This window comes from Magnolia sinica, chromosome 4 (assembly GCF_029962835.1).
Source record: "Magnolia sinica isolate HGM2019 chromosome 4, MsV1, whole genome shotgun sequence".
Lineage (NCBI taxonomy): Eukaryota > Viridiplantae > Streptophyta > Magnoliopsida > Magnoliales > Magnoliaceae > Magnolia > Magnolia sinica.
The window spans coordinates 40,547,683-40,619,771 of NC_080576.1; the positions used below are offsets into that span (position 1 = coordinate 40,547,683).

Here is a 72,089-nt window from a genome sequence, read left to right on the forward strand (position 1 = left end):
TCCATTACATCCTTGAATTCAAAGACCTAATCAAAATTTAAAATAGTTATGATCCAATATACTTTGGTGCTCGGTGACACTAGTCTAACTTTGAGAAATATGCATGTTCCCTATCTTAACTCCTTTCAATCATCCCAAGAATATGAAATCTCTAGTTATCTCCTTCGTGTCCTTTTTTCTTTTATCATCATATCCTTATTATTATAGACTACCCTTAGATGAAGATTACCATCGTGTTTGTTTCATAACTAAGGTATCGTAATTGTAACGATAACAGTAATGGATACTTAGATATCCTTACTCCAAATTATTGACACGACTATGATTGTCAAAAGTTTTTTTTAAAAAAAAAAACAATATTCTTTGTTTTAAGCATAATAGCAATGGTACTAGATCATTCAACTTTGTTTGAATCATAATTTTTTATTCTTGTTCACATATCGTATTCATCATTATCAGACGGATCCCAGCTGTCCGTTGATTTCTCACGTGAGCTAGGGGCTTTCTACCCACAACAAAAAGAAACAACTTCCGGTTTTGGTTTCTACCCACCATTTGGGGAGGCCATTTCTACCAGATCAAATCTGGTTCGTCTATCGCTCATCCAACGGCTCTGAGAGCTAGGTTTTAGCCATACGTAAGGAGTGAAAATGACTCTCTCCCAACCCATATGAAAACCCGAAGAGAAATTGACCATTTCCTCCTAGCTCCGAACCCACCAACCAAACGGGGCTGAAGCTTTGAAACTCTTCTCCTACAAGATTCCTAGGGCCCCCACGAACCATCTATAAGAGGCAGATTGGAGGAAGAAACCTCCGTTCGAGATCCACCATTAATGGCAGCCATCTTCCTCTTCGTCATTCTACTGCATGTAGTGACTTGAAACGAGTCAGGTTTGGACCGAGTCTGGCCTGATTGGCATCCCTCTATGGGATGTTTCTAATCAGACAGAAAGAAAGAGAAAGAAGAAGAAGAAGAAGAAGAAGAAGAAGAAGAAGAAGAGAGAGAGAGAGAGAGAGAGAGAGAGAGAGAGAGAGAACAAGTGAGGAATGAGGGAGAGAACCGAGAGCTTGAGCCGGGTCGGGTCGCTGACTAGTGTACCAGGCCGAACTCAGTCTGAGTCCGTGAGTCCCTGGGCCATTTCGAGTTGGGATGGGTTTGTCCAGACTCATTGCTGGACACCCCAGCAGGCAGGGAAGAGAAGAAGAAAGAAAAGAAAAGAGAAAGAGAGAGGGGATGTGCGGCTGTCCTAGGCCAGCCCAATTGACTCGCCGAGTCACGGTTGAGGGCTGGTGTGTCTGGGCAATTTCAGTTAGGCCTTGTAGGGCCCATGACTTGCTGGACTTTGGAAAAGAGAGAAAGAGGGCGAAGCAAGATGGAGAAATGATGAAGATCGAGTCCACTCAGTTTCAAACCGAGTCAAACTCACTGAGTCGGGCTAACCCGAATCTCATATTATTCGGGGACCGTACTCAGTCAGCAAATTGATGATATTGGGGCTCCCAGTCCCGATCCTAGTACTATGTATCGTCATCAGGTAACCTCTCCAACCGAATCCAAATCGGCCGAGTTGACTCAATGAGTCAATGTTTCTTTCTAGATTAGATATGCCTCATTATATTAATATCATGATTACACTCTTATTATGTAGGTTGCTAACATTATATGTGATTAGCCTCTAACGGTTAATTTGTGCTAGGACTAGTAATTTTAAATGAAATTGCAATTAGTAAATAATTGTATTTCACTTACTGCTCCTAAATATTAACATTAATAGTAGACCATGATATTTATTATCATCACAAGGGTTAGGGTTGTCATGCTAGCTAATAACAATTACATCACTAGTATTAATGGCAATTTTACAATCATTAATACTATCAACATGGTTACCATTCGTATCATCATTAGGAATGTAATGAATAGCTGTTACTAACCTATCTATACCAATATTAGCTATTACATATAAAATAATATCATTACTAATTACTAGTGTATTGATTTTGTCACTCTTAAATATTATCATAGATGGTAGATCACAATGTTAATTATCATCAGAATGATTATTATTAACATGTTAGCTAAAATGTAGTATAACACTAACGCTAATGATTATCTTATAACTATTGAGTTTAAAAGTAACTAATACACCAACTAGGGTTCAAACCCTAATTATCTATTCTAGAACTAAACTCTAGAATAAAATCCTAAAATCCAAGTATGGGGCTAGACTCTAGGATAAAACACTAATTCCACATTAAAACGCCAAAAGATGACCTTAGGCTATGATCTTCAACCCTAGGTAGTGATGAGAACTGGGACCTAATTGTATAAGTTCATGGTAGGATACAATTCTAAGGGCACAAGCACTTAGCAACACTAGAAGGCAATTCAAAGTATAAGGTGATGATTCTTCCCCTTGAGCTTTTTATTTTCCCATTAGCTTAAGTTATAGTTTTTATTTAAATTCAAAATTAATATCTCCTTTTATAATCACATGTGTTAGCTGGTGGAAATTGAATTGTTGTATTACATGCTTTATGATTATCCTGTATAATTATTCATGCTTATGAATTTCTTTTTGTGGATTGCTTATGGAACTTAAATTGGTACATTAGTGGGAAATTTCCACATATGAATGTACACCTATACTTGGGATATAACTTGACTAGTTGTGATCGTAATGGACCTTCGACTTGGTGGTTAATGAGTGGTGGTCTAGATGGATCATTGATGTGGGCCTACCATCTAGGGTTATTGTGTCCAATGGTTTTTAAGGATGGTCTTTATCGTATGGTTTTGATATTGGCCCTATGTGGCATATTTTGATACTTGCCCTATGTGGTTTTGTTTTGGTACTTGCCCTAGATGGGTTCGATGTTTATATAGTGCAACCATGCGATGGTAAGCCCTATATACTGTAATATGATTAGCCACTAGTCGACAGGTTTCCATTAAACATCCTAAGATGGTAGTCTCATGAACCGGGGATGGTGGTATGGGACCTATGCCCGATCTATCGGCCTACGTTGGGCCATGTGTCCCTCGTAGTGACCGTGAGCTTATTTAAATTGGCTGATTGTAAATGGACTAATAATGACTTAGCTAATCATGTATACATGGCATATTACGATGGCTTGCATCATTATGCCCTGTGATTATGCTGAATGTTACGCTAATGACCAATAACTTGATTGTGATAATGACTCGGATCATTATGCCCATGCGATTATGCTAAATGTTACGCTGATGACCAATCTTATTCATTGGTGACCGACTGGAGGATGTTTCTCAGGTTCGATGATTGCATGGATGACCCGACTAGAGGATGTTTCTTAGGTCCGATGATTGCATGGGTGACTCGACTGGAGGATGTTTTCAGGTTCGATAATTGCATGGGTGACCCAACTGGAGGATGTTTCCCGGGTTCGATGATTGCATGGGTGACTCGACTAGATGATGTTTTCCAGGTTCGATGATTGCATACTTCAGGCATCCATGCATATAATAAGACTGCATTTACTCTGTTTTAGTTATCTGAATGTTTTATGTTATTTCTTACCTAATGCGGCGGTGTGTAATCTTGAAGGGAGTTCACACTGAGTTGGCCACTCATCCATCAAATAAATATAATCGTACAGGTAGCACAGGTGGCTTAAGTGATTTTCAGGTTCGGGCTGATGAGGAGCCGGGTTCAAGTGCCAGAGTTGAATGATTGTATCTACCTTGAGAAGTTGAGGGGTCTTGCGACTCAAATTTACACGCATTCTACTATTTCTCATGTATTGTATCATGTAATTCTTGTATTGGAGACATTGGTTTGTATAAGTCATTATGGGCAACCACTTGTATATTCTGAATGAAATTTGAAATTTCTCTTTATGCTTACTTGTCCATTCTATGCTCATCTACTTTGATGAAAGATAAAAGAAAAATATATACTCGACTTTGACTATCCTTTAAGGTTTACACTCGGGTTTTTGGGAAACGAGTCATGTACTCGGGTCCTGAAGATTTGGGGCGTTACAGTTGGTATCAGAGCATAGTTTAGACAAACTTGGCCTTGGGAAATGATCTTATACAAACTTTAAATGTCTCAACTTAGGATGTTAAAATTAGAAATGTGAACTTAGGTGAATTTCCCTGAGACTTAGAAGAAGGATTAAGAATATAGAAACTCAAACTTAGGTTCCCTCACAACTGATTTAGATAGTCATTTGAACTGATGTGGAATCCCCTATGAGTAGGAGACACTGAGAATATAGATACCCAAAATCTTAGGTTCCCTTAGAATTATTAGAACAAATATTTGAACTTATAAGAACTTCCTCTGTCGCTAGGAAGAAATGAGAGTATAGAAACTCAAGCGTTAGGCTCCTTAAACGGATGACAATGGAGTTTAGAAATGATCTAAGGTTCCTCGAAAAATATATATACTCAATATTTTAGGTCTCTTAGAGAGTTGATGGATAATCTTAGAAATTACGAACTGAACTTAGGTCCCTTTGAACATTTTAGGTTTAGTCATTCAAACTTAGGAATGAAAACTTTGGTTCCCTTGTAAACTACCAAAATAATTGTGGAACTTAGGAATTAAATATGTGTACAAAAACACTCATTATGGTGTACATAAGACTACGTAAGGACATTCCTTATCCTTGACTTCCAAATGAAAATTTTCTAGAAATCTAGGATATGAACTTTCCTAAAAATTTCATAGCTAGGAATCACACTCTTGTAACAATAAAAAAATGGATTGGACTTAGGCCCATAAGAATTTCCTTAACCACCATGTTGTACATTTGATCGAGAACAAGTGCTCCCTAAACTAAGGATCGCAATAGGAATGTAATCTGAACTCCCTAATACATCTCTTTACTTATAATTAATATTCCCTATAAATTCTAGCACACGAAATTTATTAGAGGTGAGGTTATGGGATTTTGGGTAAGCTTTCAACCATGGGCTGTGCATATTAAGATTAGATTTGAAATCCTAAATGAGTTTAGAAATTTCCAACTTAAACTTCATGTAGAAATCCTTGTCTTGAAACTTCCAAGTAGTACTTAGATGATCAGAGTGCACATTGGAAGCGTAATGGGCCACAAGGTCTTATCCGTTATGGAGGTAGAAGAGTAATTGATATCTCACAGGAGTCTAGAATAATCAAAATCATGGGTTGATGGAACTACATTGAAGCGAAGTTGCGTTGTTTGATCCGAACCCCATATCCAAGCAGATTCCAATGATCTCAATGCCCTAATCAGGGAGAAGATCAAGATTTACCAGGATTAGAGATTGATATAGAAAATCCTCTGTTTTACGTAAGCAAAGGATCGATGTATTGGGCTCAGACCTACTATGACCATCTATTCGTGTTACCCTGAACGCTGAAAAATAGAAATTGGTAATACACTTTGGACAACTAGGGACTATTATTAGAAGTAAAAGAAAATAAAGAGACATGTAAAATATTATCATTAGTGGTCACCTAACTCTTAGTGGATGCGATGAGACATTTGATGTAGGTAAACCTTTAAACAAATCCTTAGTATTGGTTAATGCTAGGATGGTTCCAAATGTTTACCAGGAATTGATATGCTAGACTAGATGCTTAGGGGTGTGGTATGTTTAAATATGGCTTGTTAGCAGTGTAAGACATGATTGCACAAGTGAGAAATAAAATACACTATTAAAATGAAATTACTACTGGTAATGTTAACACTTAGGGAAACACAAAATAAATCTCGGGATGAGATTTCTGTTAAGGGGGGTAGATTGTAACACCCCGTACTTTCCGGTACTCGAGTGTTACCATTTAATTTAATTCAATATGAATACAAAAAAGATAATACAACCTAAATATATGTATTATGAAATGTTATTTATATATTTTATAAATATTTAAAGTCTCATATTAAAATGATATGTATATAACTACCGTATACAAAATATTACGAAAACAATATTATAATGAGTAATAATTTCTAATGTATGAATGAATTATAAATACTGATGTAGTACTAAATATCTTCTATGAATATGAGTACTAAATTTATTAGATATTTTAATAAGATTTTATATGACTTAACAATATTAAGGAATACAAAGATGATTTTAATTAAACATATATTATATATTGTGAATTATATACTAATAAACGTGTGATCCATAACAGGTATATGATAATATATTAATATTAAAATTTTTATAATATTTGAATAAAAGCATATGATGGTGTGCTTAGACACATAAGTGATCCCTTAAGATATTTTAACCATTGATAGTCGAAATCACAATTGATGATAAACAACTTAGAAAATAATAATAATAATAATAATAATAATAATAATAACGATAATAATATTAATGATATTAAAATCATTGAAAATAAATAGCTCATACTATAAGTGTGTATTAGGCCATATGATTCATAGACCAGCCACTAAATTCTAGCTTAAGTAGTCCCTAGGACTCTTTTAACCGTTGACAACCAAATTCAAGATAATCCGACAAGCGGATCAGCAAGGATCTATACTTAAGGCCGAGAATCACTTGTTATGGCCCACCTAAGCTTTGGATCCACCTCATCTTTAGCCTAAGGTCCTAATTGGACCTATGAAACCAAATGAATGGAGTGGATTTCATCCAAACACCATTGTGGACCCCAACTGAATGTTGCATGCGCACATTTCAGGTGCACCCGCTGTGCACCGGTCGGCCCAGCACGGTCAAAGCGGGCTGACCCGCTATTTCCTTAAGCGGAGAGAGAATCTCTATCCCTCACGTTGCGCCAGCTGACGGACAGAGTCCGTTTTGGACCCACCATGGCCCACAATGGGGACCCATCTTGATGATCCAGACCGTCCATCGTGTGCGTGGAATGGGCTTAGCCAGAAGCATGTCACTCGTGCAAGCCCCTGCGCATGTGTATCCACACAACAACCGGCACAAGTAGGACCCGGTAGCACAATGTTTCCTAAAATGGAAACTTTCTGCATGCCAGCTTGACGATCCGCGTGAAGGAGAGATCCTCCAATCTCAGCCCTCCATTATCAGACGGATGCCAGCCATACGTTGATTTCTCGTGTGAGCTAGGGGTTTTCTACCCACAGCAAAAAGAAACAGCTTCCGGTTTTGGTTTCTACACACCGTTTGGGGAGGCCGTTTCTACTAGATCAAATTTGGTTCGTCTATCGCTCATCCAACGGCTCTGAGAGCTAGGTTTTAGCCATAATTAAGGAGTGAAAATGACTCTCTCCCAGCCCCTACGAAAACCCAAAGAGAAATCAGCCGTTTCCTCCTAGCTCCGAACCCACCACCCAAACGGGGCTGAAGCTTTGAAACTCTCCTCCTACAAGCTTCCTAGGGCCCCCACGAACCATCTGCAAGAGGCAGATTGGAGGAAGAAACCTCCGTTCGAGATCTGCCATTAATGGCAACCATCTTCCTCTTCGCCGTTCTACCACATGTAGTGACTCGAAACGAGTCGGGTTTCGACCGATTCTGGCCTGATTGGCATCCCTCTGTGGGAGGTTTCTAACCAGACAGAAAGAGAGAGAGAGAGAGAGAGAGAGAGAGAGAGAGAGAGAGAGAGAGAGAACAAGTGAGGAATGAGGGAGAGAACTGAGAGCTTAAGCTGGGCCGGGTCACTGACCAGTGTACCAGGCTGAACTCGGTCTGAGTCCGTGAGTCCCTGGGCCATTTCGAGTTGGGATGGGTCTGTCCAGACTCATTGCTGGACACCCCAGCAGGCAGGGAAGAGAAGAAGAAAGAAAAGAAAAGACAGAGAGAGGGGATGTACGGCTGTCCTAGGCCAGCCCAGTTGACTCGCCGAGTCACGGTTGAGGGCTGGTGTGTCTGGGCAGTTTCAGTTAGGCCTTGTAGGGCCCATGACTTGCTGGACTTTGGAAAAGAGAGAAAGAGGGAGAAGCAAGATGGAGAAATGATGAAGATCGAGTCCACTCAGTTTCAAACCGAGTCAAACTCACTGAGTCGGGCTGACCCTAATCTCATATTATTTGGGGACTGTACTCAGTCAGCAAATCGACGATATTGGGGCTCCCAGTCCCGATCCTAGTACTATGCATCATCATCAGGTAACCTCTCCAACCGAATCCAAATCGGCCGAGTTGACTCAATGAGTCAATGTTTCTCTCTAGATTAGATATGCCTCATTATATTAATATCATGATTACACTCTTATTATGTAGGTTGCTAACATTATATGTGATTAGCCTCTAACAGATAATTTGTGCTAGGACTAGTAATTTTAAATGAAATTACAATCAGTAAATAATTGTATTTCACTTACCGCTCCTAAATATTAACATTAATAGTAGACCATGATATTTATTATCATCACAAGGGTTAGGGTTGTCATGTTAGCTAATAACAATTACATCACTAGTATTAATGGCAATTTTACAATCATTAATACTATCAACATGGTTACCATTCGTATCATCATTAGGAATTTAATGAATAGTTGTTACTGACTTTTCTATATCGATATTAGCTATTACATATAAAATAATATCATTACTAATTACTAGTGTATTGCTTTTGCCACTCTTAAATATTATCATAGATGGTAGATCACAATGTTAATTATCATCAGAATGATTATTATTAACATGTTAGCTAAAATGAAGTATAACATTAACGCTAATGATTATCTTATAACTATTGAGTTTAAACGTAACCAATTCACCAACCAGTGTTCAAACCCTAATTATCTATTTTAGAGCTAAACTCTAAAATAAAATCCTAAAATCCAAGTATGGGGTTAGACTCTAGGATAAAACCCTAATTCCACATTAAAATGCTAAAAGATGACCTTAGGCTATGATCTTCAACCCTAGGTAGTGATGAGAACTGGGACCTAATTGTATAAGTTCATGATTTGTGGTAGGATACAATTCTAAGGGCGCAAGTACTTAGCAACACTAGAAGGCGATTCAAAGTATAATGTGATAATTCTTCCCCTTGAGATTTTCATTTTCCCATTAGCTTAAGTTATAGTTTTTATTTAAATTCATAATTGATATCTCCATTTATAATCACATGTGTTAGCTGGTGGTTTTGATATCGACCCTATGTGGCATATTTTGATACTCGCCCTACATAGTTTTGTTTTGGTACTTGCCCTAGATGGGTTCGATGTTTATATAGTGCAACCATGCGATGGTAAGCTCTATATACTATAATATGATTGGCCACTAGTCGATAAGTTTCCATTAAACATCCTAAGATGGTAGTCTCATGAGCCGGGGATGGTAGTATGGGACCTATGCCCGAGCTATCGGCCTACTCTGGGCCATGTGCTCCTCGTAGTGACCGTGAGCTTATTTAAATTGGCTAATTGTAAATGGACTAATAATGACTTAGCTAATCATGCATACATGGCAAATTACGATGGCTTGGATCATTCTGCCCTGCGATTACGCTAAATGTTGCGTTAATGACCAGTCACTCGATTGTGATAATGACTCGGATCATCATGCCCATGCGATTACGCTAAATGTTACGCTGATGACCAGTCTTATTCATGGGTGACCCGATTGGAGGATGTTTCCCAGGTTCAATAATTGCATGGGTGACCTGACTGGAGGATGTTTCCCAGGTTCGATGATTGCATGGGTGACCCGACTGGATGATGTTTTCCAGGTTCGATGATTGCATACTTCACGAATTCATGCATATAATAAGACTGCATTTACTCTATTTTGGTCTTCTGAATGTTTTATACTATTTCTTACCTAATGCGGCGGTGTGTAATCTTGAGGGGAGTTCACACTGAGTTGGTCACTCATCTATCAAATAAATATAACCGTACAGGTAGCACATGTGGCTTAAGTGATTTTCAGGTTCGGGCTGATGAGGAGCCGGGTTCAAGTGCCAGAGTTGCATGACTATATCTACCTTGAGAAGCTGAGGGGTCTTGCGGCTCAAATTTACATGCATTCTACTATTTCTCATGTATTGTATCATGTAATTCCTGTATTTGTTAATTTTGGAGACATTGGTTTGTATAAGTCATTATGGGTAACCACTTGTATATTCTAAATGAAAATTGAAATTTCCCTTTATGCTTACTTGTCCATTCTACTCTCATCTACTTACTCTGATGAAAGATAAAAGAAAAATATATACTCGACTTTGACCATCCTTTAAGGTTAACACTCGGGTTTTTGGGAAACGAGTTGTGTACTCGGGTCCTGAAGATTCGGGGCGTTACAAACTGTCTCCCAAGTTGGCTAGTCTAGCAAGAACTTGCTTGGCTGTTTTTGGCATTAAAGGAGGGGCATTGGATCATTTCTTCGAAGAGAGATTGGGATTGAAGGAAGGCGCGGATTGCTAGCGTGGCAGCCACACGCCATCTCCTTTTGGAAAGAAACCACCACATGCTTCCTGCTTGGCCCCAGCTCATTCACATGCACGCTTGTATGGGCCCGCACGGTCGATGTGGGTCTGTTCGAACGGAAGCCCTCTACCAGATGGATGGTCTGATTGGCTTAGGGTGGCTTGCACTGATCGCAAAGGGTCCGTTTTTACTGGGTTAGAAGCACAAATCTGCCCCACGCTGTCCACTTGCGCCTATCATTGTGTGCACGTACGGAGTCCCGCACGTGAGTTTTTGTTCGGGTTTTGGTAAGCTCCACCTTCCGGATCATATGGACGGTCTAGATCATCCTATCCGTGAATGCTGGGCCACAACTCAATGCACGGACGTTCGTCTGATTTTGAAAACTCCATAGGCGGGAGAGAGGAATTTTCCTCTTTTACGATTTCCATCGGGTTATTTGACTCGATGGCGTGTTTGGTGTGGAGCAAGTGCACTTCCCAGGTGCACATGTGCTCCAAAAGTGGGGCCCATCATGATGCTTTTGATAGATCCACACCACTCAACGAGTCCCCGATGTTGATTAGGGCCCTCAGCCCAGATACCAGGCATATTTGTACTTTGGGTGGCCCCTACCTACTGATTTTTACCTGATTTCATTGACTCATGTTTCCGCAGCAGTTAGATTGATCTCAATCTACGCTCCAACGGCGAAGAGAGTCCTAGGAACTTGTCTGAGTGATCAGGACGCCTTATGGCCTGTAATGGAAGATCAGATGGCCAACCTTATTGTTAAATAAGTTTGTCATCTAATCCAACAGCTAATCTTAAGGTTTAAAATATGACAGGTAGCTCATTTTAAATCGTCAATTAATGGCCTTAGATTATTTCCCTCAATTAATTACTTGATGGTATAGGGTCCTAAAGCAATTACACAAGGTCTAATACTAAATCTTGATTTGAATCGCCAACCCAACACATTTGAGTGGGGACTGTTTTAATGATCAGATTTAAACTGTAACGAACGTGAATATTTATTTAATTAGAAATAAGTTTGTATTCAGACTAAATGGTAACACTTAAGTACTGGAGAGTATTGGGTGTTACAAATAAGATCAAGATGGCTATCGAAGATCGTGAGAAGACTTCTTTCGTCACACCATTGGGAACTTTCTGCCATCGGGTTATGACCTTCGGGTTGAAGAATGCAGGAGCTACATATCAGCAAGCCATGACTGCCTTGTTCCACGACATGATAAATAAGGAAATGAAAGTCTATGTGGACGGCATGATCATCAATTCTCGCACTATCGAAGGACATTTTGAAGACCTCAAGAAACTTTTTGACAGGTTAGAAAAGTTCAAACTGCACCTCAACCCACAAAAGTGTGTCTTCGGCATAACCGGAGGCAAGCTGTTAGGCTTCATTTTCAGTGAAGATGGCATCCAAGTGGACGAGACCAAGACCAAGGCAATCATCGAGATGCCACTGCCCAATGCCAAAAAAGTGATTTGGGGTTTCCTCAAAAGGATCCCATACATCAGCCGATTCATCACACAACTCACACCTATCTGTGAGCCCATATTCAAGCTCTCAAGGAAGAACTCGCTGAAGGAATGGAATAATGACTGTCAAGTGGCTTTCAATAGGATCAAGAAGTACCTACTAAATCCTCCAGTGCTCATGCCACCTACTCCAGGTAGGCCACTACTGTTGTACATCTCCATCGCAGCAGAAGCAATCGGATGCGTCCTCAACCAACACGATGACACAGGAAGAAAGGAGCAGGCGATCTACTATCTAAGCCGACGTTTCACAATCTACAAAGCCAAACACTCCATCTTAGAAAAAATGTGTCTCGCCTTAGTCTAGGCAATGCAACAGTTACGACAATACATGATCGCTCACCTAATCCTTCTGCTCACTCGCATGGACCCGTTAAAGTACTTGTTTGAGAAACCGGCACTAACGGGCAGGATCGTAAAATGGCAACTGCTGCTTTTTGAGTTTGACATCACCTATGTCACTCAGAAGGCAATCAAGGGGCAAGCATTGGCAGATCACTTAGCAGTAAACTCTCTACCAGATTACCAACCATTGAAAACCTTCTTCCCTAACGAGGACATCCTCCTAATCGAGGAAGAAGAAGAAGAAAGAAAGGTAGAAGAGTGGACACTCTTCTTTAACAGAGCCACAAATTCAAAAGGGAGTGGGGTAGGAGCAATACTCTACTCCCCCGACGATGTCCCAATTCCCATCTCCAAGCGATTAGATTCCACTGCACCAACAACATGGCTAAATATGAAGCATGTTTCGCTGGTCTAAGAGAAGCCATAATTCTCAACGTGAAGAAGTTACGAGTCTTCGGAGACTCACAACTCATTATCAATCAGACGAATGGTGATTGGAAGACCAAGGATGAAAAGCTAATCCCATATCACGTCTATCTAGAGAATCTGACCGAGGAATTTGAAGAGATCACATTCTCTTACATGCCCCGAGCCAAGAACCAATTCGCGGATGCTCTGGCTACCCTTGCCTCGTTGTTGGAAATCCCAAAAGGAGTTGCTGAATGGGAACTCACCGTCGAACACCAGGAAGAGCCCGCATTCTGCCTGTAGATTGACGAAGCCAAAACCTCTCCGAACGATCAGTCATGGTACATGGGCATCAAAGAATATATCGAGCATTAGAAGTATTCGGAAGGAGCGGCATCAACCGATTGTCACATCATCTAGCGGCTAGCGGCCCAGTTCACGATCACCGGGGGCATCCTCTATAAGCGATCCTTTAATCAAGTCCTTCTTCGTTGCATGAATGAAACAGAAGCAACTCAGATCATGTTAGAAATCCACGAAGGACTATGCGGCCCATATATGAATGGGCATATGATGGCGAAGAAGATCCTACGGCTCGGCTACTATTGGCTAACGATGGAGACAGATTGCTGCAAACACATCAGGAATTACTTCAAATGCCAAAAGCACGTGAACCAGATCCATGCGCCTCCTTTCGAATTATACAACCCAACGACACCATGACCCTTCTCTATATGAGGACTTAACATCATCGACAAAGTCAAGCCCAAAGCTTCAAAAGGGCATGAGTATATCCTAGTGGCAATAGATTACTTCACCAAATGGATAGAGGCAGCATCCTACACCACCATCGCAGCATCTCATGTAATCAAGTTTATGAAGAACAATATCATCAACCAGTATGGGGTTCCTCATGCCATTAGTACAGACAACGGGACTCCATTCATCAATAAAGGATGGGCGATTTCCTCGACAAATTCAAATTTCAACATCATTGGTCAAGCCCCTACTGTCCTCAAATGAATGTTAGGGTCGAAGCTGCAAACCAGACTATCATCCACGTACTGGAGAAAATGATCAAAATGTATCGCGACTGGTTAGAAATGCTCCCATACGCACTCTGGGCTTATTGGACGTCTATACGGTCTGCTACAGGCATAACTACATAAGAACTCGCATATGGAATGGAAGCAGTGCTGCCAGTCAAAATCGAAATCCCATCACTCCGGATATTGTTGAAAAGCGAAATCGAGGAAGGCGAGTGACAACAAGCAAGGTATGATCAACTGCATCTGGTAGACAAAAAGCGCATGCATGAACTAAGTCACTCGCAATGCTACCAAAGAAGGATTGCATGGGCTTACAACAAGAGGGTCAGAAAGAGGGGGCTTCAAAATTGATGACATAGTCATGAAATGTATCCTACCGCCACATCTACCAGATCTTAGAGGAAAGTTCAAACCCTCATGAGATGGATCGCTGATCATTCAATACTCCTAGGAGGCGATCTTCGGCTCACCAGTCTGAGAGGAGAAGATCTTCCCGAGCCTATTAACACCAACAACGTGAAAATCTATCATGGGTAACTATATCCAAACTTGTTAATGATTGCAATCGCAAAGCTGTATCCATCACTTCCCCCAAATGAAAATACCCATCTCTTCTCCCAACCAAAAAAAAAGGAAAAAGAGCACTCATCCCTTCTCCCACCAAACACCAAAAAAAAAAAAGAATACTCGTTATTTCTCCCATTAAAAAAAAGGAAAAGAGTATCCATCATTTCTCTCACAAAAAAAGACAGAAAACCTCAAAAGGAAAACCTCAAAAGGGAGAAGAAATCATCCCACATCCCCAAACATTTCCACCGACATAAAACAGCTTACGATTATGATCAAAGATAAGGATAAGAAGGTAACCAGTCGGCTGGCTATGAAGGAAATCTCTTTGTCTCTTCCAACACTTCAAAAAGAAAGAGAGAGAGAGAGAGAGAGAGAGAGAGAGAGAGAAAACATGCCTAAGCACAAAGGGCAAGTTGACAACGCGAAAGGTTGGCTCGAGTAAAAACAACAGGAATTTAGCGGACTTGGTGAAAACCCAAAAGGGCGCCGAGGGTGAAAATAACACAGCTACCAAGGGGCGGGCAAGATCAAAAATCCGGGACGTAGTGAAAATATGAAAGGATGCTAGAGACAAAAATGATGGGAAAGCCAGTCATAGTGAAAACCCGAAAGGGCATTATGGGCAAAATGGCTAAATAAAGAATGAACAAACAAAAATAAAAGTACAGGTACAGAAGAAGCCAAAACCGCCAAGGCAATAACAAGATATAAGAAAAGGACCAGTTTCAGATTAGTATTCTATTAGACTTTGATCAAATCCAAAGGACACGATCCTAGACACACTCTCAAGGAACCAAGATCTCTAGTACACAACCCAAACTACTGAACACAACATGGGCTGAGCCCAATATTCTGATCCCAATCATCCAAAGCACAAATCCAAACATGAGCTAGCATTAACAAATTTGGCACATTCAAAAAATCTTTTACATCATTTTTCTTTCTATTTACAAAAATAAAAGCAAAAAAGGCCCATGCATAATAGGACAAGCAAGTGATCAAGTCAAGGATCCCAGGTAAGCCTCTATCCTTCGTACATCGACAATCTCTTCCTAAGTTGCTCTACCTCATGCAGACCTCATCCCTCTCCAAGCGATGTGAAGCAAGCATGCTCTCATCATACCGCCGCCCCACTGCTAGCCTACGAGCCATATCCTCATAGGAGTGACAGAGAACGTTGGGTCAATAAAAGCCCGCTACTCGAATGCCTCAAATGAATCATCAACACATGAGGAAGACGAAGCAGTATCGCCAGCCATATCTCGATCAACGGCATCATCCATTAAGTGTCAACTAGGGACCTAACGATAAAGCGACTACTCTGCCACCCATCGCTGGTATGGGACTGTCGCTAAAGGAGGAGCCCAAGACTCGAACTCTAAGGCCGTCACATCCAAGCAGCCTTGTCAGGAAATCCAGACTCGTCAGTACAGAGCAATCAGGCTAGAAGGAAGAAGAGCATGTCTAAATCCAGAAAAGGCGAATCAGGAACATCCTGCTAGAAGTCAAACTACCGGAGAAAATGAATGGGATGATAAGAGTAGTATCCTCAGAGGCCTAGCAACAACAAAGGAGTGCGAGCTGCACTACAAATCAAGGGCGTACGGCAGAGCCATGAAGCCTCCTGGCTAATCTCCCATCCTCGGAGCCGAGAGAGCATACGACGGTAAAGTGACTTAGTGGCCTCCGCACCAAGAAAAAGGCCATCAAGCAATAAAGACAGCACATCGTCGCGATGAGAGTTAGGCCACACAAGCGGGGGAGTCATATTAAGATGCTCCCACAACCATACCTAGGGAAAGGTACGAGTCAAGCTTAAGGCGCAAGCAAATAGCAGAGAGGAGGAAAAGAATATATATATATATATATATATATATATATATATATATATATATATATATAATACCTGAAGGAATGACCAGCAGCCCCAAAGGATGCGAGTATGTCTGAGTGAGCACTCGGTCAATCAGAAAAAGAGCTCCGCCAGCACCACAGAGACAACGTTCTGACAGTCCAGAACACAGCGGAACACATCAAGTAAAACTGTCAGTGACGAATGTCACCAGACCAAAAAGAGCAGCTCCGCCAGGACACAAAAGATCAGTGCATTCAGTCACTAAAGCTGGCGATCAGATCTCAGTCCCCCTTGAATAGTCTAACAATGATCATATAAAAGCTCGAGCGAAAACTCATTGACCCTGCCCTCTGCAGTAGGAAATGCAGCTGAAAATCTGAACTAAGGGATCAGATCAGTAGGACGAACCAGCTCAGATGAAGGGATATAGGGCTCCCGAGCGAGAGAAAGGCCGAATAAGCATGGAAACTCCTCTAAAGATGGGCCCAACTCCAAATCATTAAAGGAAAATAGGTTCAACGCTAGAACCCAATCATATGAAACCGCGCTCAACAGTCACCAATCTGGGCGAACTCTGTGGAAATGAAGAACCTCCTGGAAACCCAAGGAGCCCAGCTCAAAAATCTCAAAGTCAGTCAAGCTCTCAATCCAGATGTGCAACCTCTTAGGACATGTGCCACGTGGCTACAACCGACAAGTCCGAACAGGTGCACCCTCTATGATCTGGAATCTAGGATCAACAGGTGAGTCATCAAAGATAGGCATACCCTCGTCCAATAGATCAATTTCATGGTGTCAGAAAAAGCCCGACTCACCCATCGCATCCCGAAGAGTACCCTGGAAAGCTGCAGCAAGTGGACTCGAACCTCCGATAATCGTTACATTAGGAACAATCTAAAAGGTGCAGGCCCCAGGAGCCACAACATCTGAACCATCCTAGTAGTTGACAGGGCCAGCACCCGGATCCCTGACAGCAACATCAGCCTATCCCATCACCACCTCAAAATCCACACCAAATATCTGACCTAAGCCATCCACAAGAAGTCTATCACTCGCTAAATCCAAATCACTTAAACATCAAACTGGGGCCCGCCACCCATCCGGAACTTATCTACACCATCTATACCGCTCGAGCCCATCAACATAACATCCCTACCATCCAAGTATGCCCCACCAAGATCTGAACCATCCACCATCCCTCCAATACCATCCACACCATCCAATGGTCCAACCATCCCAACATCCATGACACCCAATGGCCCACCTAGCTTGGAACCATCAAATCCATCCAAACCACCAATCCCATCCAACCCATCCAATCCATCCAATCCCACCCCATGACCACCATTAATGGTGGTAAGAGCCATGCCATAAATGGCATTGACCTCTCCAAAGGAGCGCATTACACCACCACCAACCCCCATCAATCCATCCATAAATGAACTCTCACCACCATAAATAAAGGAACCACCACCTCTATCATTTATGTTGGACCCACCAACATTCCCACCATGGCCAGCCATAATAAGGACAAGAGGAGAAAAGGACAAGGGAGAGAAGAAGACAAAGGATGGGGACAAAAGGGAAGAAGAGAGGAGACAAAAGAGAATGATCAGAGGTCTGGGCGAAGAAGGAATAACCAGAAAAGCACTGGCAGAACGGACAAAGAAGAAGGGCATTTGCTGGAAAAAAAGACGGATGGGGGTGGTAATCAGATTACCGCCGGCGATAGTCCGAGTATCGCTGCAGGTGCTGACATCTCTGCATCATTACCGCACTTGACATGATAGAATGGGAGGAAGAAGTCAATGGGCGATGGTCAAACTACCGCCCGGGCCCACAAAACTGCGAAATCAAAGGTGGGACCCACTGTAGGAACCCTGGAACATTGGACACCTCTAAAAAGCTTAATTGGGATCATAGAAAGAAATGCTCAAAAGTCAATCCGAAAAGTGACGACAGACAGCTAAAAAATTTATATATGCAAAGGTTTATGCAGCCAAAGATTCATGATCACATTGTACAGTGGAGCTAATCATCATCAGGTATATAGTCGTCTGAATCCTTCTTACGAACATGTAGAGCCAAAAGTCCTCCTTCGGTAAAATGAGCACCGCCACCTAGAGCATAAGTAGGCTGCAAGATAGGACTGATACCGTACTGCTCACACCATGAGCTGTACTCCCTTGTTGGATCGACGAAGGTGCTGGCATTAAAACCTTCCAAAGCAGCAATTAACTCCTACTCGAGCACCGACCTCCAATCAGATGGACTAGACGGTGGACTAAGAGGAACCAACGGACTGCCAGTCAACTGTCAGAAGAGCATCTCTCTAAGATACCACTTCATTACGTGAGGATCTTCCAAGATGCGGCACCATCGCGAAGCCTGAAAAGCCTCCTGAGTTGCAGGAGTAAGCGCTGCATTCGACCGAAGATACGGCCTACTACGGAACTGCAGAGAACAACAAAATTAGGGACAAAGGACGAGCAAGAAGCAGATAACACAAGGCAACATAGGGCAATTACTCACATCATCAGGGACGAGGGCATCGACATTTGACCTCCACGTGAGATCAGAAAACATGGTGTACGGCTGCAGTTGTCTTTATACCATAACATTATATGCGGAAAAGGAGGTGAATGATCAATTAAAGTGGGTGTCAGGTGTGGGAAATGGTCAAAAAAGTAAACCTGCAAGAGGCTGCATTCAGAAATCATAGCCATCATCCAAATGAGAAAAATGCAGACGAGAGGATTTGAAATGTACCTCGATGATCGGATAGAAACCAGTCAAATATCTGTTGATGCAACGATTGGCTTTGTCTAGCCCCTCATACAAATGGGTAAGGAGAGCCGCATTCCAATTGTACAGTGTGGGAAAAGTGATATCAGCCACAAGTGATAATAGACGGGAGCTCCCCAACTCATTCCCATGACAGAAGATCATTGCTCCCATAGTGTACAATATCAAGGCATGGGCCTTCACAACGGCTGATGCCTCAGTCTTAGGAATACATCGGACAAAATTTGAGGACAACCAACGCAGCCTAAACCGATGGCTAGAGAAGTCTGAAGGATCTGCCATCATCCCTAGTAGACTTATCTAATCATCATCAGAAGGCACCGGAAGATCCTCCTCAAATGGAACAGATCCCCCATCATATCTGAGACCCAACTGCATATAAATGTCATATGGAGCGATCCCCCATTCTCCGAAGGGCAAGTGGAAAGTATGAGTCCCGGTGTGCCATCGCTTTTTTAAAGTAGACAAAAGGGACATGTTCGGCTTGCTCAGACGAACCCGGAATAGGCTAGCAAAAGGAGTACGCTCCAATACATCAAAAAATAGAGGCTGGGGATCCGTAAACCAATCCGAATAATGAGTCCTATCCCCACGCCCCCTCAAGATCGCAGAAGCACCACCTTCCTAGGCCACATCAGACAGGTGTCGACCATCTCGGGGTACGTAGCAGGGATCGACCAATTGGCGAGAAGGGCCAGCATCATTCATACTATGGCGAGGCATACTACGCAAGCAAGATTCATAGGTAAGTATCCTTCTCACTACCAAGTTCAAGACCAAAGCCCATGTCAAAGCCCAAGACCCAAATGTTCAAGGCCCATCAAAGTCCAAAATGTAAAGAGCCCATTAAAGTTCAAAATGTTCAAAGCCCACAAGGCCCATGGTCTTAGGCCCACATGTCCAAGTCAAGCCCATGTTCCCCAATTGCTCCATTAATTCATTAGTGGAGGCCATCTGGCTATTCGATCCAGACCATACAATAAAAACTGGACGACGACGCCCTCCCGCGAGATCGGACGGATGTTACAAAAACCCAAAAATATTTCAAATAAAAACCATTAGCCCCACCAACTCATTCGTGGAGGCAACGCGAATGTTTACTTAACTTGTGCAAATAAAAATTGAACGACGACACCCACCCGCGAGATTAAACGGATATTTTCTAAAATCTAAAAAAATATATATTTCAAATAAAATTCTCAAGGAGTCTAGTTCCAAAGAGATTAGTTTTCAAACAAAAACTTTAAAAAAATGCATGCGGCGCACAGTACATTGAAGAATCTTCTATATTCTCCAATTGCGGTCAGTGCAAACAACGAAATAATATTCGATCCCTTCCAGTTTCTTTGGAGGATGATCGAATCTGTACATGATACATGTACGATTGGCCTGATCTCTATATCTAGACAGTCGTACGAATGCTAGTAGAAATGAGTGGATCTATCTCTGGAAAGAATAATCAAACTTGAAGTGATAATAATCCATTGCAACCAAAGTATCAAAATCAGCAGACTGCATGGTAAAAGATTACCTGCACATATCTAGTTCGAGATGTTTAGAAAATTTGATTGAGTCCAAGTCGGTGTAGTGAGTTCCCCATAAGGACGCACGAATGTGCAGGGCAGCTAACCACTTTGACGATCAAATAGAATGAATACTCCTAGGGTGATTACGTAACAAAGGAAATGACAGATCAAACAGTAAGGGAATCCTCGTAAAGTCGCACGAATGCGCAGAGGCCCTACTTTTAAACTTACCCTCCAATGCTATTAACAATCTGACGTGAAAGGGTTGTGATTGGTGACCCGTAATGCCACATGAACGCGCAAGGATAATCACAATATTTTTCTCAACCCTCATGATATGTGCAAGTCATCTCTTTTCCAAACGATCAACTAACAATGATACAATGGTAGGCAATAAATTCTAATCATCTACCCTTTCTGACCAGAAGAGTGGTGTAAGACCCGTATCCTAGCCTGTACTATTCCATAGGCTTCAACAGTCCTCCCGGTTGAATTTCGGTGACCTGCGACGCATAGATAGAATTTACGCACAACCCCTAGTCATATCCCATATTTTAGAGTCAGCTTGACTCGAGACTTGTACTAGGGCGACCGCACCATCGCCACGTCTCGCGCATCGAGGCGATGCGTAGGTTAGGAGATGTGTGCCTGCATTCAGTTCAAGGAAAACGCCGTGCAGTTGTAAAACCCAAGAGAGAACATGTCAAATCAATCCCATCAATCCCATCAATCACCACATCATGTCAAGTACAACCACCCCTCCCCTAAAATCAACTCTCTCTTACAAACCCATCCCTTATATGTCAAGTACACATCACCTAGCACTCACACCCATCCCTCTCTCTCTCTCTTTACATCCCATCCTCTCTCTCTCTCTCTCACTTCTCTATTTTCAAGCAACCAACCATCCAAGGCATGAGAGCTCCATGAGAGAGCTTTGTGTGGCCCACTTCTTACCTCCCATCTCCACCATCCAACCATCCAATCTCCATCATCTTCCGTTAAAGTTGAAGCCGAGGAGCTAGGGATTTCATCGAACCTAGAAGCGTAGGTGGTTGCTTCTATAGGCTTAGATTTCATTCTTTTGATGATGGGCTAAGTGGGGCCTACCGATTAATGGTATGGATCTCACTTTGGACCCTAGATGTGGCTGATGGCCCACCTTGATTCACATGATCGTTCCATGATGGGACCATTCTCCATAGACCCATCATGATGTTTACTTTTCTAAAATTTAAAGAGGTCATCTAGACCTTCCATTTTAGTGGAGAAGTAATCTCCACCGTTGATTTTTGATTCGGTGGGCCCACATGTATTGGAACCCACTTGATGTATGATTGAATGCTTGAAAGGGAGGGCCCATAGTGTCGGGGTCCCTCCATCACACATGTGTGTCTATCTCTCTCTCTCTCTCTTTCTTATTATTATTATTATTATTATTATTATTATTGTGTGTGATGATGTCGCCATGTGGCCCACCCGGATGAACCCCACCATGAAGCATGTATTTTATCCAAGCCATCTGTAGGTGGGGCCCACTTTATATATGTGTTGTATCCACACCATCCACCATTTAGTGGCCCACCTGAGCAAGGCCCACCTTATATACGTGGTGTGCTCAAACCGTCCAGCGTCCATGGACACTGGATGTTAACTAAAAACATAAATATTAGCTTTAGTTCAAAGCTTTTGGGAAGGGTCACTCATATAGGCTCCACCTTGATGCATTGATCCAATCCACACCGTCCATCCCATTCCCCAAATCATTTTAGGTGTTGAGCCGAAAAATGAAGCCAATCCAATTATCTGGCGGGCCATAGCATAGAAAACAGTGGTTTTTACCATTAAAATCCACTCTGATGTTTTTGTACACCAAAACACATCGAATATTGGGCTCATTCAGGTTGTCTTGAGCCATAGAATCCAATAGCTGGGTGGAATTCTCCTGATGCATACCCTAACTAAGAAAAACCGTGAGAAAATGTTTTTTTCAAAAAAAATAAAATATGATATAAACCACAGCAGATGACACTGCTGCTGTTACACATCTAGAGGACGGCACAGCAGCGTCCTTTGCGCTGTGGATGGGCAGGGACATGGTTCCCCTACGTGGGCCCCACCATGATGTGTGTTGAACATCACACCGTGCATTTGGTGGGCCCCTTTTTGCTGTGAGCCCCACTCCCAAAATCATCCGTACTTGGAACTCAGGTGGCCCACGCCACTGGAAATAGTGGAGGATTGAATGTCTACCATTGAAACCCTTTGGGTTTCACAAAAGTCTGGATCATTATGAAATTTGTTTTTCCTCTGCATTCCGGTCTATGTGACCTTACCAACAGATTGGGTGGAAAATAAACGTTATGATGGGTCCCACATGGGACCCACTCATGGTGGAAACAGATTGGCTGGGCTACCACGCACCAGCTATATAGCTGACCGATGTTAGCAAGTGATGTGTGCCCCACCATGATGTATAGTTTCATCCAATCGTCCATTGGCCAGGACAGTGGACCCCACCCTAATGCATGTTTTATACCCAAACCGTCCATCTATCTAGAGGACATGGCCTCCCCACATGTGTGGGTGGGAACCCACCTTGTAGTATGTATTCTATATCGACAACGTCCATCTATTCCTAGACAGTGGTGTGGAACCCCACATTGATGTACATGTTCCATCCCAGCCATGTGGAGCTAGGCAATGATGCATGGTCCCATCCTCACCATCCATATGTGCAGGACGGTAGGATCCCATCCATGGTGCATGTGTCTTATACCCACTGTCCATGTGGGACCCTCTCTGATGTATGTATCATGTATCCATGCTGTCCATCTGGTCAGGACTTGTGAAGCCCACCTAGATGAAGTGTTGTATCCACTCCATGCATCCATGGTACCATGTGGGGCCTACCATGATATATGTGTTTTATTCCAAGCCGTTCATCCATTTCTCTTTCTTTTGGTCATGGCCCACCATGATCTGGACAATAGGCCCTATCATGATACATGCGTTCATGCATGCAGTCCACCATCCAGGTATGGATGGCGGGACCTATGCAATGTATGTGTTTTCTCCAAACTGTCCAAATCATAGGGCCTACCTTAATACATGTGTGGCCCTTGCATGAGGCCGATAAGTGAGGCCTAATTTGATGTATATGAGGCCCTTATAATGAGGCCCGATGTGTAGCATACGAGGCCCATATGATAAGGCCCGATGTGATGTATTTAGGACCCATGTGCCGAGGCCCATTGTGACGTATTCGAGGCCCACTGTGATATATTTCAGCCCATGTGATGTGTATTAGGCCCGTGTGAGTGACCCATTGCGATGCATATTAGGTCCATGTGATTAGGTCCGACTTGATGTATGTTAGGTCATGTGAACGATCCATTGCGGTGTATACTAGACCCATGTGATGTGGCCCATTGTGATGTATTTGAAGCCCATGGATGATGCCCAATGTGATGTATGTGTGGCCATTACGTCGTGTGTGAATCCCTTATGTATGCCACTCCTTAAGAGCAATGTTGGTTAGATGTCCACATTAATGGGCAATGATGGTTAGATGTCCTCATTGTGACCTTCCCGTAGGCCTTATTAGGCCCATTCTCACCATTCTTTAAGTGGGTTAACCCAAATAAATGGGCTCTATTCGCCATAGACGGATGGCTACGTGCCATCAGATTTGATATAACCATGGCCGTGGGCCGATCTTTATATTATGGTTGATCGGTCATCTATCTATGGACCCTACCTTATTTATATTCTAATTTGTTGAGGCCGATTGTATAGGCCGATTCTGATTATCGAGGCCGAGTATCGAGGTCGATTATATAGGCCGATCCCGATTGTCAAAGCTGAGTATCGAGGTCGATTCTGATTGTCGAGGCCAATTGTATAGGCCAATTTCAATTGTCAAAGCAGAGTATCAATGCCTATTCTGATTTGTTAAGGCTGATTGTATAGGTCGATTCCAATTATCGAGGCTGAGTATCGAGGCTGATTCCGATTGCCGAGGCCGATTGTATAGGCCGATTTCGATTGTCGAAGCCGAGTATCAAGGCCTATTCTGATTTGTCGAGGTTGATTGTATAGGCCGCTTCTGATTATCGAGGCAGATTCTAATTGTCGAGGCCGATTGTATAGGCTGATTCCGATTGTTGAGGCCGAGTATCGAGACCGATTCTGAGTGTCGATTCCGATTGTTGAGGCCGATTTCGATCGTCGAGACCTACGTAATGTATATGCGACCCGTAGTTGAGGCCCATTGTGATGTGTATTCGGCCTGTGTGATGTATATGCGGCCCGTATTTGAGGCCCATTGTCACTACCAAAAAATCGAGCAAAGGCTACGGACCTTGGAAGCTTTTAGCTACGGATATAAACCGTAGCTAATTTACTACAGTTTTAATCCGTAGCTAAAACATACTTAATCCGTAGCTAAAACATACATTCCACCATCATCTTATTAGAGATTGATGGTGCTTAAGGGGCTCCATGGGGCCCATTGGAATATATGTGTTTTATCTAAGCCGCCCCTAAATTCTAATATATAATGTCAATGGATTAGCCTAAAAAGTAGGTAGATTAAAAGTCTAAGTGGACCACACCATAAGAAATAATAAAAAATAAATTTCTATCGTTAATATTTATGTGGTCCTATTACGGCTTCGATCTAACCCATTTTTTGGATTAACCCTTAAAATGATCTTTTAAAATGAATGGACGGAGTAGATAAATAACATTAATCATGGTGGGTCCCATAAGATCTAAGATTAAGGACTTAGAAGTGTCGTCCGTCAACCCTAAAAAAAAATCCCGCGCGCGACCCAAATCTCTCTCTCGCGCGCTTGCCCCTCTCCCAAAACCCACTCTCTCGCGCCCGCGCCTCTCCCAAAACCCAAACCCTCTCTCGCACGCCCCCTATTTCCCAACCTCTCTCTCTCGCTAGGGTTTTTAAAACCCCCTTTCACTGCAAACTCGTCGTTGATATGTGATCACACCATGTGCTAGGGTTTTCGAAACCCCTTTCATCCTATCCTCATCAGCACCTCATCTCCTCCACCAGCCGCAGCCCTTGTGACCACAAATTTCGTCCGCAGCCACCATCCCTGCTCCACCAACGTCGCCACCTCCACCGATCGACGCCAACATTTGCCCCATTGAGAGCTAGATTCGGAGTTTTAGCTGATTTTTCTTGATTCAAATCAAGGGTTTTCTGTTTTAGAATATCTTCTCTTTTTTCCTTTTCATATTATATAATTTTTTTGACTTTTAGCCATTTTTCCCCGTTTGATTCGATGGGGATGGTGATTTTTTGATGAAGTTGAAAATATTTGTGTTGTTATATATGATGGGGAATCTAGCCTGTGCAGAGTGCACATGTTAGTTATCCTATTCCCCTAGTGGGCCCCGCCGTGAAGCTGCATCTATGGGATGCTCCTACTGATCCGTAATGGGAGGGTGTAAGAGAATGTTGTCAGCTGAGGACATTGGAAGGGAAAATGCTCAACACATTTCCAGGTTTTGGTTTCACCCTGTCCGGAGAAGACATAAACATGAGATTTCTCTTCTAATTTCTAATTCTCATTTGTTTTTACCTTTCTCATGATGCATTTTTTTTTGTTGTGGAACATAGGTGACTGGACTACTACCTGATGCAGTCGGTACTACTTGCAATCAACATCTTGAGAAAGTACTTGGAACAAATCATGCAAGCATTATGCGTGTTCCATTTAGAATGGAGAAGGGAATTCTCCAGACTTATATGGAGGTTAATCGTTAATTAGAAATCTTAGTTTTTGTCTGTTTAATCTGATCTTTTATAGATATCAAGCTTCTACATTTGATATGCAGGCCCCAATCTGCATTTGAAAAGAATGTTGAGGTTATATTCATGAATGCTTCTAATCAAACTTGCTGAAATTACAATACCAATTGTAAGTAGCAAGGAATCTAGCTAATCTCTAATCAATATGCAGTTTGCTGGTAATGAGAATGGCATCACTGCATTTCAGATGGAAGGTCAAGACAAATCAAATCAACAAAACCCAGTTTTTTCAGGAGATGCTTTGTTTCTTATCCATTGGAAATACGGGTTTTTAAATGTCAAGTTTTTTGTCATGTTGATTCAGGTTTTTTGTCATCTTGATTCAAGTTTTTAATTTTAATTTTAATTTTATTTTGTTGTTGAAGCATGTATGTTTCTATTGCCACTTGTATGCAGGTTTCTATTGCCACTTGTATGTTTCTGTTGCCACTTGTTTAGTATTGCAAGTAAAGGTTCTAATGATTTGGTAGTGGGCCTAGCCTCTAAAGGAATCCGCCAATCAGCCCTTTTGGATTAGGACTTTTGTTCCCTACTCTTTTCTTTAATTTAGTTGCTTTTGTTGCTTGCTCAAAAAAAAAGTCGTGTCTATCTGCAATGCATGTCTTAGGTGAAATGCTCTGTCTATCAATGATGAGTTTTTTTTAAGGCTGGTGGGTCTAGTTAGTAGAAAGGTGCCATAGAGAACCACCTATTGCTTAGAGAAGCCAGCCTTTTGTCTCTTGGTCTATTCATCATGCGAGTCCCATCCTAGGGGAAAATATCTGTGTACCTACATGTTTGTAATGGTCTAGTAACAGTGTTATAACCTGAGTAGTTTTTTGCTAACACACATGGGCCTTTCCTACTGTCTAATATGCTTTTAAAGTTTTACATTAACATGTGTCTCAACCATGAATGATGAATGCTCTCAATCTAGTTGGTCTCTCTCTTTTGACACAGTAGTACAGAACTTCGACAGCTGCAGCAGCGACACTGACCATTATTTTGAGAGAAAAAATGTGCAAGTTGTCATATTACAAAACATGGCATAGTGTTTACTCTTATAATCATCTTATAATAGAATTAGCTAATGGAATTTGTCAATTTCTTTCCCATAATGTGACTTGTTTTTTGTTCATGTTACAACGTTTACCTGATCTAAACCTATCATCGGGTAGGTTCTCTAGTCTCTATCTTGGATGGGCCATGTCCCAAAATCATTTCATTGGAGTTTTAGGGAAGAAAGTGGATGGTTATCAGAAGTCAACTGAAGTTAATTTGACTTCCCATTTTCACCCTTCAAAATCCTTCAATCTAAGGATTACATTGTCCAGTTGGCCATAGGATATGGTATATGGCCCATCCCATGTGCTAGTTATGTGTATTCTTTTCTCGCTTTGCGGGCTTTATAATAAATTGTTGTTTCCTCTTTAAAAAAAGGCATTGGATTGAACCCTAGATCACTCACACACACCACACCGTCTGTCTGCTCATCTAACTAGCAGGAGATATCTAAGACACTACATTTTCTTTTTGGTTGGATGTTTCCTTAGCCATTCTTGAGGCCTGATTTATTGCACATGCTATTTTTTGAGTGCAGGTATCTTGTTCCTGCTGACTTAACTGTGGGGCAATTTGTTTAGGTGATTCAAAAGAGTATGAATCTGACCCATGAGAAGGCCATTTTCTTCTTTGTGAAGAATATTTTGCCACCCACTGGTAAGGAATTTGAGACAAATTTCATTACTTCCATGATGCTCCATTTGGATGCACCGAGTGTATTGGATTAGGATCAAATTAGGAAACATTCACGTAATGTTTGAATATTGGATAGACTGTAAAATGATCTGGCAAAATGGATGGACGGAGTGGTATAAACCCATACATCACAGTGGGCTCCACAGAGCCCCTGCCTGGACCAAGTCTGTCTAGGCAGGGGCTGGATGCAATCCATTTCCACCTCCAGGGGCCTGGTCTCAGATTATACATCCCAAAACTCTCCAGCATTGGAGGATTGAAGCCATTCAACTTTTGGCCTCTTTATCGTTGAATTTCCCAATGACAACAAATTGTAGGAATGGCCCAGTGGATCTTAGGTCCGGAATCGGATTACTAACTGTACAGACGAAATATATGATCCTGGACCTTAGGATATGGCTGAAACATGTGCAGGGGAAATGATACTTTGAGCTGATAGGCCCAGCATGGAAAGGCCATTTGCAGGCCAAATGGAAGGGTTGAGATTTCTCCATAAGGGAGTATTCAGGGAATGGACGCGGAATGCGTCCTACCCTAGCTGACAACGTACGAGAAAATCTGTGGGGGCCACTGTGACCTATCTATTTATTCAAGCTGTACATCCCTTTTCTCATATCATTTTAAGGTATGAGACCAAAAATAGGCAGATCCAAATAGACATTAGCATGCTACTTAGAGAACATTGACATTATGGCTGGTAATGGGGCGGGCCAGAGCTAGGAAAAATTGATATTTTGAATAGGCCTGGCCTGTCTATTTCAACATCCAACGCTAAACCAGCCCTAGGCCTGCCCACTGCCAAGCCTAGTTGATATTTAGAGGAAAAGACTCAGTTTTCTCTTCTCTCTTATGAGTTGGGTGGTTTTATTTGTTGTTTCACAAATTAGAAACAAAAGAATGCATCTATGATCCTCCTTTTTATCTCTTAGATCTTATCTTGATTCAACTATTTTAATTATGATTTTCTCTGTGTTAAGTATTGTAAGGAGACATTTTATGATGTTTCCCTTTTTTGTTGATCTTTATCACTGACTAGAGGACAAGACTGCCTTTCTTATCTGCTTTCTGTTATACATATATATGCATATTTATATTGTTTATTCTTTATGATTTGCAGCTTCGCCATTTCTGTGATGCGTGGTCAAATTTAGCTAGTGCATATATGAGGAAAGGAAGACTTAATGAGGCAGCCCGATGTTGTCACCAGGCTCTTGCATTGAACCCTCGCTTGGTGAATCCTTGTTTTGTTTTATCATTTAGTTTCCTTCTTTTGTTGTAGATGCATTAAAATTACTATTTGCAGATCTTCCCCTTATTGGCAGGTTGATGCTCATAGCAACCTTGGCAATCTGATGAAGGCACAAAGGCTTAGTACAAGAAGTAAGTCACGGTGGATTCGATACATTATTTTCATTGGATGTTCTTAAAGACTCGAAATTGCGCTGATTAGAAGCTCATAACCATCTGTCCATCGCCTGTTTTGAAATGTTGAGAAAAGGTTAGAGAAACCTGTCAGATTTAACAATAATTTTTTCTAGACATGGGTCCCACTTGCAACTTAGACTGAGGAACTATAGGGTATTTTATTTAATGGATTTTTTTGGATGCTTATTACAAAAAAAAGGACCTTATGAAGTAGTGTTTTGGGTCTTACTCTCACTTGTCATTTGTCATTTGTCCATCTTATATCAATTTTTACTTCATAAATAACCTTAAATGGCTTCTTTTTTGCAGTTTGTCAGAAAATGCATATGTTCTTGTGGCAGAGGTATTGAAGAAAATGCATATATTCTGTAGGCATTAAGCTCCCTTATTGCTTCACTACTTGTGAAAGAAAAGGATCTTCAACTTCTCTCTGACTGGTCCAATTCCTCCTGCTTTGGGTAATTTGACCATGTTCAAAATTTTGTATTTTTTTTATAAATCAGATTTCAGGTACAATTCCTACAGAATTATGGAATCTCAAGAATTTGGTTGAGTTGATGTTGCAACGAGACAATCTGACTGGTCTGATTCATGCTTCGAGTAATTTGAGAAACCTTTCATTGTTGTTGGTCCGATTCCTCTAGGTAAGCTTGCAATAGTAATTTGTTTATAACTGCAGGTATTTGTGTGGCTTTTTGGATTATTAATAAAATTCCATCATTTAAAAAAATGACAAAACTCTATAAATATCTAGGATGGTTATAGCTGAAATGAGGATGTTCAGATAGATTAGTGGCAAGATGAGGAATTTGTTCCTTGTAGGATTTTACAGCTGTGTAAAACTTCTAAGTCTCATGGTGGATGTGTCTACCATATGCTAGTTGTTGTCATTTATGCTCCTTTTGATTCTTGATTCACTTTGTAGTTATTCTGCTTTTGAAGAAGTTCTCCCACATGCTCCAACATTGATGACTGATGTGTTTGGCAATTATGTTATTCAAAAGGTATGATTTTTCTAGAAAAACAATCATTGGTTTCCTTCCATTTTTTTTCTTTTTTTTCTTTTCCCGTAAAGATACCTTCAATTCTTTTTCCCCTGCTCATCTGCCCTCCTTTATCTTTTTTTTAAAGGCTGTGGGCTGGTGATTTGGTAGTCTCTATATTCATTCTTATGTTAGTTGTATGAACTCGTTCGCCTACGATATAAAAATACTCGGTTATTGTTTGTCTTTGTAGTTTTTTGATCATGGAAGCCCTAAGCAAAGAAAAGAACTAGCAAATCAGCTTGCTGGCCACATTCAACCTTTGAGCCTTCAGATGTATGGGTGCTGGGTAATTCAAAAGGTATTATTATGGGTCATTTGTTGGGTGGGGCTTGGTATGTATTGTTTTCTTCTTTATACAGACAAATAGTTCTTGGCAGCCGGCTTTTGGACTGTCATATATACTACTCAACATTGATCAATGCACACACTGTATACTAGACAACTTAATATTTATGAGGATACCAACGACTAATTCTGAATCAATTTGAATTTTCAGGGCCCTACACAATTCAATCTGGCTAATCCACGCTTACACATGTTGCCCTTTTTAATGGACGGTATGTGCTTGATTTTATTTTTATTATTATTATAGTTGTTGTGGGATGCAAATATGCTCTGCTTGAATTCATGATGGGAGCTGATTACTTGGGTTTTACCAACAAAAGGGTATGTGTTAATGCAGATGGACAACATTCTTATGATCTCAGACTAGTTTGAGATCTGTGACTAAGACTCACTAACACAACATCGGCACCATATATAGACCAATGTTTCAAAAGTTGAACCATAGGCCAACCCATTTCATAAGTAGGAAGAAAATCAGGTGCAATAGAAATGCTTGTTTTGGTTGATGGCAGGAAGATGTGAACCTAATGCTTGAGAATTAGTTTGAGTTAAGAAACACTTTGTAAGATGTCTCATCTGGAGTGCATCCCGTTTTTAGTTGTGTTTGGACTGAGCGTTGCGCCCATGTGTTGGAAATGTACGTGCTTGTATTTTTAGATCTTGTTTAATTAATATTACTTCCAAATCTGTAAATATACACGAGTGCAAAGAATTCTATGATATGCTTCATGCATTTGTCAAATCATTGTAGTTGTCTGATCAGTGTGATTTGGGCGCTATGGTGTATCCATGATTGGGTCCACAGAATAATCTGGGTCACCATGTGCAATCTGTATTGCATTTTATTTTGCTGCTTTGCTGGTTGTATAATAGGTAATTTACGATATGGATGTATACTTCTAACATGTGTGGATCTTTTTCTTGGAAGTGGATCTAAATGGTGCATAGGTAGCAGTCCTAAATATTTTTTTGTTTATAGTCTAAATTTGGTTTTTTGTCTAATTAGCTAGCAATCAAATATGTATGTCCTTTTGAACCTTTCCTAATTGCATAAGTGGCTGAGCTATCTCTGTATGTTACACATAATTTGTCATCCACTAGTTTTTGTAAATGAAAATAAGAGGATTGATTTTAATAGTATGGTTGCCATGCACATAGAAAATGCTTGCAATGAATGTTTATGAGTACTAGGTGGCCTATTAATGAAAACAATGTCTCCGTCCATAATACGCTTGTTTATGATTTAACCAACTTTCAAATATGTATGTCCTTTTGAACCTTCCCTAATTGTATAAGTGGCTGAACCATCTCTGTATGTTACACATAATTTGTCATCCACTAGTTTCTGTAAATGATCCATGTTGTATGTCGTGAGCTTCTCTTCAAATGTGATCTTTTGAAAAATTTCTAATGGTAAACCAATTTCATGAATCCCTTTATATGCATCCCCAGTAATCACACTACGAGAAGAGAACCCTTATCCCTTCACGATATTTGGTGCAACCAAACACAGCCTAATTTTGAGTTGTATTATCAAGCACCCATGGTTTGGAATTGGTAGGAGATATATGAAACAAGGGAACCTAACCTATACTTATAACCTAAACCTATTCTCAAATCCCAAAACCTATAACCTAAACCTTAACCTAAACCTATAACCTATAACATGAACCTATAACCTAAACTCAATTCCCTAAACCTTAACCTATAACCTAACCTAAACCTATACTTATAAGCTTATGATTCTCAAGACCATTCCTTGAGAACAATATTGCATTGTGATATATATGGCTTTATTATCAGCTTATGATTTGGAATATTTCAGGTGCCTGGATTGTAATATGAGGCATTATTTTTTTTTGGCAGCCATTGGATTTAGGCCTCACAAACTGTAAATAAATACAGAATTTTGGCTCTCAAGTTTACAGTCCCTGTATATGGTTGAATCAAATTAACTGTGGGTATAAAACAAAAACTTTGGCTGCAACTATACTTTCTAGCTCATTTGACAGGTTTTGGGCCTGTTGGATATCCCATGTAACCATTGTGGGATTGAAGGATATCTAAAAAAGCAATGACGGAAGATTTGTTTCCCTACTTCTATCAGTTTAGAGCAAAGAACTATTGGAAATGTTGCTTATTTAGATTCAGAATTTGGCAAATGCTTGTATGACAGATGAACATCTATTCTACCTCAGGTGGATGTTGCATGTGGGAGGGTTGGAGCTGCATATTTCAGATTCAAGCATCTGGTACGTCTCTTGTCAAGAATGCACATGTGTAGTTCATCAAACAATACATTATGTGATATCGTGTGCATAATATCTATGTTGTAATTTCCCTCTTGTATTTTTCTTAAAATCCAAGTTTATGTATGATTCTCATGCATTGACATGGATTTGGGGCAAAAAAGATCGAAATGAAAAATTTGAGAAAATAGGGAAAATTTTCTTTTATAAAGTAAGTATTTGGGGCCAAGTGGTTATGTATTTGCTCCATTAAATTTGTTCGAAATTAATGGAGCAAACCCGGATGTGCGTCGGAGCTATCCGGATGAGCGAGGGTCCCTGGAAGGTGGAAACCGCTGTTATGACCATGATGAAGTTGTCCATTTCCTATGGACAGCATTGGAGGGCCTGGCCATTTACGCCGGATAGTGGTGTTTATATCTGTATTTGCAGGGATCATACGCTTAACCTAAACAAAAACCTATGACCTAAAACCTTAATTTATAACCTAAACCTCAACCTTAACCTAATCCTAAACCTTAACCTAAAACCTCAAACCTAAACTTAAACCTAAAACCTAAATGTATTCTCAAATCCTTAAACCTAAACCTACACCTAATCCTAATCTCAACTCCCTAACCTAAACCTATACCTAAACTTGAAAACCCAAACATAAACCCAATCCCGAACCTGAACTTGATTTCCTAAACCTAAACCTTAACCTATTCTCAATTCCCTAAACCTATATCTTAAAACCTAAACCTAAACCTAAACCTAAACCTAAACCTTAACCTATACCTATAACCTTAACCTAAACCAAAACCTATGACCTAAAACCTTAACCTATAACCTAAACCTCAACCTTAACCTAAACCTAAACCTTAACCTAAACCTATAACCTTAACCTAAAACCTAAAATCTAAACCTAAACCTAAAACCTAAATGTATTCTCAAATCCTTAAACCTAAACCTACACCTAAACCTAATCTCAACTCCCTAACCTAAACCAAAACCTATAACCTAAACCCAAACCCATTCTCAAATCCCAAAACCTATAACATAAACCTAAACCTTAACCTAAACCTATAACCTATAACTAAAACCTATAACCAAAACCCGAACCCATTCTCAAATCCCTAAACCTATAACCTAAACCTAAACTTAAACCTAAACCTTAACCTAAACCTATAACCTATAACCAAAACCTATAACCTAAACCCGAACCCATTCTCAAATCCCAAAACCTATAACCCAAACTTAAACTTAAACCTAAACCTTAACCTAAACCTATAACCTATAACCTAAATCAAAACCAAAACTTAAACCTAAAACCTAAACCTATAACCTATAACCTAAAACAAAACCTATTACCTTTCTCTAAACCTTAACCTAAACTAACCTATAACCTAAATCAAAACCAAAACCAAAACTACCTATAACCTAAATCAAAACATATAACCTAAACCAAAACCAAAACCTATATCCTAAACCCGAACCCATTCTCAAATCCTATAACCTAAACCTAAACCTAAACCTAAACCTAAAACCTATAACCTAAACCAAAACCTATAACCTAAAGCAAAGCCAAAACCTATAGCCTAAACTCGAACCCATTCTCAAATCCAAAAACCTATAACCTAAACCTAAACCTTAACCTAAACCATTAACCTATAACCTAAATCAAAACCTATAACCTAAACCAAAACCAAAACCTATAACCTAAAGCCAAACCCATTATCAAATCCCAAAACCTATAACCTAAACCAAAACCAAAACCTATAACCTAAACCTGAACCCATTCTCAAATCCCAAAACCCAAACCTAAACCTAAACCTAAACCTATAACCTAAACTCAAATCCCTAAACCTAAACCTAAACCTAATCCTATAACCTAAACTTAAATCCCTAAACCTTAACTTATAACCTAACCTAAACCTATACTTATAACCTAAAACTATTCTTAAATCCCAAAACCTATAACCTAAACCTAACCTTTCCCTAAACCTATAACCTAAACTCAATTCCCTAAACCTAAACCTAGACCTAAACCTAAACCTATAGCCTAAACTCAAATCCCTAAACCTTAACCTATAACCAAACCTAAACCTATACATATAACCTAAAATTATTCCCAAATCCCAAAACCTATAACCTAAACCTAACCTTTCCCTAAACCTATAACCTAAACTCAATTCCCTAAAACTAAACCTACATCTAATCCTAATCTCAACTCCCTAACCTAAACCTAAACCTAAACTTGAAAACCCAAACTTAAACCTAATTCCGAACCTGAACCCGATTTCCTAAACCTAAACCATAACCCATTCTCAAATCCAAAAACTTATAACCTAAACCTAAACCAAAACCTAAACTTATAACTTAAACCCGAACCCATTCGCAAATCCTAAAACCTATAACCTAAACCAAAATCAGAACCAATAACCTAAACCTGAACCCATTCTCAAATCCCAAAACCTATAACCTAAACCTAAACCTATAACCTATAACCAAAACCTATAACCTAAACCCGAACCCATTCTCAAATCCCAAAACCTATAACCTAAACCTAAACCTAAACCTAAACCTTAACCTAAACCTATAACCTATAACCTAAATCAAAACCAAAACCTAAACCTATAACCTATAACCTAAATCAAAACCTATTACCTTTCTCTAAACCTTAACCTAAACCTATAACGTATAACCTAAATCAAAACCAAAACCAAAACCTAAACCTATAACCTATAACCTAAATCAAAACATATAACCTAAACCAAAACCAAAACCTATATCCTAAACCTGAACCCATTCTCAAATCCTATAACCTAAACCTAAACCTAAACCTAAACCTAAAACCTATAACCTAAACCAAAACCTATAACCTAAACCAAAGCCAAAACCTATAGCCTAAACCCAAACCCATTCTCAAATCCAAAAACCTATAACCTAAACCTAAACCTTAACTTAAACCGTTAACCTATAACCTAAACCAAAACCTATAACCTAAACCCGAACCCATTATCAAATCCCAAAACCTATAACCTAAACCAAAACCAAAACCTATAACCTAAACCCGAACCCATTCTCAAATCCCAAAACCTAAAACCTAAACCTAAACCTATAACCTAAACTCAAATCCCTAAACCTAAACCTAATCCTATAACCTAAACTCAAATCCCTAAACCTTAACTTATAACCTAACCTAAACCTATACTTATAACCTAAAACTATTCTCAAATTCCAAAACCCATAACCTAAACCTAACCTTTCTCTAAACCTATAACCTAAACTCAATTCCCTAAACCTAAACCTAGACCTAAACCTAAACCTATAGCCTAAACTCAAGTCCCTAAACCTTAACCTATAACCTAACCTAAACCTATACTTATAACCTAAAATTATTCCCAAATCCCAAAACCTATAACCTAAACCTAACCTTTCCCTAAACCTATAACCTAAACTCAATTCCCTAAAGCTAAACCTACATCTAATCCTAATCTCAACTCCCTAACCTAAGCCTAAACCTAAACTTGAAAACCCAAACTTAAACCCAATCCCGAACCTGAACCGGATTTCCTAAACCTAAACCATAACCCATTCTCAAATCCAAAAACCTATAACATAAACCTAAACCAAAACCAAATCTTATAACCTAAACCCAAACCCATTCTCAAATCCCAAAACCTATAACCTAAACCAAAACCAAAACCAATAACCTAAACCCGAACCCATTCTCAAATCCCAAAACCTATAACCTAAACCTAAACCTATAACTTATCACCTAAACCAAAACCTATAACCTAAACCTAAACCTTAACCTAAACCTAAACCTAAACCAAAACCTATAACCTAAACCTTAACCTATAACCTAAACTTAATTATAACCTATAGCCTAACCTTAACTTAAGCCTATAACTTAAACCTAAACCAAAACCTATGATAATATGGTGAGACCATTTCTTTTGTGTCAATTTCATTCCTCTTTGAATTTTTTTTTTTAAATTCATTAAGAAAAAAAAGTGTTTGTATGTGATACACTTCTTTCATCTTTCTTTTCCTCAATGGGCATTCTAATTTATGAATGACATGACTGTTTGTAGGATGATGGAATATACGAAGCTGTTGAAATTTCAGAGTGAAGTCGAGCACATTTCTCTAATGAAGCCAAAGATTTGTATTTTCAGCACTATTACAATTGTAATTGTAATTGATTGAATGAATTGGATTGTAATTGATTCTAATTGTAATTGATTGAATGAAGGATTGTAATTGAATGAATGAATGATATAATTGATTGAATGAAGGATTGTAATTGAATGAATAAATGATTGTAATTAAATGAATGAATGATTGTACAGGTGGTAATTGAATGAACAAATGATTTAATTTTTTAATGTACAAAATAGCTACGGATATTGACCGTAGCCACTAAATCAGACAGGTGTAGCCTATTCAATTTTGGCATATTGCTACGGACTTTTAGCTACAAATAATATCCGTAGCTGTTTCAAGTTTTCGCTACAAATATATTTGCTACGGATTATATCTGTAGCTATTGTAACCTATAGCTACGAATTAAATCCGTAGCCATAGGTTCCAGACCTATTGTTACGGTACCTACGATGACGGTCGTACCACGGACTAGCTACGGACAAAAACCGTAGCCATAGGTCTATGGCTACGGATTTTATCCGTAGCCTTTACCCCTTTTTTTGGTAATGTGTGATGTATATTCAGCCCATGTTTAAGGTCCAATGTGATGTATATGAGGCCTATGTGATGAGGCCCATTGTGATGCATTTGAAGGCCAGGCGATGGAGCCCATTGTGATGTATGTTGGCCCATGTGAAAGGCCCATTGTGATGTGTATTAAGATCTTGAGTGAGGCCCATGGTATTATATATCAGGCCCTCTATGAGGCCATGGGTCCACTATATGTTAGGCTCTATGTGGGCCATCCCTTGGGGGCAATGTTGGTTAAATGTCTACATTGTCAAGACCGATTGTCGATGACGATTATTGAGGCCGGTTATTGATACCGATTATGAGTATGTGACAGCATAGCATCATAATACATGCCCATACACATCATCTGCATGTTTGTTATGAGATGTAATTGACCATTGTATATGTCATAGGGCAGGTTGTTCATGGGACTCGCTGATAGGCAGAGTTGCCCCACATGAGTACACGATATGCACAGGATTGATGCATGATTAGACTGTGTGACTCATGCATCTCGTATTTGTGTGGCATGACCACCGTACGCCCTATCAACATCAGGGTCGTAGCCTCCACAGATATTTCATGGATGGCCAGATGGGACACCAAAAATCTGTTCTACATGGGGTGCTATAGATATCCCTAGGTGAAAGTCCCTAAACCCTCTTAGTTCTAGAGGTTGCTCCAACATCTAGATCGAGTGAATGCATGAGCGCATGAGGGTCGTATACCATTAAGCAGTGTCTCCCACTGTGTCGTGGCCGATTGGAAGGGGGTACGGCCTTACCTGCCTGAAATGAGGGGCAATGTTAGGCTGAGTCTGACCAGCTCGAGGAATGGGTCCGCTATCGACGAGTCGGGCCCGATATTGGCAGGCGGATAGTGAGGTCTCTTCCACTCACCTTGTTGTATGCGATGGGGCAACAATCTGGTTTGGAGTGTAATAGACCCCAGTGATTTTCCAGAGAGAAACCATACTGATATGTGGACTTATTGAGTAGCAGTTCCATACTCATACATTCATTTCATTCAATATCTACTCGGGCTGGTGGTGCGCAACTAATTGTAGTATACCTTCTCATGGCGAGGATTTCGGTTGGGCGCGCGACTAACCTGAATTAGGAGTCTACCACATTGGGTCTAACTATCTAAATTTAGGTATCGGACTAGTTTGGATAGAAGTCCTTTGTGATAGACCGCGTAGCTTACGATACTACGTACTATCATCCTGACTTCACATTTTAGCTTAGTCATTTCATTCGCATTACATATTGCATTGCATCCTCAACACATAGTATTTGGCTTACTATCTCTGCATTGCATAGCTAATCTACATTGCTTCATCAGTATATGATATTGGTTTATTATATTTTTGCATCGCATAGCCTGGTTAAGGCTGATGGTATTTATGGGCCTATCAGCATGTCTTCGCATTACTCTAATATCTTATGATTTATGAACTTGCCAATATTTTTGATATTGTATGATTTATGGGCTTTTTAGTATTTTCACTTACTCTGATTACTCTGATATTGCTTACTTGGCACTTTCTTTGTGCACACACTCTCACCACCCACTAAGCTTTCTATAAGCTTATGTACGATAGATGCGTGCAGGTGGCGTTAGGTCACAGCAACGTTGAGCTTGGAGCGTTCAGCGGTCTTCTAGAGCTTGATTTTCAATTTATGTATTTCCCTTTTTAGCATTGTACTCAAATGATTATATTAGTGGATATATGATGATGGTGTTACCTTTGTGATTTGGGTAATCTTGTGGTTATGCTTATTACGAGGTAAATGTACATTGAAAAATCCTCCTTGTAGGATCCCAGGATCAGAATCTGACGTATGTACGCTGGAAGCCAAGAATGGGGTACTACGGAGGCTGTCAGCACCGGATTCGACGATCAGGAATTTTGTGAGCCCAGTTTCTGAGTTTGGGGCGTGACAGGTGGGGTGTTCACTCACTTTAGCGCTTGGTTGCTCGCAACCTCGACCAAAGAGGGGCATCTGTAGACACCCTACCCAGTCTAATATCTTGAGAATGCTAAGATAGTCCAAGAACCATGATCCTATCCGAACCTCAAAACCCTAATCCACATCCCGAAACCCTAATCCGAACCCCCAAACCCTAATCTGAACCTCTAAATCCCAACTTAATCTCAGCTTAAACCCTAAACCTAGCCTAACCCGGATTTCAATCTGAACCTAAACCCTATCAGAATCAGAATATACATGTGATTTAGCATGGAAACCCACCTATTTGAACCTAAAAGCCTGAAAGAAGACTATCGGACGAGCTAGCGCCAAACGAGGCCCATCGACCAAAGCCTAGCCTAGACCAGGCCCGGGCAATAGTTTAACTACCGCCGGCAGTCTCCGATTACCTCTGCTCGTGGGGCGCATGTGTCCTCCGAGTAACTGCTGTCTCTGCGCCTGAAAGTCAACTTTCTCCTGAAATTACCCTTCTAGCCAATACTATTTACCTTTTTACCAACCCCAAGAGCCAATGGGAGTATGCTAAGTGGCATTTCTCTCTCCTCAACCACTCCCAAGCTGCCATGTCAACTTTCATCCTTCACAGCCTCAAAAATTACCACAATACCATTGGAGAAGGTTATAAATAGCCCTCTCCTCTTCTCATTTTGACAACAACATAACACACCAAAAACCAAGAGAGGGAGAGAGGGAGAGAGAGAGAAAGAGAGAGAGAGAGAGAGAGAGAGAGAGAGAAGAGAGTGAAGGAGGGAAGGAGCTCCCAAGCCTTCAAGCTCTGATTTTTTTAACTACCCCCTAGCCCTTCCTCTTAACCTTTTCAACCCCTAAGCTTAGTCCAGTTTGGTCATGGTTCGGTCAATGTTTTAGCCTATTCAAGTTCAAGATAAAGATCTATTTATCTCATATACAAGCATTCATCATGACATTTATTCCCTTCTTAACCCCCCTATCCTCTAAATTTTTAGTGAACATATGCTCTGTGACTTGTCATACATCGGATCCTATCACATCAGAAATTCCTAGTAGTCTAGTCCACTTTTCTTACCTCGTTTGCATAAACATCATTTCATCTGCCTTCTAGACATGCTGTTGGACGTATGCTCTGTGGCTTGCTAAAATCTCAGATCTTGCTACATCAGAAATCCGCGTGTGTGCCCAGTCCCATCTTGACCACAACATCCATCATCCCTTTAGATTGTTTTACTACACTAAGTAGAGACCGTAACTTTGTACGGGCAGAAAGGGTGCCTAACACCTTCCCTCTTTGTAACCGAGATCCCTTACCCGAAATCTAGGGTAGGAGAGTCTCCGAATTTCTCTAACCTTACATATTCCGAGGATTCTAGCTGACTGCAGGATTCTGAGATTTATTGGTTAGTGGCGACTCCAACATCCACAAATCAACCTAGTTACCCCCACCATCAAAACGAAACATACAAATTAGGGTGGGCACCAATTTCCATCATCCATACTATCTCACAAGTTGTGCAATGAATACTAGGTGTGAAATGTCACCTTTCTTAAGAAGTAGAATGAACTTGTTACTAATTGAGTTATAATTGAAATATCATATTTATGGGCCCTCATTTGGACCTAGAGAAAGAAAAAGGACTTATGTTGAGCTCATTCTTGGATGTTTGATATTTTATTAAAAGACCGCAAGCTTTGACAATGTCTATGAGAGAAATCTTGTTAATCCTATGGAGTGTACATGAGTATCATGGTGCATGACATCCACACAGGACATATGAGCTTTTCTGAGTGCTCAATGTAAGCCACACTCTGTTCAATTTACCGAAAGTTCTATAACTTAAGTTAACTCACAGAATATGTGCATTTGTGCCACTTTGGGCGCTCTCTCTTTACATGAGGTTTTTTCAGGATTTGACTCTTCTTGGGCGTACCTCGTGTATTTTTCCAAGAGATAGGATATCTTTCGGCGCACTCACCTGTATGGTCTTTTTTGGGTGACTAGTTCTCCTTAGGCGTACCTTTGAGTACTTTTTCGGGTGACTAGCACTCCTTGGGTGACTCTTTATTTTGACAGCTGGATGTGCATCCCCAGATCTGTGACTTGAGTATTGTAATTAAATCCCCACATTCATACATCCATACATTTATATACAAGTTCATGTTATCCTCACTATGATTGAATATATTGGTTTAAACTATTTTGGAATGAATTGATATGCATGAATCCTTGCGGGAAATTCCCACTGAGTTTTCACTTACCCAATCGTGCGGTTGCACCAAATAGACACGGGTATGATGGCGAAAGGCGGCACCTATGATGGTACTCTTGGTACAACTTAGGAGGAGTATGGTGAGGAGGACCTGTACGATGATGTAGTCGAGCTGCTAGAGCTCCACTAAATGCTTAGGATTTACTATTTCTTTATATTACAGACTCTATATTTTGTTTATATTTGAGTATTGTAATTAAATCCCTTGCTGAGGGTTCTCACTTTATTTCTTTGCTTCCATCCACGTATGTTGAACTCTTTTTATTAGTTATACAGCAGTTACCTTCTTGATGTGATGAAATTTGCTATTAAGTAGATGTATGATAGTGTCACTTTATGACGTAACCCTTGGGTTCTCAGACGCGAGCGATCATCCTCTGGTTATGAGGATCAGGGTGTTACAAGGATGGTTGGCCATTTCTGCACAATGAAGAGTCCTGGTCAAGAACGAGCAAGACAACAAACTCTAAAGAAATTACTCTATCTACTAATTACCTCCTGAACAGTCTGGGCAAGTCCGGATAGATGACGGAGCTCGAGAGTTATCAAATTCTTCCAAGCTCGCTCGACAACGTTCACTAACCTCATACGATCAACCCAACCACGATGGAAGTCGGATAGCTATGGAGGATCATTGGGCAACCCTCAAAAGATTATCCTTACAATTAACAAAAAAATGAATACAGAGCAAATGAAATTTATAAGTCTACGGTTGAAGTATGTCTGACCTAGGATAACGAACCAGGTGAGAACTCGAGGTCAAAGCCAAGTTAGATTGGCCGTCGGAGCCTCCCTCTCTCCAGATGCTAAAAACCACTTGTCCTTCTGATTCTTGTTGAAGGATGAATTGTCTGTAATAAGGGCCTAGGCCTTATTTGCCTAAGCCAAGAAGTAATACCTGCCCTAATGCTTGGGAGTGGTCTTCACCTAATATAGATATAAGAACTCATCACCCATCAGCTCAGTGCTCCTGAGCTGAAACAACAAGATGTAAGTCCCCAATAAGGGCCTCCAGGCATTGGGGATGATTTGACCTAGGGCTAGCCTCAAACAAGATTTGACCTCCCTAATGATGTGGTGGATAGGGAGATGAAGGCCACACTACAAGGTGACCAGGTATATGGCCACCTCACCCACGCGAGGATCACTCAGGATTTCACTAACCTCTGGAGCTCAGAGTACCGCGGAGGCTGGTACCTGGTACTCCAAGTTAGGTCGGCATCCCTCAACTGCGACCCAAATAAGCCAATATCCATGGGCCGCTCAGTGAAGGTTGGAGCTGTAGCTCTCTCGACCGGAGTCGACTCCGCTGTCCAACTTTGACTTAGTGGTACCAGAGACGTCAAGCCCGAGGGAGCTCCAAACAGAGAGTGTGTACTCTTCGGTTCAAAGTCCCCTTCGAAAGCCATTGGAACTGCCCGATCATCTGAAATATTGGACATGTCGGTCAAAAAAGATAAGAAAAAGAAGGGCAATTGGAGAAGAAGAAAAAGACACCGGAATAGCAAAAACCTGACTTACCGGAAATCACTTCCTCCCGTAGTCAGGGAGAAGGCAGCAGCAGCAGAGGAAACAATTGAAAGGGATTTTTAAAATCTCCCCCTCTTTTATAGAGACCTTAGCCACCAACATTAATGGCCCACATTTAATGCCACAGCCGAAGAGGTATTATAGCTCACGCCTCAATCCACGTGGTGACTGACTATTCGCAGGCCAACCTAACCTCCAAGGCAAAAACATGTGTCCACACAAGATTGACAAAGAATCAAAGAGGTGTCAATTTAGCACACGCTTCATCGAGCTTGCCCCCACGATCATTATTGATACTCCTTGAATCTTGTGCCAGCCGTATTTCTCTCTCCTACAATGATGACAAACCTAACTGACCAACCTCCCAAGCTCGAGGCATTGCATCAGTCAATTCACATGTTCTTACTTTCTGAGCTAACAAATGACACTCAGAAGCAGGGGGACTAATGTTATGGGAGAAAATGAACTGACCAGGAGCAACCAGTATGAGGAGTAACATAAAAGCACTTCAAGGAAAATAGTTCGGTTCCAACATCCGAACACGACCTCTATGAACGACTCGGGGAACTAACCATCTAACGTAGGACTAGAATTTGGTCTGTCCCTCGCCTATCTTAACCAACGAACTACTATGATTAACTTGACTTACCTCAAAGGGAGGCTTGACCATGATCGACAGTTTGACTCTGGGAGATCGGCTTAGGCCTTTGATCTATAGGTCGGACTCGGCCTTCCGACCCTAAGATCGGCCATCTACCCCGATCTTCTCAGATCCCGATCACTTGGAGATCTTATCAAAAATATTCGAGATCTCTGCTTAGGATCTTTGAAGATAACCACGACTCTCTTGGAGGGAGATTCCCTTTACAATACATACCTACCAAGTAGTGGGAGATCCATCTACGCCACTGTCACCCAGCCAGTATAAATAAGAAACTTGCTTATGGTGAAAGGTATGCACAAATATACATCAAAAACCCTACATTCTACCTGACCCAGTTTACATGCGTTGACTTTGGCATTAGAGGGTCCCATGTGGTAACCAAGGTCTCCGTTGTTGTCCTGTTTTGCAAGTCCACTAGCTGTCTTAGGAGATCCGGATTTCAGCATTAACAGTGGTAAAAGAAACAAGTGGAGAAAAGACAATATTCAGTGGTTAGAGAATTAGTACATCCATGATGAAGGCCATCAGATTAATGGCTCGGATAAACCAACATGGGTCCCACATGTACAAAGTCTCTGTGCTCCATACAGGAAACTTGTTATATATCTAGAAAATGATAGCTTCTTCAAGGTTGATTTTACATTTTAACAATAAAGTCCATTCTAACTCCTGGTTGTCCTAACCAAAAATGATAAACTTTGTTGATGCAGAAATATGGTTAGCCCCTTTTAGACCGTTGTGTACCTGCACAAGGAACAAACAAGGAAGACCCTGACACCTACAGCAGACCCTCCGATGCAAAGTTAAAAAAGGGATCTGGGTATAGTTGAGTATTAAAGGTTTAGGGCTAAAGATAGTGCATACCTCTTACAATTAGAGATATCTCTGTTTATAGTTTAGGAGAGGCAGTGGCGTAACAGAGATCTCCCTATTTAGTAGGTGTGTATTGTAGAGGGATTTGGATCCTGAGTGTGCGATGAATCTACCAAGATCCTCGACGAAGATCTCGGCATCCCGAGCATGTCATGGATATCCTCTAAAGACCTTGGACAAATCTCTATCACAATGGATTTCCTGAGTATTTGGCTAAGATCTCAAGTGGATGTGGCCAAACCTTGATGGGAGGCAGGCTGAGTCGAACTGAAGTGTCCAAATGTCGACCTGGGTCATGCCGACCTAGATAATGCTGACCCGAGTGAGGCCGACCTGGGTAATGCCAACCTGCGTAATGCAGACCCCTCTCCTTAATCGAGGCAAGGGACAGGGTGCTCTTGACGAACTCTGGAGATCTTGGAATTGACAGAGGTACTGCTCTTTTAAGTGTTTGGGAAGGTCAGTAGGTGTTCCGATATGGTGACGGGATGCTGAGCTCGATCTTACTTCTTACTTGGGCTTTGAGTAGGGGATCGAACCTGCTGACGTGTCTAACCTGGAGAAGTGCGCAAGGTCCCAACCTGAACTTTCATCATTGGTTGACCTATTTTCCCTACAACAGTAAGCCCCCTACTTTCGAGTTCATGCAGTGGGCTTGACAAGTAGATCGGTCTTTGCAAGGTCGGACCGTAATGTGCTCATGTTGTCGAGTCACCCTATCATTAATTACCGAAAAAGGCAGTTAGGTGTGAGTATCGAGGAGTATCTACCTTCAGGCTACGACACCCTCGAGGTGGCGTATCGTGGCTCAAGGTCATGTGGACTGTCAGGGCACCTTTTCGGTGTCAGGTATGTGGGGTGTCGACGCGTAGCTTGTCCTCGGTTGTGGAGCCACGCAACAAGTAAGGATGCTCCACGTGTCAGTGCAGGGGAGTCGTGGAGTCGTGGAGTCGTTTCGGCTGCTCATTGAGTGTGGGTAATAAATGCTCGTACCATCAGGTAGGTTATAAAAGAGGGCAACCCTAATCGTACGAGGGTTACTCGCATTGTTGTTCCTCCCTACCCTCCTCTTTGGCATTTCTCGCACTTGAACTTAGGCAATTTCCAAGCGATTTTCAGTTATTTCTGAAAGCCTTCTTCCCCATTAAGCTCCATTCTTCCATCCTAAGCCTTCATCTTCTCCTTTTTCTTCCTTTCACTATGTTTTTGGTGGTCCTCCTATCTAGCGGTATGCTTAAGATGTCTAGTTAGAGGAAGGGGACTTCACGTTCTGATGTTGGGCAGATGGCCTTTGCCCCATGTCAAACCCGCCATCATCGTTAATGATGGTGAGCGACAGGGATTTTCGAGCATTCCTCGAGTCACGAATGGTGGATCAGTCCTCGGTTGAATGACCAGTGGATGCGAAGGGGCTGCTCTAGTGGCTGAAGAGGTTAGTGGGTCCTCGTCAGAGGGAGAGGAGTAAGGGCCGGTAGGGTCTTTGCTAATAGAGACCAACCTGGTGTGAATCAGGTCCACGTATCATGTTCCTGACTCCGTGATACTTCGAGTCCCTGAACCAGGTGAGCTCCCAACTACACCTCCGGGGGGCGAGGTGGCCATCTACCAGGTCACCCTCCAATGTGGGTTGAGGATCCCTCTTCAGAGGATAGTGAGGCGAGTCCTCGCATACTTATAGTTAGCTCTTGGTAGCTAATCCCCAACGCGTGGAGAGCGTTGGTGGGGACATTCATTCTCTGGTCCGAGCTTGATCATCCCGAGCTGATAGTGAATGAATTTCTCCATATGTACCAAGTGAAGTCGAACCCTTTCCATGAGGGATGGTATTACTTTGCTGCCTGGAAGAAGACTGGCAAAGCCATAGTTACGGGCATCCCGACCTTGAACAAGGACTGAAAGACTAAGTGGTTCTGGGCGTCGAGGGACTGGGAGACACCAGGGCTATCCTGGTTGAGCTCATGGGTTCTGACCTCCTTCACCACCCCAGGTCAGTATATCCAAACTTTGCACCTTAGTTTGTTTTCTTCTATTCAATTTTAATTGTAGTTATCTTTGGAAATTCTACCGAAGTACCCTGTTAAAGTGGGTGGAGAGCAGCAAGCTCGGATCACTGAGGCGATGTCGTTAGACGCCAAATTGAGGTGTTGGAAGAATCTGATAACACCTCAAACTGTTGCCCAAATCAAGTCTTGATTCCTTCTTAATAAGTACATTCTTCCAGGGATTATAATTTTTAGGTCTTCCTTTTACTTATATGTTTGTTAATGTAATGACCCGAAAAATTTTGTACCAAGACCTGAATACTACCTCTATTTTCCTTAGAAGCTTTTTGGGGTAATTAGCGCTAAGTTCGATTGCTTGTGAAATTTGCATCAATCACTTTAAATTTGATCTGCATGACTTAAAACCTGTAGAATGATTAGCGCTATGTTACTCTGAAATCTGGGATTCATCGCTAAATCCAGTTGCTCTTGGAAATTTTTAAAAGTTCTGGATCGGACCTGGACCGCGCGTCGAAAGTCCAATAGTGATGATCTTAGGCTGTTGCGGTCACCATGTTGGGCTTGACCATCACCTCAAAAATCAAGTCCAGATGATGTTCTGGGTCGATTTGATTGAGTCTGGAGTGAAGACTGTGAGAACGGTTGGAAATTAAATAAGATTTTATGAAATCTGAGTCGTGTCGCTTGCGCGATGATTTTAAGTAATCTGACCATTGGATTCTGACCTAATTCACCCTTTGATCAGGGAAGGTGGCCCAGGCATGTCCTTGTGCTTATGGGCCTGATCGAGATTCGGTGACCGTTGAATTGAGTGTGGTCCGCCACGGCTGATCTAAAGATCCGGTCGGTACGAAAACTCAGCTTGACCTAGATCCATGGTCAGTGAGCTTAAGTCCGACCTTTCGTGGTAATAGGCCCACCGGAAGTGCTTCGTTGGATCGAGAGTGGCCTGTTTTGGTTATACCCTAAGTATACCTTGGCCCTGGGGTTATTTTCATCAATGTTAGGCCTATTTATAGACCTTAAAACCCTAGCTCTCTTTTCCATACGAATTTCCTAACCCTAGCTAAGAAAGAGAGAGAAAGTGAGAGAGAAGTTGGTGACTCATCTTAGATTCTTTCCTGTTCTTCTTCATCCTTAAACCTTCACTTTTGAATCGTTATTCTGGCGATTCTGAGTTCATCCTTAGGTAAGTTAACCTAACCCTAATCTGTGCTAGAGCTTAGAATAGTCCTTGTGTTGTTGTAGCTCATTTCTATTCTTGCCTTAGGTTATCCTGTCGCCGTTGACGAAGACATATCGTCTGAAATCAGTTCGGTGTTCTTTTCTGGTTAAGGTGCGGACTTTAATCGTATAGGTTATGGTTCTCAAGGCTTTCAATGCCAGTGAATGGTTTATTCTTACTATGGATGAGATTTCACATGTCAAATCTTATGTTTATTTTGCGTTCCTGATATGCATGTGATATGTTGAGATTTGTGTATTCTACGTGTATGTATAAAGTACCGTATACGTATAAAATATAAACATGTGGTTGCCATGATTATTTGTCGTGTACTTATGCTAGTTGTATGTGCAGCAACTCCTTGGTAAAAGGAATTGTCCAAATGTGTGTATTTCAACATACATGATGTATGTTGTATTATGTATTCTAAGTGTTTGTAGAAATGTCTGAATGATCTAAAGTGTGATATAACAACCTAGTATGGGCGTTGAGAAGCGATTCTTAACTCTCCCACTAGTGTGTATGATTTCCTTCATGCAAGTTACATTCCTTGTTGTTTAAATTCAAGTATTACTTATGCTTAAATCCATGTCAAGTTGATATTCTTCAAATGCTTACATACCGTATGATTTCGGTTGTTGTTCCATTACTATTCTAAATTGTAGATATAAATATCTGTTGTAGAATGTGTGTGGGACTATGAGTTAGTCCAGGAAATTGGCAATCGGCCCTAAGTTCGTGGCTGAGGTTGCTTTCGCCACGTAGGACGTGATTAGACGAACCCGAGTCGTATTAGAGTTGTCGACAGTGGTTTGGCCACGCGGAGTGTTTACGCACTCTATGTCGTTCAACCCAACATACGCTCGTGCTAGTCGAGTTCGTCAAGTAACCTGATTGTCCGATGAATGTTTACCATGTATGGACGCTACTGTTTAAATCTAGGGTACCAAACTTACCGATGAAATCCTATTAACCATAGTACCTTGATCCGATAAGACTCATGAGCCAGACATGGTGGTATGGGACACCGTGGTCGAGCTGTTGGCATACGCTGGGGTGACGAGCCTCCCCGTAGTGACCAGTGAGCAACTAAACTCATGAGCCGATTATGGTGGTATGGGACACTATATTCGTGCTGTCGGCCTACATTGATTGGTGACGAGCCCTTTGTATTGACCTCGAGCATACCTGGATATCACGTTGAGGTGACGAGCCTTAGTGTAGTAACGAAGGTATGATAGGCGTGCATTGATTGGTGACAAGCCCTTTGCAACGACCTGAAACCATATGATCCTATGAGATGTCTAGGACTGACGACCCTAGAATGGATCACTGTTTGGATGGCGATATGAGGAAGGTACCTTAGCTTCCCAATCCTGCTGTGTGAAAAGGACTAATAATAACTTAGTAATCATGTTCATGCATCGCATTTGCATGTGCTTTGTAGACGTGGCACACCTTGAGGTGGTGTCATGCGTAATGTAAGATGAAGACGCTGAGGGTGTACGCGTGAGGGCACGCATCATTCTGCATATATCTTTGCATTAACAAGAGTACTTAGGACATGTTTGATTGTTCTGCTTTATCATTACTGCTTGATTGAATTGATAACATGTTAACATTTGCTTTATTGTTCCACTGAGTTGATCACTCACTCCCATGTTCTGGGACAGTGTTTAAACACCCACCAGACTCTGTCTTAGTTGCTGATGTTGCAGATGTTGATGCAACCTTTGAGGCAGAGCCGGAGATCGAGGATGATGAGGCTGCTTTCTCTTTTATGCAGTTTTCAGACGGGTTCTAGTGAGCCTTGTTCTAATGCGCGGGATGCTAGGATTTCTTTTGGGAATTAAATGATGCAATTTGATACTTGTAATTTTGATAGCAACACTTGTATTACGACCTGGTATGTATATGTATTTCAGGGATTTACACTTGTACTCACATATTTCTTTAAGTCTTCCGCTTGCATTCTTCACTTATCCCTGAATTATATTTGCTATTTGGCTTAATCTATCCCATGTTTTATGCATTAATACAGACAACATACATCCATCATTAAATATGTTGCATAAGTGATGTTTTGGAACTCAGGAGCTGAGTTATGCTCGACCCCCAAATTTCAGGGCGTTACAGTTAACCTTTGTTTCCTGTCATGTAGAGATGCCTGAGTAGAGTCGGAACAAGCAGAAAGCTTCATCCTCAACCAAGCTAGCCCAGAAGAAGTCGAGGCATGCCTCGAAGAAGAAGACGACTGGTGAGCCCATCTTTGATGCTATTGTTGCTCCTCCAGAGTAGACTAAGGTCTCTGGAGGTGTAGAGACTGGTGCGGGGGAAGACCCCATGATCGAAGTTCAGCCTCCTGAGGCACAGGTGGCCTCTAGCTATGAGGCTCTACCTCCATCTCAATTGACTGGCTCGGCTAGACTCCAAGGTGGTGGAGCCTTCCTAGAAATCTGTCGTTGCTGTGATGGAAAGCCTTGTACCCCAGATCACTCGGCATGTGCCTGATGTTGAGTTTGCCCGGGCGATGGAAATGTCTTAGAGGCTACCATGGGCCATATGGCGGATCTCTTCTACAGGGTAAGTCATCCTCTTTATGGTGGTTGATTCCCTCATTTTAAGCAATGCTTCTGTTTTCTAATCATGGGCTTATTTTTAGTTTGCCCCTTCTCTCGTGAGTGCTCGTCATGACATCCTTCGCCTCAAGACGGAGTGTAAGGAGGTGGAAACGGCCCTCCACTAGAAGAGCACTGAGTCTGAGCAACTTCGCTCTGAAAATGCAGCTTTGCTTGCTCGAGTAAAGGAGTTTAAAGCTGAGCTGGAGGCAAAGAGGGCTGAGCAGGTGGACACAAAAGTGCTTCTTCATGAAGCTCTGGAGAAGGCTGCTCGGTGGAAATCTGAGAATGCTGAATTGAAGCATGTCATTAAGGTGAAGGCAAAGGAAGTGGAGGCGGATCTCCTGAAGGCTAAGGAGGCAGGGGTGGAGGAGTTGAAGGCCTCAAAAGAGTGGGAGGAAGAGAGGGATACTCTTTATAGCAATAGGTATGATAAGTTTTTGGAATAGATTAAGGAGGTGCATCCTGAGCTCGACTTGTCCTCTTTCGAGGTTGGACCTTCTAAAGATTCTGCTCCAGTTGGGAGTTGAAGATTCTTCCTTTCTCCTTTTTGTTGTCCTTTTTGTGATGCACTCCTCCGAGTTACTTTAATGAAAAAGACGTTTTTGGTCCATTGCTATCATTCGAGTAGATTGGTGAATTTTGCGACGAGTATGTCGGCATCTTGTGTCGAGGTTGAAACATTAATCGTTTTTACCCTTATGAATCTATTATTCTTGGTCGAGCACTTCTGTAGGATGGATACTTCTATATTTTCAGAGTATCGTCTTTACCGCAAATTGTGTGGCTTGATTAGTGGCGATAATCCATGGCACGACCCCTTCTCGAAGGGTCGGCCCATTAGTAAGGGTTGTTCTTCCCTTATATTGCAGGAAGCCTTTCGTAGATTTTTAGTAGATGGATCATTTGTAAATGTGGAAGTAGAAAGTAAAACTCAACCTGACCTTGGAATTTTTATTGCAATAGTTCTAACATTGTAGACTAGAAACAGCGAAAAGGTAGATTTTGGGGGGCTCAAGCCAAGTCAGCCCTTGTGCATAGCAGATCTTGAGATGCTTAGCATTCCATCGATGTAGTAAGAGTCATCCTTCCAAGTCTTCAAGTTGATACGATCTTGGTCAGCTTGTTCTTATTACCACGTAGGGTCCTTCCCAGTTCGGTCCCAAGGTTTTCGAGCCAGGTTCCTTAGAGTTTTGGAAGGTTCTATGGAGGACTAGGTCTCCAGCTTAGAATCTTCCTGTCTTTACCCTTGAGTTGTAGAAATGAGTGACCTGCTTCTGCCGGATTGCGACCTTGATCCGAGCTCGTTTCCTTCTTTCTTCAATAAGATCGAGATCCAACGTCATCTGTTTGGCATTCTGGTATTCGTCGTCAGAGTGGGTTGGAGCAGTCAGTATCTCGATTGGGATAATAGCCTCTGCTCCGAAAGCCAGGGTGAAAGGGGTCTCCCCTATGGTCATTCGGGCATCAGTTCGATATGCCCAGAGGACATCAGGAAGTTCTTCTACCCAGGCTCCTTTAGCCTTCTTGACCTTTGTTTGGAGGTGGTTCTTGATGATCTTGTTGATTGCTTCGACTTGTCCGTTGGCTTGCGGGTATCAGGGTGATGAGTAGACATTCCAGATCCCATGATTATGGCACATACCCCGGAATTGCTTGTTATCAAACTATTTTCCATTGTCTGAAATGATTGTATGGGGGATTCCATACCGACATATGATATTCTTCTAGAAGAAGCCAGTAATTTTCTGCTCAGTGATCTAACCCAGATGCTCAGCCTCGACCCATTTGGTGAAATAGTTGACTACGATGACCGCAAACTTAGTCTGCCCTTTGCCAGTTGGTAAGGGGCCAATAATGCTGATTCCCGATTGGGCGAACAGCAAGGTTTGGTCATAGGAGTTAGTTGCTCAAGAGGCTTTTGGGCTATAATCGGGAAACGTTGACACTTGTCACATTTCTAAGTGTGCTAATACATGTCTGTTTGGATGGTTGGCTAGAAGTGTCCTTGTCGGATAACTTTATGGGTAAGGGCTCGACCGCCAGAGTGGTTGCCGCAAATGCCTTCATGGATTTCTTTTAGAACATAGTCCGCTTTGTCGGATTGGAGGCATCTAAGATAGATGAGCGGGAATCATTTTTTGTATAGAGTGTCTCCGATCATGGTATAGCAGGTCGCACTTGCTCCAAGTCTGCATGCCTCTAGATGACTTTCGGGTAGCTTTTCCTCCTTAAGGTAGTCGATTATCAGATCCATCCAGGTCGGCTCCAAATCTACCGGGAGAATCGTACTTGGGTCGGGTTCGCCAATGCTCAACTCGGTTAAAAAATCAATCAAGATTGGTTTCGGGATATTGTCTTCAGCTACCGAGGGTAGCTTTGCCAACATGTCTACTTTAGAGTTTTCTACCCTAGGGATTAAAATGATGTTGCACCTCAGGAATTTGCTAATCAGCCCTCGGGCTCTCTGTAGATAGGTCTTCATTCGTTCATGTTTAGCTTGGTATTCACAAGCTATTTGGTTGACAGCGAGCTGTGAGTCACTGCAAATCACCAAATGTGTCCCCATGGCTGTTGCCAGCCTTGGCTAGGCTAAAAATGCTTCATATTCTGTTGTATTTTTTGATGCTTAAAATCCAAATCTTAAGGCGTATTGTGTGTATGTCTGGTCAGGAGCCTTCACGACTATCCTAGACCTGCTACCTTTAGAATTGGATGAACCATCAATGTACAATGTCCATGACGGCAGATTTAGGTCAATCGTCTGATGCTCGGTTTGCTCTTATAGGATATTAAGACTGGATTCCAGCTCGGCAAGGCCCATGTCAGTGATAAGACTAGGTCCCGGCTCGACAGGGCCCAGGTTGATGATTGGATTGGGTCCCAGCTCGGTAAGACCCATGTCACTCTCTGGCATGAGCTCAGCAATGAAGTCATCCACTGCTTGGCCCTTGATTATTGTCCGGGGCCGATACTTGATATCGAACTCACTTAGTTCGATTATCCATTTCGTAAATCTCCCCGTTACTTCAGGTTTTTGGAGCACCTGGCGAAGAGGTTGGTTAGTCGGGACAACGATGGTATGTGCTCGGAAGTACGGTCATAAACAATGTGATGAAATGACAAGGGTTAGGGCCAATTTTTCTATGTCTGGATACCTGGTTTCGACGAGGACCAGGGCTTTACTTGTCATGCCCCAAACTCGGAAACCGAGCTTACAAAATTCCTGATCACCGAATCCGGTACCGACAGCCTTCGTAGTACATCATTCTCAGCTCCCAGTGCCCATATGCCAAATTCCGATCCTGGGATCCTACAAGGAGGATTTTCCAACGTACATTTAACTTGTAATAAGCATAACCACAAGTTTACCCAAATCACAAAGGCAATAGCATCATCACATATCCACTAATATAAACATTTGAATACAATGCTGAAAGGGAAATACATAAATAAGAAATCAAAGCGCCAGAAGACAGCTGCATACTCCAAGCTCAACGCTGCTACGACTTAACGCCACCTGCACGCATCTTTTGTGCATAAGCTTATAGAAAGCTTAGAGGGTGGTGTAGTGTGTACAATGCACATTCCAAGCTTATAAATATCAGAGTAAGTGGAAACATGCTGGTAAGTCTATAAATACCATCAGCCTTATCCAGGCTATGTGATGAAAAATGTAATAAACCAATATCGTATACCGAGAAAGCAACGTAGATCAGCTATGCAATGCGGAGACATAGTAAGCCAAATATCATATACTAAGAATGTAATGCAATATGCAAATCCTAATGAGTCCACAAATACCATCAGGATCATCTAGGCCATATAAATGCATAAACATGCAACCCAAAATGCCATATGTCGTGGATTTAATGCAATATGCAGTGCGAATGAAATGACCAAGCTGGAGTGTGAAGTCGGGATGATAGTATGTAGTATCGCAGGCTATGGGGTCCATCACAAGGGACTTCTATCCAAACCAGTCTCATACCTAAATTTGGAAAGCCAGACTCAATATGATAAACTCCTGATTTCAAGTTAGTCGCGCGCCCCAACCGAAATCATGGCCATTGCGAAGGTACACAACAAGTAGTTGCGCACCACCAGCCCGAGTGGATAGTGAATGAATGAATGAATAAGTAAAATGCTAGGTATGTGACTCCTGCTCAATAAGTCCATATATCAGTACTGTACATCTCTGAGATCATCATTGGGATCTAGTACACTCTACACGCGATCGCTGCCCACTAAATGCGCAACCATGCAAGTGGAAGAGACCTCACTATCCGCCTGGCTAGTAATCAGCCAATATTTACCCGGCACGTCAATAGCGGACCCATTTACAAGCTAGTCAAACTCAGCCTAGCTATGCCCCCTACCCTCGGGTGGGTAAGGCCACACCCCCTTCCAATCGACCACGACACAATGGGAGACGCGCCCTACTGGTATTCAACACTCGGGCACTTATGTATCCACTCGGTTTAGACGTTGGAGCATCTCCTAGCCACGGAGGTTTAGGGACTTTCACCCAAGGACATCTATGGCGCCCCATATAGAAAAAGATTTTCAGTGCCCATCTGGCCATCTATGATATGCCTGTGAAGGCCACGGCCCTAATGTCGCTTGGGCATACAGTAGTCATATCACAAAATGTAAGATGCATGAGTCACATAGTCCAATCATGCATCAATCCCACGCATACCATGCACTCATGTGGGATGACTCCGCCTATCAGGGAGTCCCGTAAACAACCTACCCTGCAGCATATGCAATAGTCATCCACATCTCATAACAAATATACAGATGATGCATATGGGCATGTATCATGATGCTATGTTATCACATAATCATAATCGGTATTGATAACCGGTATCGATAATTGGCATCAATAATCGTCCTCGACAATCGGCCTCGAAATCGACCTCGACAATCGGCCTCGATAATCAGCCTAACAAAGGGCCTAAGGGAAGGTCAAAATGTGGACATTTAACCATCATTACCCATCAATGTAGACATTTAACCAACATTGCTCCCAAGGAGTGGCCCACATAGAGCTTAACATATAGTAGGGCCCATGGCCTCACTTAAGGGCCTAATATACATCACCATGGGCCTCACATACATCACATTGGGCCTCATCAAATGGGCCTCATATACACCATATCGGGCCTCATCATATAGGCCAATATACATCACAATGGGCCGCATCATGGTAGGACACATACATTGAAATTGCGATAATGACCGCTTTAGTTGAAGTAGGAATTGCCAATATGTCCTAGAGGGAGGGGAATAGGACTTTTAATATTTTATGGTTATTTAAAATCCTATCAGTCTTATCCTGAGTAAATATGCATGCATCAGGATTCCTTCAGAGTAACTCTAATGGCTTCTAAGCCAAATAAAGGATCCAGTCATAAAACTATTTGAAAGATAAATAAGACACAAATCATAGTTTATGATGGATGTGACTGTCTATGAGATGTGATCTCAGATAAACAAATATGAAAGCATTTAAGGAAATCACACAAGTAATGGAAGACAATAGCAATCTTAAACACAGTCATTTTTATAGTGGTTCGACTACTTGTTTACTCCACTTCCGGCGAACGCACTCAATCCTTGAGTGTACAGGATCTCACTAACGGAGGTTTCACAACAGGTTCACCTCAAACCAGAGGTTTTAAATCAGGTTCACCTCTAACCAGTACAACCTACACCTAGGTTGACACAGCGTGTCTACACGACACAATTTATGCTCCCATGAGCAAGGGTCAACACAAAGCACCCAAGTTTTAGACCACACAGGTTAAGGACCTACACAAGGACCTAAGAGTTTATGCTCTCCATAGAGCAAGGGTCAACACAAAGTAACCTCATGTACACTCCCGCCGAAGGCCTCCTATGAGGACTTGCAAGGGGTGAGAGACACCTTAGACCCAATCCTACAGAAGGAATGATCACAGGGGTCTTCTAGACTCTAATGACTTACAGATAAGTATATGAGCCCCATTTAGCACGTTGATGAAGATCTCCTCCTTTGATGACGAAGAATCTTCAGCTCTCTTGAACCACAACTCAGAAGATGTACCAATACAAGGCGACGGGTTAGGTCAAGGTTATCATGGAATCCTACTCTATTAAATATTTTCCTATAAGGGAGATAGAGTGATTCCAATCATCTGTGCATTCAAGGCATCCTAGCTTAATGATTTTCCATTAAGGCAGTAGCTGTAGGATCCTTGAATGCGAAATTTCATTCCCTAATCCACTCTATTGAATGTCAATGATGAGGGTGAATTGGAGGATGAACTCCCATGAGAGAAAAGGCTTAAGGTATATGATCTAGGATTAAACACTCAAAAGCACTCTCTATTTTCTCTACCAACAACCAAGGGCAAGCTCTCATTAAATAGGCAAAAGGTTCCAACGGATATAAAACAGTCACATTTTTTACAGAGTTCGATATCATCAAGCAGTGTCGATATCATTAAGCGTATACTCTCGATAGCATTGACTGGCCACTCGATGACGCGAACTCAACTGACAAACACTTTTTGAAATCTTTTGCCAACTGGTCGAGGAAATCGAACAGGCGTCGATATAATCGGATTTTGAACTCCGATTTCATCGACGCGAGGTTCGATTCCTCGACATTTGAAAATGTGAGAGCACTTGCCTTTGAAATATTTCAGGTGAATGATATGATCGAGCATCACTCGATATCATCAGAATTTGAACATCGATGATATCGAGGGCAGTGTCGATTCATCGATAATTCCAAGGAATTTTCCTATAAGCTTGTTGGATAGTTTTTATCCACTTTCGATGACATCGACCATTATTCGATATGATCAATATTTGAATATTGATTTTATCAAATGACCCTCGATCCAAGAAAAAATATCCTGAAAGAAAAAACTTGCTGGATAGATATGTGTGTCCTAATCCGATATCATCGAGATTTGAATTCCGAGGATATCAAGGAGCTCTTCGATATATCGAGGATTACATGATTTGCCATACTAATACACTGGACACAACAAACCTGATGTTGATTTTATCGAGTCGACTCGATGAACTCGAGATTTAAATTTCGATGATATCGAACCGTCTATCGATACTTCGATAATTCCATCTAGAGATCTTTGTGGTTGCTGGACATCTTATATCCTCATTTCAATAATATCGAGTGAGCTTCGAGGACATCGATAACAAGGTTCGATTTCATCGATCCATGTATCGATAAATCGACAAGGGTAGAAAACTTAAAGATTTTCCTGTTTTTTGAAAAAAAAAAGTTTTCTAGCCAAAAACCCTAGGATGTTCTATCCAATTTTAAGAGTTTTAATTACTTGGTATTTTGGGACATAGGATGTGAGGCTAAGATTTACCTGTGGCGAGTTCAGGCACACATCCAATTGAGGCAGACGCTTCCTATGGGGCTCCTCTGTCTAGCTGACTCAACGATCACTCTAATTGACAAACCAGGGCACTTTCAATCTCCCCCTTTGTCAATTACATGACAAAACACCAAAACACCTTAGAACAATTTCTAGACAAATACCCTAAATTGTGTGTATATGATTTTTACACAATTTTACAAAGTTATCTAGTGAGTACACACAAACATTCAGTAGCTGCTTCCCCTAACTGCAATCTCCTCCTGTCTTCTTGCAGTTACTCCCCCTAACACCTGCAGCACCATCCATAAATAGATACACACAATTTTCCTTCGGGGTGTGGATTTGTTCTCCCCCTTTTTGTCAGTCATTAGCAAAGGATAACATAATAGTAGATATGGACTGAAGTTGAAGCATACGGGAGAACCAAAATGCAGATAGGATAAGCATAATAGATGGATGGAAAAGAACATCTCTTGGTAGAAGTCATGTATGCATATTAGATCAAGGGAGAAATGGGATTTTAACAGACCCTATCAATATGGATATAATGATTAAACAACACAATCCAATCAGAAAATGTGGACACGGGTCATCAGAATATAATATGATAGCAGATGGATAGATATGGATAAGAACCACCACACAACCATAATCAAAAAGATCTAACACAAGAACTGCCCAAGCTTGGCAGACTTGCACCAACCAAAAACCATCAAAACCAAATATCTAGCCTAACCATGGGCTTACAAAATAAAAATAACTGATCAGAACCTAAAATATGCCAGATCAGAGAAAAGTGATGGTATTGCAAAAAGTGATCACAATGTCCATGCTCGGACACGTCTATACGACGACGCCGCCACCATTTAGAGCACACTAGATCCACCAGTCGTCAACAATTCAAGAATCTATTGCATAGAGTGTTGGAGAGCTTCCATCATGTCCTCTATCCCTGACAATCGCTGTTCGTAGTTGTGGAACCGTTCGTCAATTCCAGCTAGGCCATTCAGCAGGTGACGTTCAAGTACATGACATCGGTGATTTTTGACTGACTCAGGACTCCGGAGGGGTGTCCGATTGGATCCCTAAGGTGTTTCTACATTAGGCTGCTGGCTGCTTGCTCCAATAGGTGGAGGATTATCAGCATGAGAGTAGGCCGAGACGTACACCTGTTGAACCGCATCATGGTTAAACCATAATTCAGGATATACTTTATCTGATGTAGTAGGCAGTCCTACCCAGTGTGCGAGTTTGTAGATGAGGGATGGAAATGGAAGAGTATCAATGTGATCCCCCTTGACAATCCGAATCAGTTGCTCTAGGATAAGAGTTGGCAGACATACAGGAACCTCTTGATATACATTTTACAGGACATTGAGTACAAAGGGATTCAGGCCGGTGTCTTTGGCATCACATGGATACGCATTTGTACTGAAGATACCATGGAGGATTTTAAACAGAGTTCCTAGATGTTTCACGGGAAGTATATTTCAACATTTCTAGGAATTGTAACACCCTGACACAGTGCTCACATGATTTCCCCCCACATTCCTAATTCATTTAGACTTCTAGCAGTGACTGGAATCCGAGTCACACCAATGTCTAGGAGACGTCCAAGAACTATTAGAGTTATAAGTTTCGTTTGTTACACAAATTCTAGACGAATATAGGGGAGATAATCCTGAACAATGTGGCAGAAATTTAGGAATTGCTAAATCATTTCATATTGGTATGGACCACTCATATTAAGCATATTCTGCAAGCCAATAGTCTCTAACAAAAGATCTGCCCCATAAAGTTCAATGGCACTGTTGAGAACAATACGATCTATGATCGTGACTCGTTCCCAATCCGATTGGTTTGGGGGAGATCTGACATTTGTTCCTTTCTTGGCTTTGGAAGATTTTGACGAAGAGAGGTCCTTACTTTCCCCTTTAACCATCTTCTTCTCTCCTCATGATGTTTGGTAGCCAGTAAGGTGATAAGAGAAACCAGAGGAAATGAAGACAAGTGTGAGTGCCTTTCTTATTTTCGTTCATCTTTTATAATAGGCTTGTCGATGTCATCGAAGTAGTTTCAATGATATCGAATTACATGCTATAAATGCATTGAAGACCATGTCAATGACTGTTGGGAAAACCCAGCAGTAGTTTGAAACTTCCAACAAACACAAGCTTACCTTTTCGAGAACCTTCGATCACATAAATAATGTAAGTCAATATCATCGATATTTGAATCTCGATGATATCGAAGGAGACTGGATATCATCGAGTACGTTAAGATTCAGTACGTCAGTTAACATTGAAGATTCGACTCTTTTATTTTAATTGACCATGAGTTTCTCAGTTGATGAAGATTTTCCTATGTAGATTATTTTAACTAAGACTATCATCAATTTGCACAAACTCCGATTGATTTCTGGAGATCACTAAACCTGTATGTATCAAGAGGCTTAGTTAGGATATCAGCAAGTTGTTTTTCTATAGACACATATTCTAACATAATAATCTTGTCTTCACAAGATCTCGAATAAAATAATAACGAATGTCAACATGTTTGTTCCGAAAATGTTGAATAGGATTTTTTGAGATATTGATGGCACTTGTGTTGTCACAGAAAAGACTCATTGTGGGTTGCTCAATCCCATAATCCAATAGCATTTGCTTCATCCAAAGGAGTTGTGCACAACAACTACCTGCAGTAATATATTCGGCCTCGGCAGTAGACAGGGATATTGAATTTTTCTTCTTGCTCTGCTAGGAGACCAGACAATTTCCAATAAAAAACATCCTCCACTCGTCGATTTTCGATTATCCAAATTTTTAGCCCAATCTGCGTCAGAATTTCCAGCAATAGTGGTTGATGTTTCAAGTGGATACCATAGACCGAAATAGGTAGTTCCTGCTATGTATTTGATAATCCTTTTAACAGCCGTTAGGTGGGATTCCTTAGGATCTGCCTGATACCGAGCACACACTCCCACACTAAAAGATATATCTGGACGACTGGCTATGAGATACAATAGGCTACCTATCATACTCCGATAGAGATGTTGATCCACACTTTTGCCATTAACATCCTTGGAGAGTTTAAATGTGGTGCTCATAGAAGTATGATAAGTACAACCAGATTCGAGCCCAAATCTTTTCAATAAGTTGTTTACATATTTAGTCTGACATATGAAAATTCCATCTACTTTACTTGTAAGCCTAAAAAGAAGTTCAATTTGCCAACCATGCTCATTTCAAATTCTAATTTCATGAGATCAGCAAATTTGTATGCAGTATCTTCACATGTTGAACCAAAGACTATATCATCCACATAGATTTGTGCAATGAGCAATGAATCCTTTGTCTTTTGAGTGAATAGTGTTTTATCTACACTTCCCCTGCAAAATTTATGGTCCAAAAGAAATTTTATCAATCGTTCATACCAAGCACGTGGTGCCTGTTTGAGACCATAAGGTGCTTTGTTTAAACGATAAACATAATGAGGATGCTTAGAGTCTGAAAATCCCTTAGGTTGTTCTACATAGAGTTCTTCATCAAGATCCCTATTAAGAAATGCACTTTTTACATCCATTTGAAAAAGTTTAAATTTCAACGCACATGCAACAGACATAAGAATTCTAATAGACTCAAGACGGGCTACAGGAGCAAATGTTTCATCAAAATTTATACCTTCAATCTATGAATACCCTTAAGCTACTAGCCTTGCTTTATTCCTGATCACATTGCCAGATTCATCGGATTTGTTCTTGAAGACCCATTTGGTTCTTATGACATTTGTATTGAGTAGCCTTGAAACCAATTTCCATACCTCATTTCTCTGGAATTGTTGAAGTTCTTCTTACATAGCACTTATCCAGTATTCATCTTGAAGAGCTTCCACAATATTCTTGGATTCAATCTTTGAGGTAAAATAGAAATGACTATAGATATTTTCTATCTGTCGTCGAGTTCTTACACCAACATTAGGATCTCCAATGATTTTCTCTCGAGGGTGATCGTTAATAATTGGTATGTTGGATGATGGTTGTGGTTCATTAGATGATGGAGATTTGTTATCTGATTGATCTAGAATGCAAGAATCTACATCATCTTCTAATTCATTCAAGGGGTTGACTTCTTCATGGGACTGGTCATCAATCACCACGTTGACTGATTCTTGAATAGTGAGGGTCCTTAGATTGTATACTGTAACGACCTTGGAATTTTTTGTGCTAATCTTTCCTTAAGTAGTTGTTTTGGGGTAATTAGCGCTTTACTCGATTGCTTGTGAAATTCGCATCAATCACTTTAAATTGTATCTGCATGGCTCAAAACGTGTAGAGTAGTGAGCGCTACGTTACTCTGAAATCTGGGATCCATCGCTAAATCCAGTTGTTCTGGGGAATTTCTGGAAGATCTGGATCGGATCTGGACCGCGCGTCGAAAGTCCGATAGCGATGATCTTAGGCTGTTGCGGTCACCGAGTTGGGCTTGATCTTCACCTCGAAAATCAAGTCGATCTGATGTTCTGGGTCGATTTGATTGAGCTCGGAGTGAAGAGTGTGAGAACGGTTGGAATTTATTAAGCTTTTATTGAAATCTGAGTCGTGTCGCTTGCGCGACGATTTTAAGCATTCTGACCGTTGGATTCTGACCCAATTTCACCCTCTGATCAGGATGGTTGGCCCAGGCATATCCTAGTGCTTGTGGACCTGATCGAGTTTCCATGACCGTTGAATTGAGTGTGGTCCGCCACGGCTGATCTGAAGAGCCGGTCGGTATGAAATCTCAGCTTGACCTAGATCCATGGTCAATGAGCTTAAGTCCGACCTTTCGTGGTTATAGGCCCACCAGAAGTGCTTTGTTGGATCGAGAAAGGCGTACTTTGGTTATAACCTAAGTATACCTTGACCCTGGGGTTATTTCCATCATTTTAAGGCCTATATATAGTCCTTAAACCCTAGCTCTCATTTCCATACGAATTTTCTCTAACCCTAGCTTGGAAAGAGAGTGGAAAAGAGAGAGTTAGTGAGAGAGATTGGTTGGTGATTCATCTTGATTCTTCCTTGTTCTTCTTCACCTTTGAACCTTTACTTTGAATCGTTCCTCTGACGATTCTGAGTTCTTTTGGGGTAAGTTAACCTAACCCTAACCTGTGTTAGAGCTTAGATTAGACTTGGTGTTGTTGTATCTCATTTCTATCCTTATTTTAGGGTATTCTAGGGCCGTTGACGAAGACAACTCGTCTAAATCAGCTCGGCGGTTCTTTCTTCGCTTAAGGTGCGGGCTAGGGCCCACCATCACGTTTATTTCCATCCAATCTGTTCATAAGGTCACAAAGACCTGAATTAAGAGGAAAAACAAATTTCATACTAATTCAAAACTTCTAGAACCCCAAACAGTTTCAACGGTGGACGTTCAATCTCCACTGATTTTGCAGTGTGGTCCACCCGAAAGACAGCTGGATATAACATGTACATCACGGTGTGGCCCACCGTCCAGCCATCTGGATGATGTTGGCTATAACATATACATCATGGCATGGTCCACGGAACTTACAGTGTTAATACAGCATGTCACGCCCCGAACTCGAAAATCGGGCTCACAAAATTTCCGATCGCCGAATCCGGCGCAGACAGCCTCTGTAGAACCCCATTCTTGGCTCCCAGCACCCATACACCATGTTCCAATCCTGGGACGCTACAAGGAGGATTTCAAATCATCAGTTTACTTGTAATGAGCATAACCATAAGCATAACCCACGAATAATAACCACAAGAACACCATCACAAAATCCACTATGATCAAAAACTTTTAAGTACAATACGTCTGAAAGGAAATACAAGATGATGATAATAACAGAAACTCAAAAGCTTGACTGCACGCTCCAACTCTGACGAGGCTACGGCTGCGTCCTGGTGTCACCTACACGCATCGATCGTGCATAAGCTTATAGAAAGCTTAGAGGATGGTGTAAGTGTGTGCGCAATATAAGCGTGCTCAGAATGCAAGGTCAGAGTAATGTCGAATCATTGTGATGAGTACATGAATGCAATTCGCCGTACCAAGGCTATGTGGTGCAAGATATGAATGTTATCGGCCATAACACGGCCATGTGATGTGAGATGCAACTCAAGCATGCCAATCCTCATCATATATCAGTACAGTTCTCATTCTGGATAATCACTGGGGTTTACTACACTTCAAGTGGCACTGTCGCTCTCCTAGCCGCACAGTCCAAGTAAGCGTAAGAAACCTCACTATCCGCCTAGCCAATAGTCTGTCAATACCTATCCGGCATGTCAATAGCGGACCCATTCACGAGCTAATCAAACTCAGCCTAGTATTGCCCCCTACCCTCAGGCAAGTAAGGTCACTCCCCTTTCCAACCAACCACGACATAGTGGGAGACGCGGCCTCCTGGTATTCGGCCCTCGTGCGCTTATATATCCACTCAGTCTCGACGTTGGAGTCATCCTCTAGTACCATCGGGTTTAGAAATTTTCACCTAGGGACATCTATGGCCCCCATATGCTAGAACCAAACATTTTTGGTATCCAATCCAGCCACCAACGATGTGTCTGTGGAGGCTTTGGCCCGGATGTCGCTAGGGCATACAATAATCATGATCACACAATTGCAAGTGCATGAATCACCCTACCAAACATTTCATGTAAGGCAACTCCGCCTATCAGGGAGCTCATAAACAATCCGCCCGAAGGCATATGCTATGATCAGTCACTCGTCATATCAGACATACATATGATTCGTATGATCATGAATCATGAATCTATACTAAACATGTCATAGGGTGATGGGCTTGTGCATAATGGATATTGGCCTAGACGGCCTACTCACTATACGTATGGGCCTATCAATGGGCCTTAGGGCGAGTGATAATGCAGACATTTAACCAACATCATCCTACAATGTGGACGTCAAACCAACATTACTTCCAAGGCATGGCCCGCCATTGAGATCATCACAAGAACCACGGTGGAAACACATTATAATGGGTCTTATGTATATCCCATTAGGCCTCCAATACGTCAAATGGGCCTCAAACCATGGTCTCATATATATCAAAGTGGGCCTTAGTTGGCGGGCCACAAACACATTAAGATGGGCCTCAACAATGGCCTTAAAATAATCTCCAAAATGGTTGGACGGTTGGGATGAAACTCATGCATCATGGTAGGTCCCATAGGGATGGAAGGCATAGATAAATCACATACTCCATGGTGGAGGTCCACACTAATGAAAGGTGTGGACACAATACATACATAAGTGAGTTCTAAGTAGGACCCACCATAATGTTTATTTTCCACCCAACCTAGGGCCCAACATAATGTTTATTTCCAATCCAACTGTTCATAAGGTCACGTGGACCAGGGTAGGGCCCACTGTAATATTTATTTATCATCCAATCTATTCATAAGGTCACGTGGACCAGGGGAAACTGGGGCCCACTGGAATGTTCATTTGCCACCTAAACTGTTTATAAGGTCACACGGTCGGGGCACCATAATATTTACTTTTCATTCAACCTGTTTATAAGGTCACGTGGACCTGGGGGCGAGCCTGGGGCCCACTGTAATGTGGTTCACAAATCCAGTCCACCCATTATGTGATTATGTGTGTCCCACTTGGCTGAGGGTTCAGACCAAGTTTCAGCCGCATCCAAATTTCAGGTAGGCCCCACCAAGTGATTTTATATGTTTTAGGCATGTCTTTACATGATTTTAGATGGCATGGCCCACCTGAGTTCCGTATATGGCTGATTTTTGGAATATCCCATAATTTAAAGGGGACACCTAAAATGCACGGTGTTGATGTTCAAAACGCATCACGGTGGGGCCCACAGCTGGGCTATGAGGGCCTGCCCGTTCATTCGCCAGGCGCAGGCAGCGCTTACGTGCGCTCTGCAGCAGTGGCTGCTGCTTTCTTTTTAAAAAAAAATCTATTTTTCTACAGATTTTCCTGGGTGGGGCCTACATCAACAAAATCCACTCCGACCATTGGTCCCTGCGGCTCAATACAAACCTATCAAGTCCAATATTGGATGATTTTTTATGTACAAAAACACCAGGGAGTGTTTCAATGGTAGGAACACTATTTTCTATACTATGGCCCGCCAGAAAACCAGATCAATCTCATTTTTCAGCTCAACGCCTAAAATGATCTGAGGAAGAGGATGGACGGCTTGGATTAAGTACATACATCAAGGTGGGGCTTACATACGTGGCCCACCCCAAAAGCACCTTTTTCTTCTCTTCTTTTTTTTGTTAGCTTGTAAGTACACACCCTGTCAGTACACGCACTCCATGTTAGCTACCCCTGCCTCATGTCCAGCGTTCAAAGACGCTAGACGGCTGGGATAGACACAGCATCATGGTGGGTCCCACATGTACGTGGCCCACCTACACTTATATACATATATAATATATATCTTATATTACATATACATATATAATATATATCATATTATATATCATATATATATCATATATATATTATATAAAATATAATATATAACAAGAAAGGCATTGGATCCATTTCAACAATGGATGGTGTGGATCATCACCTACAATAGGGTGGGCCACACCGTCTGATGCTGATGGACAGGGTAGATATAATGCATTTTGGTGGGATCCACACCATCATAATGGAAAGAGAGAGAGAGAGAGAGAGAGAGAGAGAGAGAAGAGAGAGACGGTGATGGAGGGGAGGGACCCCGCCACTATGGGCCCTTTATGGATATGTTACATTCATAAAAAATGTGTCCCACTAAGAAGTGGGCCCAAAAATTAAAATCAACGGTGGATCACCTACCTTTCTTCCTTCTTCTTGCTCCCTTAGGCTCCTAAGCTCCTTACCTTCATCTTTGATGGAGGTTGATGGGATTTTGATGGTGAGGATGAGGGATGAGTGGGTGGGCCACACTTGGCTTAGGAGAGAGTGTTTGGACGTATGGAATTTTTGGGGTTGCTTGAAAGATTTGAGAAATGAGAGAGAGAATGAGATGATGGGAGTGATATGGATGGGATGATGTAAGGAAGGGGATGGGAGGGTATGGTTTAGTTTGAAATATTAATAAAAGAGGTATGAGTGAGTTTGAAAATTGTAAAAGGAAATGGTGAGGTGGAGAGAGAGAGTGGACTTTTGAAAAGGTGGAGATGGGTTGTAGTACTTTGGGTAAGGCTTGTACTTGACATTGATTGATGGGACATATCATAGAGATTCCCTCGATAATTGCAACGTACGGCGTTTCTACGGAATGAACGCAGGCCCACATCTCCTGGCCTGGGTAACGGTTCGGTGTGCGAGTCATGGCGTTGGAACCGCGGTGACAGCGCGATCGCTATGATACAAGTTTCGGGTCGAGCCGTCTTCGGTATGCAGGACTCCGCTTAGGATTACGTGTAATCGTCGGATACGGTGTGAAGGTTGCCAAAATTTAACCGGAAGGACCGCTGAAGCCAACGGAACGGTACGAAATAGGACACGGGTCTTACAACTCTCCCCTCCAAATAAAATTTCATCCTCAAAATTTACACAATCATTGCAAGTAAGCATAACTTTTAAGGATAAGGAAACATAACATCATCATATAAAATCGGAGACATCATACAAGATACAACATGTAAATCGTCAAAGAGATGGGGATAGCGCTCTCGAGTCTCAGCCTCATGCTCCCAAGATGTCTCATCAACAAAATGGTGACCCCACTGAACATTCACTAAGGGAATGACCTTGGTCCGGAGGACCTGCTCCTTCCGATTAAGGATACGTACTGGCTGCTCGATGTAAGAAGCGTCCTCACAGATGTCCAACGGCTGCCAATCAATAATAGGAACGATGTCTGACCCACACTTCCTCAACATAGAGACGTAGAAAACATTGTGGACGCCAGACAACTGAGATGGTAAGGTAAGCCGATAGACCACGACGCCAATGCTCTCAATGATCTCGAAAGGTCTAATGAATCTCGGGGCAAGCTTGCCCTTCTCTCCAAATCGAACTACGTCCTTCATGGACGAGACCTTGAGATACACGTGGTCCCCTACATCAAACTCTAAGGGACGACGCCGGCGATCAACAAAACTCTTCTGCCGGCTCTGAGCTGTGTGCATCATCGTCCTGATGATATCGATAACCTCTGATGTCTTCTGCACAAGCTCGGGACCTAAGAGACGCCGCTCTCCGACCTCTGTCCAACAACTCGGAGATCTGCATGGTCTGCCATATAATGCCTCAAAATGAATCATGCCAATGGTCGCCTGATAGCTGTTGTTGTATGCAAACTCAGCCAATCGCAGATGCTCTTCATAGTTACCCCCGAAGTCAATCACACAGGCCCGAAGCATATCCTCAAGGATCTGGTTGACCCTCTCGGTCTAGCCATCGGTCTGCGGGTGATACACGGTGCTAAGCTGTAAATCAATGCCCATTGCTCTCTGAAAGCTCCTCCAAAACTGAGACATGAACCTCGGGTCTCGGTCAGAAACGATCGAGACTGGAACACTGTATAGTCTCACAATCTCCTCGATGAATAACCTCGCAAGCCGGTCCAAAGGCCAAGTCACACGAATCGAAAGGAAATGTACCGACTTCGTCAGACGGTCCACGACAACCCAGATGGCATTATGACCGCGCTGAGTCCTCGGCAAACCCATGATAAAATTGGTAGATACGTGCTCTCACTTCCACGTTAGGACACTCAACGGCTGCAATAGACCAGGGGGTCTTTGATGATCAGCCTTGACACACCGGCACGTGTCACACTCGGCCACAAAACTGGCGATCTGGCACTTCATCCCCGCCCAAAAATACTATCACCTCATATCACGGTACATCTTCATTGAGCCAGGGTGGATAGAAAATCGCGATCGATGTGCCTCGGTCATAAGATCTCTGCGTAACTTAGGAATATCCGGGACACATAATCGACCTCTGAAGTGAAGTCCACCATCAGAACCAATCTGCCAATCTGTCTGACTCTCAGATGCTGCCTCTACTCGATAATCCTGTAACGACTCATCTGTCTGCTGAGCCTCGATTACCCTTGCAACAAGAGAGGGTTAAATCGACAGGCTCGATTACTGAATAATAGAAAACTGCAGACCAAAATTGAAGTTACACTCTGCTATATCCTCAAGCATCCTCCACTCCTGAATCATCATATGTGTCACCAAGCCTCGTGGCTGATGGTTGAGGGCATCTGCCACCACATTCGCCTTACCTGGGTGGTACTAGAGGTCAAAGTCATAGGCCTTTAGAAGCTCTATTCAGCGTCTGCGTCTCATATTCAGCTCAGATTGAGAGAACAGATACTTCAAGCTCTTGTGGTTGGAGAAGAACTTGAACCTATCCCCATAGAGATAGTGTCTCCACACCTTCAGTGCGAAGACAACTGCTGCCAGCTCCAAATCATGCATGGGGTAGTTCAGCTCATAGACCTTGAGCTGACGAGACGCGAAGGCTACAAGCTTGCCGTGCTGCATCAGGACAGCACCTAAACTAATACGTGAGGCATCGGTAAATACAATAAATCCATCACTCCCAAAGGGAAGAGTGAGGATAGGAACGGACGTCAGACGGTCCTTCAGCTCCACAAATGCTCGCTCACAGGCATCACTCCAAATAAACTCTGCGCCCTTCCAAGTCAACCTGGTCAACGGGGTTGCAATACGGGAGAAGCCCTCAATGAAACGTCGATAGTATCCTGCTACACCAAGGAAACTGCGGATCTCGGACGCAGTCGTGGGCTGACCCCACTGACGTACTGCTTCAACCTTCGAGGGGTCCACTGCGAAACCCTCCCTCGTCACCACGTGACTGAGGAATCTCACCTCCTCCTGCCAGAACTCATACTTCTCCAGCTTCGCATACAGCTAGTGGGCATAGAGGGTCTGCAAAGCGATCTCCAGATGCTGCTCATGCTCCTCACAGGTCCTCGAATATATCAGATTATTGTCGATGAAGACCATAACAAACTAATCAAGATATGGACAAAAGACCTCGTTCATCAACTGCATGAAGACCGCAAGTGCATTGGTCAGTCCAAAGGACATGACCTGAAACTCAAAATGACAGTAACGCATCCTGAAAGCCGTCTTCGGGATGTCGTCCTCTCGAACCCGAATCTGATGATAACCAAAATGCAGGTCAATCTTCAAAAAGAACTGTGCACCCTGCATCTAATCAAATAAATCATCTATCTTCGGGAGCGGGTACTTGTTCTTGATTGTGACTCAGTTGAGCTGGTAATCTATGAAGAGCCTCAACGAACCATACTTCTTCCTGACGAACCATACTTCTTCCTGACGAAGAGTACCAGCGCTCCCCAAGGTGAACTGCTCGGATGAATGAATCCCAACTAACGCAACTCGTCCAACTGCTGCTACAGCTCACGCAACTCCATCGGTGCCATACGGTACGGGGCCTTCGAGATAGGCGCGGTACCAGGCACAAGATCTATCTAGAACTCAATATGACGGCACGATAGCAATCCCGAAATCTCCTGGAACACGTCAGGGAAATTATAAACAACCGGCCACTGATCAATACAAATGGTAATAGACTCTTCAATGGTGTAAGACATCAAGCATGACAACGGCTCTCCTCTAGGCTCGGCAACGAACTGAAACTATGGCAAGCCGAGTATAAAGAATGTGATGGTCCTCGTGAAACAGTCCAACACAACGTGGTACTCGGCAAGTCAATCCATGCCTAGGTTGACGTCGAAATTTGACATCAGCAACTCAAATAAATTGGTGGGCAAAAAGATATCACTGACCAGAACCGGGCAAGATGAACAGAAATGGCTCAATACTGTGGTCTTCTCCAAGGGCATCGACACGGTCAATCCCTCGCGAGCAGACTCTATTAGTAATCTAATCGAATAATAAAAATTCTCGGACATGAATGAATGCGATGCACCGAAATCAAATAGTACACGTGTGATACATGCGGAGACGGAAAGGATACCCTCAATGACTCCTCCAGATGACTGCGAATCCTACTGAGCTTGTAGAACCTGGCCTGAGCTGGCTGGGGAGGTACCTATCCCCTCTGAGGTCCCTTGAAATGACCCAAAAAATTTCATGCTAAGACCCGAGTACTACCTTAAATTCTTGAGAAGTTTTATTGTGGGTTAATTAGCGCTAAACTAAATTGCTTGTGAAATTAGCATCAATCACTTTAAATTTGATCTGCAGGACTTAAAACCTATAGAATTATTAGCGCTATGGTACCCTAAAATCTGGGATTCAACGCTTAATCTAGTTGCTCTCGGGAGTATCTAGAAACTTTGGATCGGACTTGGACCGCGCGTCGAAAGTCCGATAGCGATGATCTTAAACAATAATGGTCACCTTGTTGGGCTTGACCATCACCTCAAAAATCAAGTCCAGATGATGTCTTAGGTCGATTTATTTGAGTTCGGAGTAAAGAGTGTGAGAAAGCTGAGAAATTAAATATAATTTTATGAAATCTGAGTCGTGTCACTTGCGCGACGATTTGAAGTGATCTGACCATTAGATTCTGACCCAATTTCACCCTCAGATCAGGAAAGATGGCACAGGCATGTCATAGTGCTTGTGAACCTGATCGAGTTTCGGTGACCGTTGAATTGAGATTAGTCCGCCACGGCTGATCTGTAAATCCGATCGGTACGAAAACTCAGACTGACCTAGATCCATGCTCAGTGAGCTTAAGTCTGACCGCACAT

At 41.9% G+C, this 72,089-nt stretch overlaps 1 protein-coding gene and 2 long non-coding RNA genes across 3 annotated transcripts; all 3 read left to right on the forward strand.

Annotated features, from left to right (window-relative positions):
- The first annotated feature begins 9,577 nt into the window (after positions 1-9,577).
- Positions 9,578-10,095, forward strand: LOC131244470 (uncharacterized). The gene is made up of 2 exons (XR_009170310.1): positions 9,578-9,669; positions 9,841-10,095. It is a non-coding gene; the product is annotated as an uncharacterized LOC131244470 (long non-coding RNA).
- An 18,944-nt stretch (positions 10,096-29,039) lies between these two features.
- LOC131243056 (uncharacterized) lies at positions 29,040-30,027 on the forward strand. The gene is made up of 3 exons (XR_009169828.1): positions 29,040-29,273; positions 29,365-29,422; positions 29,777-30,027. It is a non-coding gene; the product is annotated as an uncharacterized LOC131243056 (long non-coding RNA).
- Positions 30,028-30,298: 271 nt separating this feature from the next.
- Positions 30,299-31,688, forward strand: LOC131243055 (pumilio homolog 6, chloroplastic-like). The gene is made up of 4 exons (XM_058242119.1): positions 30,299-30,471; positions 30,704-30,811; positions 31,010-31,070; positions 31,196-31,688. The coding sequence occupies exons 1-4, from the start codon at positions 30,361-30,363 to the stop codon at positions 31,228-31,230; spliced, it is 315 nt and encodes a 104-aa protein (XP_058098102.1). The 5' UTR covers positions 30,299-30,360; the 3' UTR covers positions 31,231-31,688.
- The last annotated feature ends 40,401 nt before the right edge of the window (positions 31,689-72,089 follow it).

Excerpts from the sequence above, each read along its gene's own strand:
- LOC131243055 (XM_058242119.1), top strand. The coding sequence starts at position 30,361 with ATGCTCCTTTTGATTCTTGATTCACTTTGTAGTTATTCTGCTTTTGAA. Across the intron at positions 30,472-30,703 it reads GCAATTATGTTATTCAAAAG|TTTTTTGATCATGGAAGCCC; the intron begins GTATGATTTTTC and ends TTGTCTTTGTAG. Across the intron at positions 31,071-31,195 it reads GTTGCCCTTTTTAATGGACG|ATGGACAACATTCTTATGAT; the intron begins GTATGTGCTTGA and ends GTGTTAATGCAG.